Here is a 71927-nt window from a genome sequence, read left to right as displayed (position 1 = left end):
GTAAATATAACTTTTATTTAAAATAAAGGAAGAAAGGCTGGGGATTTAGCTCAGTGGTTCCAGTGCCTGCCTCGCAAGCACAAGGTCCTGAGTTCAATCCCTGGTACCAAAAAACAAATTTAAAAAAATAAAATAAAATAAAGGAAGAGAAAGGAAAAGGTAGAGAGAAGAGCACAAGAGGCAAGAAAAGTAAAGGTACGTTCCTCATGTAGGATGGGTGACTGCAAAAGCAGGAAGACACCAGAACAGTACGATTACAGTGGAGGTGAAGTCAATAGCTTCTTTTACAGTACTCGCTCAGATTCAGTCTGTCTGATAGTTGCTCTGCTAATGCATCCTGGCCATGACTGACATGTCACATCCTCCATTCAGGTCACATCCTCCATTCAGCCTCCATTCTGGTTCAGGTTACATCTTGCTTTTAGCCTCTGTTCCAGCTCTGTAATTTGACAGATTACATTCCTATTTTCTAGCCAGCCTGCCATGTCCTAATCTCCTGCCTCACAGACACTATCCCTACCTTCAGGACTTGTAGTTTGTAGTTACTGTGTTAGAAATAACCAAAAATAAAATTCTTTTTGAATGCAAACATCAGAAGAATCTTTCTTGTCCTCTTCCTCCTTATCAACAGCATCATCATAGTGATTCCTTATTGAGCCTTCAATATATGCCAGGAGCTGCACTAGGCCTCATTTATCTCTCCAATTCATTGGGGTAAACATGATACCCATTGGGATAAACAAGTATGATTAAAGAAACTGCAGCTCACAGAGCCTAAATAGTGTTCATGCCTCCTGGCTTATAAGTAGCAGAGCCAGCATTTAAATCCAGGACTGATTCTAAAGCCTCATATTTTACTAACAGTATCCCCTAAGGATTTTGAGGCCATTTTAAAAAAGTGTCACCTGAGGATTTTTAAAGGGTCACTCTAAAATAATGGTGATAAAAAGCTTAAAGAATGACAAAATGTGCTCTGTGCTGTGTGTGTTATCTCTGCAGGGCACCTGCACAGACACTGTTCATATATGCTCTCTCTAAGCATCTCAGTCCCCTTCCTGAAGGTGAGTCTTGTGTATTACAGTTCTCTAGAGGAACAGAAACAGTAGAAAGTATATGTATGATTATGCAAGAGGATTTATTAGGCAGGCTTACAGGATCAGAGGTGGGAGAGCCCATAATGGCCATATGTGCTCTGGAGAGCTGTAGAATCCAGTAGCTGCTCAGCCCAAGGAAGTGGAAACCACAGAATGAGAGGTATCAAGGACACAGCACCAGTCCAAGGTTGAAGGTCTGGAAACTCACTGGAAAGCTGCCAGCAGAAGTCTCCTTTGGAAGGCTGAAGAAACTGGAGACCTGGATACTGATGTCCAGAGGATATGGCAGCAAAGGGTGCACCCACTTAGGAAGACAGCAGCTCTTCAAAGTGAGCATACATCTTCCTTCCTTCCCTTTGCACTCCAACACTTTTCCTTTGTATTCCAACCACTATTGGTTGGTGCCACCCATCACTAGGGTGGGTCTTCTCCCTCAGTTTGCTGGCCTATGCATCAATCATCCAGAGTCATGCCCAGAACTGTGCTTTACTAAGCTGCTACGCACTTCTTAATCCATTCAAGATGACATACCATGATAACAGTCACATATAATGTTAGACTTATTTTGCATTAGAGAATTGAGGCTCAGAGATAAAGTAACTTTCCCAAGATCCATATACAATAGGTGCAGTATTCAAGCTTGGTTCTGCTTGACTCTAAAACCCATATTTTGATAACATCGCCCAGAGCATTCTTAGGGGAAATGGTTACATTGACTTATGAACATAATTTGTTCTCAAAGTCTGGTTGTAACTCAAGTTGATTATAAGTCGAGACTATTTTTCACTTAAGAAATAGTGGAAATACCCATAATCTGCTCCAAACCTCCCAATGCACCCCTTAACTAACCTTTTCATAATAAGGTTTGTATAAAGTGCATAATTTACCAGAAACACCAATACTTTTTCTAGTGTACTCACCAAAAAGTTCTAAAATGTGACTAGTTTATCAGAAATAATAATTTCATACTGTACTCACCATTCAAGTTCACGTCTCTGGCTTGCAGGAAGGGAGGATGAAGTGGAAGGTGGCTATTGTTTGGAAGAGTCCCTTTCCATCATGACTTCAGAATCCAGCTCTCTGGTATCCTTTCTCTCCTTGGGAGAGTCTGGGATCTACTAGGACATGCTTCTGGCTCACTGGGTCTCAACATTTTCAGAACTAGGTCAGCGGGGGCCGGCGCCCGGCGGCCACGTGGTGGTGCTGCCGCTGCCCACGGCCCGCCGGCCCAGCCCGGGAGCCACGGCGCCCACTGACCCCGCGGCGAGAGGAGGAGGAGGAGAAGGAGGAGGGACGAGGCGCAGGAAGCGGAGCAGGAAGCGAGCCCGGCGGCCGCGGTTTCCCAGGAAGCGGCAGGCGGGGTGGCGCGGCCGGCAGGGCTGGGGAGCAGCCACCTCGATGGGGTGTTGAAGAGTCTCCTAGGACTTTGGAAGGTTGAATGGACTAAACATGAAGAGTCTGAAAGCAGAGTTCAGGAAGAGTGATACCAATGAGTGGAACAAGAATGATGACCGCCTGCTGCAGGCCTTGGAGAATGGCGATGTGGAAAAGGTGGCCTCGCTGCTGGGCAAGAAGGGGGCCAGCGCCACCAAGCAGGACACCGAGGGCAAGACCGCTTTTCATCTTGCTGCTGCGAAAGGACATGTGGAATGTCTCCGGGTCGTGTTTACACATGGTGTGGATGTGACTGTCCAAGACACTACTGGACACAGTGCTTTACACCTTGCTGCCAAAAACGGCCATCATGAGTGCATCTGGAAGCTCCTTCAGTCTAAATGCCCAGCTGAAGGTATTGACAGCTCTGGGAAAACAGCTTTACATTATGCAGTGGCGCGGGGCTGCCTTCAAGCTGTGCAGGTCCTCTATGAGCACAAGAGCCCTGTAAACATCAAGGATTTGGATGGGAATATACCACTGCTTCTTGCAGCACAAAATGGCCATACTGAAGTCTGTTGCTTTCTCCTGGATCATGGAGCAGATGTCAATTCCAGGGACAAAAATGGAAGAACAGCTCTTATGCTGGCTTGTGAGATTGGCAACTCGAACATTGTGGAAGCCTTAATTAAAAAGGGTGCAGACATAAACCTTGTAGATTCTCTTGGACACAATGCCTTACATTATTCCAAACTCTCAGAAAATGCAGGAATTCAAAGCCTTCTATTATCAAAAATCTCTCAGGATGCTGATTTAAAGACCCCAACAAAACCAAAGCAGCATGAACAAGTCTCTAAAATAAGCTCAGAAAGAAGTGGAACTCCAAAAAGACGCAAAGCTCCACCACCTCCTATGAATCCTACCCAGTTGAGTGATGTATCTTCCCCAAGATCAATAACTTCACCACCACTTTCGGGAAGGGAATCACTATTTTTTGCTGAACCATCCTTTAAGGCTGAGATTAGTTCCATACGAGAAAACAAAGACAGACTAAGTGACAGTACTATAGGTGGTGATAGTTTATTGGATGTAAGTTCTGAAGCTGATCAACAAGATCTTCTTGTCCTATTGCAAGCAAAAGTTGCTTCCCTTACCTTACACAGTCAGGAGTTACAAGATAAATTACAAGCCAAATCACCCAAGGACATGGAAGGAGATCTGAGCATTGGCTCTTTGCATTCTACTCAGTCTGATTTGGCCCCTTCCCTGGGCAAACCTAGTGATGCTGATCCCCCAGACTCCAAATCATCTCCATCTGGTGTGACACATTCTGCAGACAGCAATATCAGAATTCAGCAACTACAAGAGAGTTTGCAAGACTTGCAGAAGAGATTGGAGAGCTCTGAGACAGAGAGGAAACAGCTACAGACCGAGCTCCAAACCCGAAGGACAGAACTAGTATGCTTGAATAACACAGACATTTCAGAGAATGGCTCTCACCTCAGTCAGAAACTTAAAGAAACTCAGAGCAAGTATGAGGAGGCCATGAAAGAAGTCCTCAGTGTGCAGAAGCAGATGAAACTGGGTCTCCTGTCACATGAGAGTGTGAATAGCTATTCATGTCTCCATGACTTGAGGGTCACTGATGAGAAAATAGATGTGCTAAAGCGAGATCTGCAGAATGCATTAGAAGAAAGTGAAAGAAATAAAGAGAAAGTGAGAGAGTTAGAGGAAAAACTTGTGGAGAGAAAGGTGCAGTGATTAAGCCACCTGTGGAAGAGTATGAGGAAATGAAAAGTTCATATTGCTCTGTTATTGAGAATATGAATAAGGAGAAAGTGTTTTTGTTTGAGAAATACCAAGAGGCCCTAGAAGAAATAATGAAACTGAAAGATACACTAAAAATTCAGATGACACAAGAAGCTAGTGATGAAGCTGGAGACATGAAAGAGGCCATGAACAGGATGATAGATGAACTTAATAAACAGGTAAGTGAGTTGTTGCAGCTGTACAAAGAAGCCCAGGCTGAGCTGGAGGATTATAGGAAGAGGAAGTCTTTAGAGGATGTAACAGCTGAATATATTCACAAAGCAGAACATGAGAAACTGATGCAAGTGTCAAACGTATCCAGGGCTAAAGCAGAAGAGGCACTGTCTGAAATGAAGTGTTAGTATTTAAAAGTGTTAAATGAGTTGACCCAGCTCAAACAACTGGTAGATACACAGAAAGAGAACTTTGTGCCCATCACAGAACATTTGCAAGTGATAACTACCCTTCGGACAACTGGGAAAGAGATGGAAGAAACAATAGGCAGGCTTAAAGAGCACCTTGCAAGCAAGGAAGTGGAAGTGGCAAAGCTGGAGAAGCAACTTCTAGAGGAGAAAGCTGCTATGACCGATGCAATGGTGCCCAGGTCTTCCTACGAAAAGCTCCAGTCATCCCTAGAGAGTGAGGTGAGTGTGCTAACGTTGAATCTGAAGGAGTCGGTAAAAGAGAAAGAGAAAGTCCATTCAGAGGTTTCCCAGGTTCGGAGTGAAGTCTCACAGGTGAAAAGGGTAAAGGAAAACATTCAGACTCTCTTGAAATCCAAAGAGGAAGAAGTAAATGAACTTCTGCAAAAATTCCGGCAAGCTCAGGAAGAAATTGCAGAAATGAAAAGATATTCTGAGAGCTCTTCAAAACTGGAGGAAGATAAAGATAAAAAGATAAATGAGTTGTCACAGGAAGTCGTGAAATTGAAGGAGGCCTGAACAGCCTCTCACAGCTCTCCTACTCAACAGGCTCATCCAAAAGACAGAATCAGCAACTGGAAGTGCTGCAGCAGCAGGTCGAACAGCTACAGAATCAGCTGGCTGAATGCAAGAAACATCACCAGGAAGTCCTATCAGTTTACAGAATGCATCTTCTGTATGCTGTGCAGGGCCAGATGGATGAAGATGTCCAGAAAGTACTGAAACAAATCCTGACCATGTGTAAAAACCAGTCCCAGAAGAAGTAAAGTGGATTCCTTGGCAAGACGCTGCCCCTTATTGTCCATCTTTGTGTTAGATCTGGAGTTGGTGGTGACCACTGCCATTGTTCTCATTTGTGGTATGCAATGTGACCACCATAGCTTCTTTCCTTTCCAGAGTTTCTGGGGATTAGTCCCAGGACAAGGCTGTCCTCCACAGAACTGGCTAGACTTCAGACCAGCAGAGGTGACAGTCCCAGTCATCCTTTCACATTCCACAGTTGGGATTAGGCACACCTAGAGGTCTGATCCTGGTGTTGGCAGCTGGCCATCCTGCTTGGTACCTGAATAGCTGTTGGCTTTATCACTACCAAGTGATCTGCAGAGGCCTATATGCAGTGAATGCTGCTTCAGTTCTGCCCTTCACCTGTGCCATTCAGCATAGGAGAGCTTTTTATTGCCTTTGGCTTCAAATCCCAAAACATGATTTAATTTCTAACCAAATTAGTAAGGCACTAGTTGTGAAGTGCATGCTTAAGACCCTTTATCACAGCAGCCTGTTGTAAAGTTAAAAGCGCTAATTCATAGTTTCTCCCCAGCTGCCTTATGTAACTCATCACCCTGCTTATCAAACTGTTTGATGAGCACTATTAACTAAAATATGAAGTTTTAAAAGTAAATCATTAACATATTACAAATTTTCTATACAAACTTGGCTCCTGCTACTGTCCATGAAGCTCAGGAAATCCAAATATTTGTGTTTCAACAAGGGACAGTAAACTGTATGTTTACAGCCAAAAGAAATGCCTCATAATTTTTAACCTCGATTTTTTAAAAGTGTTTTTTCTCTATAATATTTTTATTGGCTCTCAAAGACATTTTCATATTTAAACCCTAAATACGTGAAATTGCATTAGATTATATTAACAAAATATTTTTAGGTAACCATGCTTAAGACTTTAAAAATAGAACATTTTCCTCAAAGTTTTCAGCTATAGAAAAAGTAGTTATGTATTCAAATCTTAATATAAGCTGCCGCTTATATACCCTAGGACTTTCTGCCACAGTGCTCTCAGAACTGTAGTGCTTTTCTGAATATAGCAAATCCTCTTTTTACCCAGTGAATATTTTCAAATGTCCCCACTCAAAAAGTGGCCATACATCATCTCTGGAAGGATTGCTAATAGTAATCAGTTTTTTTAAACTTTGAAACTAAAAATCGTGATATGGTAAAATAGTGCATAGCAAAAGTCTTGGGGGAAATATCCCTGTTCCCTTTATTTTCAGTTTAAAAATGTTTCTAACTTGCTTGCAGCTTCTCTTATGGTATTGATCTTGAGGGAGAGAAACAATATAATTTTAATATGAAGTTAAATGTAGAGGCCTACTCTGACAGGGACCACATATCACAAGGGATCCCTGGGCTCGGAGGGTACTTGGCTGAACTGAATGATAAATTAATCTGCATTGGATGAGGACCAATGACAGCAAAACAAAAATGGCTTTAAAGCTTGATGTTGTTTCTTTTCTTAAGTTAATTATAGCTAAGCAATTTCAAAGATGCTCCAAAGAAATGTGAAAGGACTTTTTGTCACAGCACTTAAAAAAATTCAGAACAACCATCCACATGCCCCCACACAGAATGCTGCAGAGTATAAAACTTGAGACATTTTGTAGGATGCCTGACAAAGTGTAGCCTTTTATCTTGTTTCAGGATGCATATTTATTACAAGTACTCTAGTTAAATATTGAAAAGGTATATGCTGTAGTTTAGCATTTTGTCTTTGTAATTTACAGAAATTATTACAGAAAATAAATGTTTCATTTTGCAAAAAAAATAAAACAAAACATTTTCAGAACTAAAATCTGGTCTAAGGTTGTCTGTTTCTGTCTTTTCTTTAACACTGTTCTGTAGCGTGACTTGACATTGTCCCTAAGCAAGTGAATGCAATGATTGGCTTTTTCTCTGTCTGGATGGGTCTTCTCTACAAATGTTTGTAGCTCTGTCCATTTTTTCAGGGTTTCCTTTATTTCAGAAGAACTTTGCTGCACTGATTGTTGATACTCCCCCTCCTCTTCAGAAAGCTCCTCAGCTGCCATTCAGCCAGAAGTTACTGAAGTTCCTCTTCAGACAGTTCCTCTGAGTGTTGCTCCACCAGTCCTCAGCATCACCACTGTCTACTTGCAAGCCTATGGACTCTGCTATAGTGACAATGTCATCAACCACAGGGTCAATTGAAAGCTCAGACTCCTCTACACAGCTTTCAGAGTCTCTCTCATATAATTTTAGGCCATACTTTCTTCCAGTCTGATCTCAGTGTCCTTAGAGAGACATTGGCCCAGGATTTCTCAATTAACCCCACACAGGAAAGACTGGAATTTGGGCTGTAACTGAAGAGTTTGGTCATAAGTTAAAATTAAAATTCTGGGGCTGGGAATTTAGCTCAGTGATTCTGCCACCTGCCTCACAAGCTCAAGGTCCCAAGTTTTATCCCCGGTGCAAAAAAAAAATTAAAACTCTGGTCATAACCCAAGTTGTTCATATTTGAAGCTGGTTAATACTCAGGGGTCCACTGTATTTGCAAAAGGTATGCACATTACATGTTCCAAAAAGGAGACCCAGAGTTAGCTGAAGGATACAGACTGCTGCTTATGTTTTACCATAACAATGCCCCCACCCCGGCCCCTGAACTCATGGGATATGACTTTTCTCCTGTTTTAACAATATCCTTGGGCCACTGATGTAGCTCATTGGCACTGCACCTGCCTGGCAAGTCCAGGTCCTGAGTTCAATTTTCAGTACTAAAAAAATTACCCTTTGTTTTTCCTTTTTGCTCACTGGGAAGATGGTATGTATGTGTTTAAGGGATGGAGCAATGAAAGGAAAAAGCCTGCCTAGAGCTGAAGGGATGGTAAAGAACTCAGGAAACCCATGTGGTCTGAAGGCCTTGGGTTCTGGCCTCCTGCAACCGCCCTGTATCTACTCATAGCAGCTCAGGTTTGGATGGGTAAGGAGTAGGGTGAGTCATCCACAAGGAGAAGAGCCTCTGTCTAAGTTTACTTAACCTTGTACAGAGTCCTGCCTCTCACAGCTTTTCCTGGAATGTTGCTGGGTTTTAGATTCTAATTCAGTTCCAGAAATTTGGGACAGCATGGAGATTAGAAGAAATCCTGTAGTAAGAACAAGCTCATTTATTAAGCACCTATTAATGACCAGTGTGATGTTGAGTACTTTCTTTTATTGCATAGTGCTAGGGATTGTCATAAAGCTCAAGATTCACTGGGCCACCTTGGGAAACATGCCTGATGGCTGTGGACAAGGCTCACTGTATGAGGCCTGGGTTATAAATTCTGCCCCAGGCTGAAATTGAGGAAAAACTGTATCTTTCACTGAAAAGTCAGGGTAACGAAAACCTATCAATCAAAATGAAAACCGAAGTTCCCCAAAGTCTCTATACTCCCAGAGCTATGACTTTGGCCTCCAGGGATATATATGCCCCTGGAGTTATTTGAAAGATATTCTACCTGAGTATTAGGGACACAGCCTGTCAAGTGAGAGCACCTGGTTCATTCCCTTACATGTTGGGCAAATAGTTTAGCCATTCTATTCCTTACTTTTCTCAGCTATGAAGTTGAGATAACAGGATTTCTTTTGCAGTGCTTTATATGAGGCCAAAGAAGTACCTGGCATACTTAACAGTCAAAAAAGGTTAAATTAAATTGCCATTCATGTGGACACTGAAACATGGCATACTGTATTTCCCTGAAAATAAGACCAGGTCTTATATTAATTTTTGCTCCAAAATATGCAATAGGGCTTATTTTCAGGGGATGTCTTATTTTTTCATGTACAACAATCTACTTTTATTCATACATAATAATCTACTCTTATTCATATACAAAAATCTACATTTATTCAAATACAATCATGTCATCTTCTTTTGGAACACTGTCATAATTCAATACATCCATTGTGTGCTGCAATGGATGTACTAAATGTGTCCATCTGGCTAACATTCTTAACTGGGGCTTGTTTTGGGGTTAAGGTTTATATTACGGGCATCCTGAAAAATCATGCTATGGCATATTTTCTACTTAGGTTTTATTTTGGGGGATATAAGGTAGGATTTGCTAAGCACCAGCATAATTATTAAAATACATGAAAATGTTTTATAGTAAAAATGAAAAATTATTTTTATCACACTCAGAATCAAAAGTGATCTGATATTTTGACAAATACATCATGAGGAATATGACATATAATGGGGAGAACTTAAAGAAGGGAACTAATATAGTCAAAATGACCCCACGTACAAAACTGTTATACAGATTTAACACAATCTCAATCAAAATACCAATAGTATTCCTCAGAAAGCTAGAGAAAGCAATCCTAAAATTCATATGGAACCAGAAAAGACCTAGAATAGCAAAAGTAATTCTTGGCAACAAGGGGAAGGCAGGGGGCATCACCATCTCTGACTTCAAGTTATACTATAAAGCTACAGTGATAGAGCATGGCATTGCCAAAAACAACAACAATAACAACAACAAAAAACCCACCTGAATGGTGGATCAATGTAGCAAGAATATAGGATGCAGAAAGAACTCCAGGCACAATCAGCTAACTTATATTTGAAAGAGGGGCCAACTACCTTCACTGGAGGAAAAATAGCCTGTTTAACAAACGGAGCTGGGAAAACTGGCTATCCACATGCTGAAGAATGAACCTGGCCCATGTCTCTCACTATGCACTAAACTAAGATCAAATTGGACCAAAGATCTAAAGATTAAAATAGAAACACATAGGTTTCCATGAATACATAGGTGTAGGCAAAGCCCTTCTGAACAGAACCCTGGTTGCACAAGAAATAATACCAAGATTTGACAAATTTTTGCCAATTATTCCTCCAATGAAGAAATAATAGCTTGAATATATATAAAAGTCAAAAAAGTTGGACCCCCAAATTTAAAGATCCATTAAAAAATGAAATGAATAGACACTTCTTCAAATACCAATGTCCAATAAATACATGAAAAAAATGTTCAACATCACTGGCCATTTAAAAAATGCAAATTAAAACAACACTGAGAGCCCATTGTACTTTAGAAAGAACAGCTATCATCAAGAAATCAGCCAATAAGAAATGCTGCAGAGGGTCAGGGATTTAGCTCTGTGGCACCTTGCCTGCCTGGCAAGCACAAAATCCTGAGTTTGATTCCTTGTACCGGAAAACAAAACAAAACAAAACAAGAAAGGCTGGACAGGATAGAGGGGGGGCTTCTTCATTGTTGGTGGGTGTGTCAACTAGTACATCCACTATTGAAATTGGTGTGGAGATCTTTCAAAAAACTAAAAATAGAAATTCCATTTCACCCAGATATTCCCCTTCTACATATCTTTCCAAGAGTTAAATATATCATACCACAGTGATGTATACATACCCCTGTTTATATGAGCATAATTCATAATATCTAAATTTTGGAGGCACCTTATGTGTCAACCAACAGAAGGATAAAGAAAATGTGGTATTTTCAGACAGTGAAGTGCTGCCCTGCCATAAACTTGAGTCATTTGTAGGAAAATGGATGCAACCTGAGACGATAATGTTAAGTTAAATAAAACAGACACATGAGCTTAAATATCACATGGTTTCGCTTATATGAGAAAGCCAAAATATGAATAAAGTGCAAAATAAAGACAGAAAGGAGAGAGAGAAAATGAGAGAGAAAGAGAGAACGGACGATATGTCTAGAAGTGCACTTCGATTTAGTATAATTGCCATACGTGTTTTATATGCTTTTTGGCCCGTTAGTTTTGGCTGTTAGTCGGCTGTATCAAAATTAACTTTATAAGGACTTTATAAGGAACGTGATGCTGGCAAAAAAAAAAAATCTTTTAAAGAAAGGGGGAAGAGGGCCGGGGATTTAGCTCAGTGGTTCTGCTGCCAGTCTTGCAAGCGCAAGGTCCCAAGTTTGATCCCCAGTACCAAAAAACAAAAAAAAAATACAAAGAAAGGGGGAAGACCCCCCCCCCGGCACGCCCTCCAGCCCCCAGCTTAGCCGTGTGGGCAGAGAGCTCCTGGGCTGACTGAGCCCCGCTCAGTCTGGCTGATTATGCCCACATGCAACCAGGAGACTGTGAGGACCCCCCAGGCATGCCCACCAGCCACCAGCTTAGCCCCCCCTGGGCAGAGTGGTCCCAAAACTAATTAAGAGAGACAAAGATGCTCACTACATCCTTGTGAAGGGAACAGTCCAAGCAGAAGAGATGACAATCATAAATATATATGCACCAAATACAAATGCCCCCAACTATACAAAACAAATATTGATGGACATGAAAAATCAAATAAGCATTAATACAATGTAGTGGGGGACCTCAGTACCCCACTATCACAAATAGACAGATCATCTAGACAAAAAATTAACAATGAAATTCCAGAACTGAACCAAGCTTTTGAACAAATGGACTTAATAAATGTCTACAGAGTGTTCCACCCCACAAAATCAGAATATACAATCTTTTAGGCTGCACACGGGTCATTCCCCAAAATAGACTACATGCTAGCTCATAGAACATGTTTAAGAAAATGCAAAGGAATTGAAGTTATTCCCTATATATTATCAGACCACAGTGCAATAAAATTGGAGGTCAGTAACATAAGAAACCACAAAACTCCCACAAACACATGGAAATTAAAGAACACCCTCCTGAACAACCAATGGGTCACAGAGGAAATTAAAGAAGAAATTAGACAGTTTCTACAAGTACATGATAATACCAGTACAACAAACAGGAATCTATTGGACACAATGAAAGCAGTTCAATGCTGGAAATTCATAGCAGTGAATGCCCATATTAGGAAAAGAGAGAAAACCCAAATAAATAACCTAATGCAGAACCTCAAGCTCCTAGAAAAAGAAGAGCATAACAAACCCAAACCTTGTACAAGAGAGGAAATTATAAATATCAGAGCAGAAATCAATGCAATGGAGACTATGAAGGATACAAAAAAATCAATGAATCAAAGAGTTGGTTTTTCAAAAGAATAAATAAAATCGATAAACCTTTAGCCAACCTTATCAAAGAAAGGAAAGAAAAGGCTCAAATCCATGCAATTAAGAATGAAAAAGATGAAGTCACAACAGACCCAGCAGAAATCCAGAGGAACATCAATACCTACTTTGAGAACCTGTACTCTAATAAAATGGAAAACACAGAAGAAATGGACAGATTCCTAGATACATACGAATTGCCCAAGTTAAATGAAGAAGATATAGAAATTCTAAGCACCACAATTACAATGAGTGAAATTGAAAATGTAATAAAATATTTACCAACAAAGAAAAGCTGAGGTCCTAATGGCCTCACTGCTGAATTCTACAAGACATTTAAAGAAGAACTATCACTATTACACTTTAAACTAATCAAGGAAATTGAAAGGGAAGCAAGACTTCCAAATTCATTCCTGGAAGCAAGTATTACTTTGATTCCAAAATCAGGGAAAGATCCAACCCAAAAAGAGAATGACAGGCCAATCTGCCTAATGAACATAGATGTAAAAATGTTCAACAAGATACTGGCAAACAGAATACAGAGGGTCATCAAGAAGATCATACACCCTGACCAAGTCTGATTTATCCCAGGGATGCAAGGATGGTTCAACATCCATAAATCAATAAATGTAATACACTATATTAACAGAGTCAAGGACAAAAGCCACATGATCATCTCAAAGGATGCAGAAAAAGCATTTGACAAAATCCAACACCCGTTCATGATAAAAACCCTACAGAAAATTGGAATAGAAGGTCTTTATCTCAACCTGATTAAGGCTATCTATGAAAAACCAACAGCCAACATCATACTAAATGGTCACAAACTGAAAACTTTCACACTAAAATCAGGAACAAGACAAGGATGCCCACTATCACCACTCTTGCTCAATATTGTTCTGGAAACATTAGCCACAGCAATTAGACAAGAGAAAGAAATAAAAGGAATAAAGATAGGAAAGGAAGAGGTTAAACTGTCATTATTTGCTGACGATATGATACTTTACATTGAAGACCCAAAAAACTCTGCCAGAAGACTTCTAGACTTAATTGACAGATTCAGTAGAGTAGCTGGATACAAGGTCAACATTCAAAAATGAATAGCCTTCTTACACACAAATAACAGACTCACTGAGAGAGAAATTAGGGAAACAATTCCTTTTACAATAGCATCCAAAAAAATGAAATATCTAGGAATCAATCTAATGAAGGAAGTAAAAGACCTCTACATTGAAAACTACAGCAATCTGAAAAAAGAGATTGAAGAAGATTAAGAAAATGGAAAGACATCCCTTGTTCCTGAGTAGGAAGAACCAATATAGTGAAAGTGGCCATACTTCCAAAAGTGCTATATAGATTTAATGCAATCCCAATTGAAATCCCAACAGTATATTTCACAGAACTAGAGAAAACAATCCAAAATTTCATTTGGAACCAGAAGAGACCTAGAATACCAAAACCAATTCTAGGCAACAAAGAAAAGGTAGAGGGTATCACAATCCCCAACTTGAAACTATACTACAAAGCCACTGTGATAAAAAAAAAAAAAAAAAAAAAACAGCGTAGTACAGAGAAAGAAACAGACCCGAAGATCAGTGGAATAGATTAGAAGTTGCAGAAACAACTCCAGAAATACTCACCTTATCTTCGACAAAGAAACCAACTACTTTCACTAGAGGAATGATAGCCTCTTTAATAAATGGTGCAGGAGTAACTGGATTTCAACCTGCCAAAGATTAAAACTAGACCCATACCTTTCACCACACACTAAACTAAAATTGGAGTGGATCATAGATCTAAATATTAAAACAGAAACACTAAACTTGCTGGAAGATAAGTTAGGTAGAACTCTTGCAGACACTGACATAGGAAAAGACTTTATGAACAAAACCTCAGTAGCATGGGAACTTGCACAAAGATTCAACAACTGGGATCTCATCTTATTACAAAGCTTCTGCACTGCAAGGGAAACCACCAACAGAGCTAAGAGACAACCTATGATGTGGGAAAATATTTTTAGCAGCTGTACCTCAGACAAAGGACTACTATCTAGAATATATAAAGAACTTTAAAAAATCAGACCCCCCCCCAAATTCAAAGACCCAATTCAAAAATGGGCATCTGAAATGAGCAGACATTTCTCAGACAAAGAAGTAAAAGCAGCAAATAAATATATGAAAAAATGTTCAACATCACTGGTAATTCAAGAAATGCATATGAAAACAACACTGAAATTCCACCTCACCCCACAAAGAATGGCTGCTATCAAGAAATCAACCAATAACAAATGCTGGTGGGGCTGTGGGAAGAAAGGAACCCTTCTCCATTGTTGGTAGGAGTACAGACTGCTGCAACCACTGTGGAAATCAGTATGGAGATACCTCAAAGAACTAGGGCTAGACGTCCCATTTGAGTCAGCTATTCCCCTGCTGGGGATCTTCCCCAAAGAATTAAAAGAATCATACCATAGTGATATACGTGCACCCATGTTTATAGCGGCACAGTTCGTAAGAGCTAAAGCTTGGAAACAGCCCAAGTGCCCATCTACTGGAAACTGGATAAAGAAGATGTGGAGTTTTTTATAAATGGAGTACTACTCAGCCATAAAGAATGTGAAACTAGAGACATTTATAGCTAAATGGATGCATGTTGAAGCCATACTCTTAAGTGAAATAAATAGGACACACATGTGTAAATACTAAATAGTTTCTCTGGTGTGAGAAACTGAAAATGTAAATAAGGGTTAAAATGATTGAAATGAATAATTGATAATTTGAAATAGGAAGAAAAGGTCCAAAGTGGCAGGGGAAGTAGGAGGGGAAGGGGAAAGGGAAGAAGGGAAATGAAAAATTATGAGAAAAGGAGAAAATGGAAAGAAAGTGTTTGTAAATAGGGAAGGGTGGACAGGTAATGGGGAAAAAATAAGAACCAAGATACATCATGTACAGGTACAAGCACCCAATGATAAATGTAAACCTATTCTATGCCTAAAATGTACCAATAAAAGAATTTAAGCAAAAAAAAAAAGAAAACTACTCCTATCCAAATTTATCATTATTGATAGTTTTTATTTGGATCATGGTTTGGTTATGAGCATCTTAGAAAAGATTTAAAAATAAAATGGATAGATATATTGATATACATATAACTGTGTGAATATATGTGTGTGTATGCATAAAATAGATACCTGTGTGTATAATTTAAATTCAAGTTTGTAAATGTGTCCTCGGGGTCGCTACTAATTTTCTTGTTCTGGGATCCGTGCTCTTTGACTACCTCTTTTTCTTCATCATTAAGAAGGGGTTTTTAGCTCTAGCCAGTGATCCACCTTGTAATTCCAGCACCCTGGGAGGCTGAGTTCAAGCCCAGGCTGGGCTTTTAACGACTAAATGAGACCCTGGATCAAAATTTTAAAAGGACTGGGCGTGTTGCTCAGTGCAGTGGTCCTGGGTTCAATCCCCAGTAACCACCTCACCCCACCTCACAAACAAGTGATCCTTATTTTCGGGGACATGACACATGCTTGTGATTATTTCCATTTCCAGTACAAACATGTGGTGCCTTTGACTTGGTCTTAGGTGTTATTCTGAATGGGCTAATTAGAATACTGCCTAAGTTTTGGAATATAGATCACAAAGCTAGTATAAAACTATATGAGACTATGAACACACATTTGCTACTTACTGTTTAGAGTACTCTTGATGCAACAGAGCATGCTCACAAGTGACTGCATCACACAGGTGGTCCTCTTGAGCTCTCAGGCCCTGCCATTGTATTCTCAGTACAGAAACATACATGCCACCTGAAACTAGTCAGCTGTCGCTCTCTGGCTTTGAACCTCAGACATCAGCCTTGTATGTAGCTATGTCAAATTCTCTTTCATATACATACATGTCTAAACCCCATGTGTGTATATGATACCTACATTCTTGTTTAATTGCACAGGCTGTGGTCAGTTCACATCTGCTTAACTTTTCAGCCATCACCTGTCTGTGTTTCTTTTACATGAGTAAGCTGCTATGTAAATATTCTGCATATGCTATGCTTCTGTCCTCTTCATTCCATGTTAATATAATATACCAGATCCTCTTTTCTAACTTACACTAGATGTTCTTCTTAGAAGGAAAGATATCTTGGACATGGGTTAGCCTTACATTTATTGACTGACAAAGTGACTGTCTGAAAAAATTCCTTTACAGGTACTAAGATTATATTCTGCAGTGAACACTACAGAGAGAGATACATTATTTGTTTCATAATACTGACTTGGCTTGGTACATAACCTCCCCTCACTTCATCTAATCTATATTATGTGTTCGTATTTCATGTATAGGTATATGTCTTGTGTAAATATGTTAGCCATAATCTGATTTCTAATGTAGGTACATAGAGTAAGTTAAAATTATGCTTAATTTATTTTATTAGTAGATTAATTTGGGGAAATGTATGCCCTATATCATGTGGCAACTATTTTCCTTAATGCTATTAGAGATCTTAACAATAAAGATTACAGTGGTCACCTTCTTATGAGTTCTTTTCTTTCCTTTTTTATTTTCAGTGCTTAGGAAGGAACCCAGGTCCCCATCATGCTAGACAAATGCTCTGCCACTGAGCTACACTTCCCCAGAGTTGTTTTTTAATAGGTCAGTGTTTCACTAATTTTTCTTTACATGCCAGAATACAATATCACAGCAGAATAAAAGACAATGAAACATAATTTTAAAAGCTGTGGAGTTGGGCTTTTTATTCTCTCTCTTCTTCCCCTGTCCCCCAAAGGGAATAAACCAGATATTTTTTATCTTTGAAGTATTTTTTTAATAAGTGGAAGCACTCTGTGTGATTTTTCTCAGCAGTTAAGAACTATTTGGAGTTACGTGAGAACATTGTGGCACGTAGTTTTTATGGGTGTTAGGGAACTGATAGCACTGTACCTTTCATTATAGGAGAAAGAAGATCCCCTAGAGTTCTCTGCCAGTAAAGACTCCAAAGAATTACCTCATCATGGCCCACAGTGGTGGGGCTACGGGGCCAGGGTAAAGATTGGCAGGAGTTGAATGATGAGTCCAGTTTACACCCAGGTTCTCAGTGATTGAGAATGTGAAGGATGAAATGAACTTTTTCTTTATGGCTAATTAATTTTACAACTCTTTCTTCAACGGTGTACTTTTGTTCCTTGAAATGTTAATTAAATATGAACGTATAATGCTTCTTATTTGTTACTGAAATTAATAGCACTTATGGAAATAATAAAACACTGCAATAATCCTACTTTAAGTATTACATTTATCTGCCTAAATATAAAATAATTTGAAACTATTTCATTTAGCTAAGATGTAACTATTTCATTTGGCAAAAAACAGGAGAAGAATTTGTATTCCACTATCTAGATAAAACCATCGTTAATATTTTGGTATAGGTCCGTATGTAATTGTTTTAATTTTATACTACATATAGCCTAAGATCTTTCCCCCCAAAATATGTATAGAAGATATATTTAAGGACAACTGATTTAAAAAGTACTGTATAACTATGATGAAGCTTCTGTCTTCTTTTAGTTTTAAAGTTTGCCATATATTATATATTCACATATAGCATTTATTTATATTATATATATCTTAAATTTAGAGAAAAAGTTAGTGAAGAACTTCATTTAACATTAGAATTCTATCCTACATATGGGAAAAGATCATAATAAAGCTTAGTATATGTCTTAGTTTCTTTTCTCATCACTGAGACACAATATCTGATACCCACAGTTAAAAGAGGAAAGGTTTGTTTCAGCTCACAGTTTATAGAGGTTTCAGTCCATAGTCAGCTCCAAGGCAAGGTTGCAATGGCAGAGGGGCATCACAGAGGAGAAACAGTCCATAGTACGGCAGGCAGAAAGCAGCAAAGCAGGAAAGCAGAAGCCACCCTTTCCCTTTTATGCCATCCAGGCTAGAAGCCTTTTGGGTGGTGCCACCACACCCAGCATGGACCTTTCCATTATCCACACCCAGAACTATGACAAATCAATTAGTGGACTAATCCAGTGCCACCAACCCTTAATCGCAGTATCACATTCCCTAGATCCAGCCACTTCTGAAAAACACTACCTATGAGTGCATGAGGGTTTGGGGGGACAGCTAGACACAAGCCGTAACACTATATTTATACTGTTGTGTTTTTCTCAAAGTTCAGGCAAAAATTTAAGACAGGGGAAGTGAATAAATGTCAAAATAAAGGAAGTAAAACTACATACCCAAGCTAAAGAAAACATGCACGTAAGTGATAACATTCCTTTTCCCTTTCCCTTGTATATCAAGAGCCTTTATCTCCAGGAGTTTTTAGTGCGTTCATTGGGCACAGTGCCAGATTTCTTTACCTTTCCTTATGCTTTGTCTTATTTCCACCCTGGAAAAAAAGTAACAACTTGACAGAAATAAAGAGTGAAAGCATGTCCCTGTTGAACAACAAACTTCACAAAAATTGACAGTAATGATACTAAAGGAAAACTTCATTTTGCTTTAGGAAAAGAAATACCAGTAACTTTAAATGTTCTTTAGTCTCTTCTCAAGAAAAGGCTAGGTAAATGCTTTGTTTTGATAGAAGAGAACATAGATTAGATTATAGTTCTCACTAAATACAAGTTTCTTCCTGGCTAGCTGAAGACGATTTCAAAAATTAACCTTTTGCAGTACTTACTAAATGTTGCCCTCATCAGAAAAGAAAGAAATCTATCTTGATAGTTAACACACATAGCTTAAGGACACGTTTTTAGCTTGGTATGGTGGCACATGCCTGTAATCACAACATACAGGGAGGTTACCTTGTCACCATTTCAGGCTGGGGCTGTTCACTTGAGATTCAGGCAGCCCAAAGAAGGAATGCAGAGCTGTGGGCACTGTTAAACATCTTTTATTCTCAGCTACCACCAGCCACTGCCCAGTTGCCCACTTGCCCTATCTGTCCAGCCGCTCTGCCCCTGTACACACACAACAGTTCTTCACCCCTAGCCAGCCCGTTCTTGCTGCAGTCCACAGCTACTTAGTCTCCTGCCAGCCCTCATGGCAGTCTAGATTTATACCAAAATATACAGTACTGGCTATGTGCCAGTAACAACCTTGTAAGTTACTTACAGTGAGACGGACAAGGTGTGCCTGTGCCGAAATCTTGCTGACTTGGACTTAATGGCTACTGGAAATCACCCCCTCCACGCACATACAGCGTGAACCAACGTGTAGCCATCTTAGACTTCATTTTTCCCTACACTGAGGAAGGAGGCTCATGAGTTTGAGTACCCCCAAGGGCAATTTTGGGAGACCTTGTCTCAAAATAAGAAAAGGGCTAAGAGTCCAGCAGTGGTGGTGCATACCTGTAATCCCAGCACTCAGGAGGCTGAGGCAGGAATATTGCTTCAAGTGCAAGGCCAGCCTGGGCTACATAGCAAGACCCTGTCTCAAAAAAAAGAAAGAAAGAAAGAAAGAAAGAAGAAAGAAAAGGGCTAGTAGTGTAACTCAGAGGTAGTTATCCCTGGATTTGATGCCAGGTACTGCTGAGAGAGAGAGAGAAAATGAATGAATAAGAATGATGCTTTTACGAAAGAACACTCTTTTGACTATGGAACAGTGGTTTGAAATCATTGTAAAAAATGAATTATATATAAAGATGAAACAGTACAAAACATTATATTACTATTCTTTTAACAGAGGAAGTTTCTTTTTGTTATTTTGAAATTATACGTCCTACTTAAATGCTCTGTGAGAAGGCAGTAATGAAACAACACGTTTTGTTGAATATTGAACATTTTCTTAAGAGCTCTACAAAAGAAGGAAATATGGTTTGAAAATTTTGCATGTGGTAAGAGTAGCTGGGGCTGGGGATTTAGCTCAGTGGTTTCGCCGCCTGCTGCGCAAGTGCAAGGACCCAAGTTCAATCCCCGGTACCAAAAAAAAAAAAAAAAAAAAAAAATGAGTAGTACATATTTAAGTGTTGGGTGAGAGAGGTAGGGACAAAAAATGCATAGCAATCTACTGCAGGAATATCACATGCAGTTTGAGAAGTACACAAAGAAGGGAATCAGTCTTGAGGTGTACCACAAATAAGGGCAGGATACGAGCACGATGTGAAGAAAATAAAAGAAATGGGGGTATTTCTGCAACTCCAAAGGGGCAAACTAACGCACTGAATGGGATGGGTCCTTGTGTGCTTGACGAGGGCATGCAGGTCAGAGTGGCTTGTCAGGAGCAATGCTACATAATTTTAGGGTAAAATCGTTTGGTTAGCCTAGTTCTCCTGCCTACAGCCCAGCTATGGAATTCTGAGACATAACTCCATTTTGGCCTCTGCTCACAACTGAGACCTCAACGATCCAGTGATGTTGTGACTCTCCAGGACAAGAAACATCCTGGGAGCTGAAAACATCCTGCGAAGAACAAACATCTACTCAGTTCCTCCTTGTTCTTGGATTGTTACATCTTATTTACACAGGCTGTACTGAACTCTCTGCAAGTCATTTGTTACATTTGTTTCTCCCAATGTACTGAATAAAAGGTGTGGTAAGCTGGGGTCTTTCGTTTTTGCTGCCCAGAGCAGCAGTGATCAGACCCAAAGCTCAGCCTCTCAGTCTCATTTTTCTACATTTCCTGTAATTTGCCGTGTGCTGCCGTGGCTCACAGGAGACTAGGACTTACTGCAGAGGTTCTAGTAACGTCCCCTTTCCCTGTTCCCTACAGTAGCTGAAAAGGAGTGGGCTCCAGGAAGGTTTACAAGAGGGCTTAGTTTGCAGAGTCCTTTGAGTGTCCATCAAGGAGTATTGGGGGGGGTCACCCTGTGGCATATGTGTGATCACTAGACCATTGACAGTCACATGTAGTGCAATAAATTGCATGGTGTGTCATCAAGGCACTGCTGTGATAGTATAGTATTCATGAGCACAGCTTTTTAGGGTGACCAGCAATAAAGTCAAACCATCTCTACTGATCAGGACATATTCATTAAGTAATTTCTCATTTTAAACCCTAAGTACTCACTTTTAACCCATTAGAAGAAAAATAAAAGCAATGAGGAAAGTTTCAGAATGCTAAAAAGAAGATGGAAAAGGTAGAAAAGTGAAAAAAATATAAACAAAACAAAATGTAAGGGAAAGCAATGTTCAACAAAATACATACACATTCAGATTAGACTCAAATTCAGCCATAGTACTTTTTGTTTCTATCTAGCAGAAAACAAATACTTTATTTTTTTGCTTTCATTTTATAACCCTTAAAGTTCCTTAATTCAACTAGGGCACACATACACAAAGCCACCAGAACAAGGATCACTTAAAGAGCTGGATGTAGAAAATACTATTGCAGTATGCTACAAATATGGAACCCTGTTATATGAGCTACAAAAAGCAGCATTTGCCTTTATAGAGTTGAGTGCAATTTGTACATTAAAAAATTCTATAAATGAAGGGAACACCAACACAACAGAAGATATGCCCATCACAGGCACCCGCCCTGGGAAGCGCGGGCAGTGGTCACCGACCGGGCAGGAGGACTGTTTCCCGGGGCCACGCGGAGGCCTCTTCTGGGCGAGGGACTGAGTCCCACCTGGTTCCAGGTCAGATTTCCTTCCCACCTCACCTGGGCAACGTGTCACTGAGGACAGGGAAGACACTGCCCACAGGCTGCGGAGTGGGAGCAGCAGGGCATCGGGAATGCAGGAGTGCATGGCGTGGGACCTTTCGGGGCCCAGAGACAAGGAGAGTGTCTTGAGGCCGGAAGAGGAGAGGAGCGCAGGATAGAAAATAGAGGCAAGAGGGGCCCATGTGGAGGTGACGACCTGGAGGTGCGGGCAGCACTGACAGGAGCTCCCTAGCCCAGGGACACAGGAGAGGAGGACAGCAGAAGGAGGAAGGGATCCCCGATAGTAAACCCAAAGCCAGCCTCACTCCCAGCCCATCCCTGCGAGCCAAAGCTCGACTCTTTGGCTCCCAGACAGTGGACCCTGCACGCCCAGTGTGCGCGGGCTGGCACTCTTGGCTGCACACCCCGAGGGAGGAACCGCGGGGCGCCTGCCCTAGCCGGGGAGACTCCCACGCCCTGACTTCTGTGGCTTGGCGGGGGGGGGGGGGGCGGTGCTGCAGGTGCTGCGGGTGGAGGTGCAGGGCAGTGGTAGCTGCCGCTGCAGGCCCAGGAGCGAGCAGGGTCGGGTAGAGGGCAGCGTGCAGGACAGCATGGAAGGTGAAGGGCCTGGGGTGGATGGCAGAGGCGGGGATGATGTGGATGGGGTGACTGGCGAGGAAGGTGGCCGGGTGGCCGGGGATGATGGAGTGAGGTGCGACAGGGAGATGGGCGTCAGGTGGGGCTGGGGGATGTGGTGCACGTGGGCCGGGGGCTGTGGGTGGGCGTGGGGGTGGATGCCAATGGTGGCAGTGGCGGCCAGGTGGTGCTGCAGGATGGCGTGCTGCACCCAGGTAATGCAGGTGGCCGAAGTCGCGGCGAGATGGCGCAGGTGGATGGGCTGCAGGGCAGAGGTGGCGGGGGGCAAGGGCAGCCGAGGCAGAGAAGGCCTTCACTTGCTTGGCCAGCAGCTGTTGTTGGATGTGCTGCGTTGCGGCCTGCTGGAGCTTGCTGGACTTCTTCATCTCCTCGAGCTTGAAGGTGATGGGCTGGCAATCCAGGGGAGCCAGCAAGGCGTCCTCTGCCCGCTTGGGGACTCCATGCGGGGCTTGGACAATCTCCCAGGGGGAGGGCCGAGGCTCGAGGCCTGAGGCCCGCAGGCTCCCTTACCCGTGCAGCTGGAACACTGGACTGTATGCTTTCCTCCTGGTCAGCTCTGTGAGTAGTGTGAGGCCCTTGACTGCACAGGCACCTGCCCCAGAAAGTGGGTGTCGCCATTGGCTGAGAGGGCGGGGCCTGCAGGCAGTGGGCCTGTCAGTTGGAGTCCGGCCTTGATCAGCGCAAGGTCCAGTTACCAGAACTGGATGGGGAGGGTTAGTCACTGTGGAGGACTACAGGGCTGAGGCCCTGGGACCGAGGGGAACTGAACTGAACCGGGTTTTAGGAGTGGAAGGGCTGCATCTGCAGAGGGGCCCTGGGCCGGGGGTGTGGCCAAGTTACACCCAACCCGGCTAGGCCCCGCCCCTTCCTCCAAATTGCCCACCCCCCACGTTTCCGTGCTCAGGCGCAAGCCTTCAAATGTTTTGCAGGTCCCACCCCATGCGTCACTCCATGTTCCATCTGTGAAGGTAAGGCGCAGTCTACAGGCTCAGGCCCTGAGAGATGGTTCTCCAGTGGCTGGGGCCGGAGGCCTGGCCATTTTCACCCTCCTCTCTGCCCCAAGGACCGTGCCGCTGCTCCACTGTCCAACTCCCTTGGTCCGGTGGGGCCTTCCCCTCCCCCCCCCCAGTGCCCCCCCATCCCCCCCCCTTCTACCAGTCTTCTCCTGGGTCTCTTCTCTCCTACCCCTCCCTTTGTCTCTTCCTGTTCCCTCTTCGCCCCCCTCTCCCTGTCCTTATATCCCCACCCTGCCCGCTGCCTCTCCATCTAAGATCTGTTCTGCCTGCACAACCTTCTTTCCCTTGGGACCGGTGTTGGGTGGAGGCTGTGTGTGTTTCTGTAGTGTGCAAACCATAATGAAGTGTAATCTTTTCCTCCTGCTAAACCTCCGGAGCATCAGGTTGAAGCCTTGCCTTTGTCCTCAGAGCCAGTCCCTCGGTGGTTTGGGGCCCGAGGACTCACGCACTGCCTTCACCACTGCATACCACCACCTTCCGGGACGCCAGACACCTAGCTCTGGAGGCCCCTACCTGGGACATCTGGTGCCACACTCCAGGATTCGAGGCTGCTGCCTAGCACTCCGCACGTCCACCCAGGATGCCCAGCTGACCATGCCCCTCAAGGCCTTCCTGCAACTTGACCGGCAAAACTAACGGGGCCCAGCAGGTAAGGAGGGTAAGAATGTCATGCTTGGAGTTACAGTCTTTGTTTTTCTTAATCACATGTATTTAAATTTTTCTGTCTTTTCATAACTTGGTTTCTGTTTGGTTTGGTTTTGTTTTTTTGGTACCGGGGATCAAACTCGGGTCCTTGCGCTTGTGCAGCAGGTGGCAAAACCACTGAGCTAAATCCCCGGCCCTCTTTTCATAATTTGATAGCTCGTTTGATTTGTTGCTGTGCTGTCGAAATTGACTTGCTAGTATTTTGTTGGAGAATTTTGCATCTGTTCCTCAGAAATACTTGCGTGTACATTTATTTTGTAATGAACTTGTCTGGCTTTGATATCAGGGTAAGACTGACCTCTAAAACCAGTTTGGGCATATTGTGACCTCTTCAGTATTTTGGAAGAGCTGGAGAAAGACTGTATTTGTTTTTTTAAATATTGGGTGGAACTAGACTAAAAAGGCATCAAGTCCCAGATTTTCTTTGATTAGAGATTTTATTATTGATTCAATCTCCTTGGTTACTGGTCCTTTCAGATATCCTGTTTCTACATGTCTGAGCCTTGATAGATTGTATATGTTCAGGAATTATTCAATCTCTCTCTCTCTCTCTCTCCCCCTCTCTCCCCCTCTCTTCCTCTCTTCCTCTCTTCCTCTCCTCCTCTCCTCCTCTCCTCCTCTCCTCCTCTCCTCCTCTCTTTTTCTTTCTGAAGCAGGCTCTCACTGTGCAGTTCAGGCAGTTTTCCTGCACCATTTATTAAAGAGGTTATCATTCTTCTAGTGAAAGTGTATGACTCCTTTGTCAAAGATAGGGTGGCTGAGTGTGTTTGGAGTTGTTTGTGGATCGTCTAATCTGTTCCATTGATCCTTTGGTCTGCTTTTTTGGCCAGTACCATGCTGTTTTTAATCACAGTAGCTTTGTAGTATAATTTCAAGTCAGGGATTGTGGTGCCCCTGCCTTGCCTTAATTGCCCAGAAATGCTTTTGCTACTCTAGGTATCTTCCGGTTCCAAGCAAATTTTAGGATTGTTCCTCTAATTCTTTGAAATGTTCTATTGGTATTTTATTTTACTTTTGGTACTGGGGATCGAACGCAGGACCTTGTGCTTGCAAGACAGGTGCTGTGCCACTGAGCTAAATCCCTGGCCAGCTATTGGTATTTTGATTGGGATTGCATTATATCTGTATAACAATTGTGGAAGTATGGCTATTTTCACTGTATTGGTTCTTCCTACCCAAGAACAAGGGATATGTTTCCATTTTCTGTTATCGTCTTTGATCTCCTTTTTCAGAGTACTGTAGTTTTCAATATAAAGGTCTTTCACTTCCTTTGTTAGATTGATTCTTACGTATTTCACTTTTTTGAATATATTGTGAAAGGTGTGATTTCCACAATTTCTCTCTCAGTGAGTTTGTTATTTGTGTAAGGAATGGTATTGATTTTTAAGTGTTGATCTTCTATCCAGCTATGTTACTGTATTTGGTTATTAAATCTAGAAGTCTTTTGGTGGCGTTTTTGGGGTCTTCTATGTAGAGTATCATGTCATCTGCAAACAATGACAGTTTAAGTTCTTCCTTTTCTTTCTTTATTCTTTTTATTTCTCTTGTCTAATTGCTCTGGCTAATGTTTCCAGAAGTATATTGAATAAGAGTGGTGACATGCTGGGGATTTAGCTCAGTGGTTCTGCTGCCTGCCTTGCAGGCACAAGGACCCGAGTTTGATCCCCGGTACCACAAAAAAAGAAAAGAAAAGAAAAAAGAGTGGTGACAGTGGATAGCCTTCTCTTGTTCCTGATTTTAGAGTGAAAGTTTCCAGTTTTTGTCCATTTAGTATGATGTTGGCTGTTGGTTTGTCATAGATGGCTTTTATCAGATTGAGATAAAGACTATCTATTCCAATTTTCTGTAGGGTGTTGGACTTTGTCAAATGCTTTTTCTGCATCTATTGAGATGATCATATGGTGTTTCTTCTTGGCTGTGTTTTATATGGGCTATTACAGTTACCGATTTGTGCATGTTGAACCATCCCTGCATCTTTGGGATGAATCCTGCTTGGTCATGTTGTCTAATTTTCTTGATGATTTGGAGCATTCTGTTTGCCTGTATCTTATTAAGGATTTTTGTGCCTATGTTCATTAGGGAGATTGGCCGGTAGTTCTCTTTTTGTTGGTTGAATCCTTCTCTGGTTTTGGAATTAAGGTAATGCTTGCTTCCAGGAATGAATTGGAAGCATTGCTTCCTTCTCAATTTCACTGAAGAGTTTCAGAAGTAGCGGCATTAGGTCTTCTCTACATTTCTTGAAGAATTCAGCAGTGAATCTTTCAGGGCCTGGACTTTTCTTTGTGGGTAGATTTTAGTATATGTGCTGCCGAAGTGAGCACTGTTGGTAGATTTTAAATTATATCTTCAGCTTCATTTAAAATTTTTATATCATCTTGGCAATTCATACAAATCTAGGATTATGTCCATTTTTTCTGAATTTTCCATCTTATTAGAGTACAGGTTCTCGAAGTAGGTACTGATGATCCTCTGGATTTCTGTGGGATTTGTTGTGATTTCAGCCTTTTCATTTCTAGTTGCATGGATTTGAGTCTTTTTTCCTTTTCTTTTATAAGGTTGGCTAAGGGTTTGTGTATTTTGTTTTATCCTTCAAAGAACCAACTCTTTGATTCATGGATGCTTTGTATTTTTTTAGTCACAATTTCAGTAATTTCTGCTCTGATATTTATAATTTCCTACCTTTGGGTTTGGATTGCTTTTCTCGGACCTTGGGGAGCATCATTAGCTCATTTATTTGAGTTCACTCGGTTTTCCTGATGTGGCAATTCACCTCTATACACTTCCCTCTTCAGACTGCTTTCATTATGTTCCATAGGTTCCAATATGTCATACTATCATCATTGTTCGATTATAGTAACTACTTTCTTCATTAATTTCATCTGTGACCCTTTGAGCACTCAAGATCATTATTTAGTTTCCATATGTGTGCATAATTTCTGTTGTCTTTTGCCATTGCTTTCTAGTTTCATTATGATCTGCTAATATAGATGGGATAATTTTGATTCTTTTGCATTTATTTCTGCATGCTTTATGGGCTAGTATGTGGGCTGTTTTGGAGAAAGTCTCATGTGCTGCTGAGAAGAATGTGCATTTTGTTGGTTTTGGAAGGAATACCCTGTAGACATCTATTAAGTCTATTTGTTCGAAGGTTTGATTCAACTCTTTGACGTTTTTGTTGATTTTTTTTTTTGGTCTAGTTGATCTATCCATTCGGGACAGTGGGGTATTGAGGACCCCCATTACAACTACATTGGTGTTTATCTGACTTTTCTTGTCAATTAGTTTGTTTTATGAGGTTGGGTGTGTCAGTGTTTGGTATATATACTGTATGTTTATAATCATTATCTCTTCCTGTTGAATTGTTCCTTTAGCCAATATGTAGAGAAAGTGGATTTCAAACCAAAACTAACAGTAGAGGAGCATTTAGGTACAGAAACAGTCAAGAGTTTGGGTGCAGCTACGTCCTCTGAGAAAAGTGAGAGCTGGACCACTCAGAGAAGCTGAATTGCCTATGGAACCAGCTTCTTATTAACCGGGGCTTTCTATAAAGTCTGTTGACCCAGACCACCTGTAGAGTTAGAAGAGCCAGAGAAGCTCCAGGCAGCACCTGAAGAATGGAAACAGGCATCCTGACCCTATGTGTGAGGGAGATGACAGCCCCAGGTGGGCCAGGGTATTTTGAATCAAATGCCTGGGTGCCAGTTGGGCGGGCATGCGGACAGAACTCTGGTCGTGATTGGCTGCTGGTAACCAGGTGATGCAGGATGCATTCTAGTTGGCAAGTGCTGGCCTAGTCAGTTGGTCGGAGGTGGCCGAAGGAGAAAGAAGTCTGGCTTGATCTCTGGCAGTGGCTTTGGCTCTTAGCATTTGTGGGATCTCTGACCCCTTTAAATAAGCCAGATCACTGCCCCTCAGAAGACCAGTCAGCTTGGGGGGCTGGGGGGGGGGGTTGTGAGGGTAAGGCCAGCCTGCTGGCCAGAGGGCGGGTGGAAGAACCGCAGAAGAGTCTGCTCTGCATTGCTGAGCTGCTCAAGTGGGACTGAGCCAAGGTGCAGTGGTGCCCCATGGGGAACATTCTGACCTGTTGTGTGCGCTCCAGTGCCAGCCCCGAGCTGGGCCAGCGCACGGGGCCAGTGGAGCCAGACTGCGAGTCTGAGATTTCCGTGGGAACCAGGCATGGCCACCTCCCGTGCCACATCAGTGACCAGGAGAAGCCCCGAGGTAAGGAGGTGGTGGTGGGGACACTGTTTGGCTTAGGCGAAGCTCTCACTTTCCGAACCCTCAGGGCCCCGGGGGGCTTCTGGCTCCTCTGTTCCAGGAACTGGCTTTCTCAGGCCTGGTTTCGGGTGACTGTGCCTCGCTTTCCCACACTTACTCCTCCCTGTCTGTGAGGCCAGTGTCTTTCCCTGTCTACCCTAACATCCAGTTCGTGGCCCCTTTGGTTCCCAAATCCCATTCTGGACCCTTCATGTTAAGAGCTCTATTATACCTTGTCCTGTGGGACTTTATCAAGACTTGTTTGATATATTCATTCGCGCCCTTTCCTCAGAATTCCAATATGCCAGTATTGGAGCCTCCCTGTGTGTGTGTGTGTGTGTGTGTGTGTGTGTGTGTGTTTTAAGCTGGTTCCTCTTATGTTGATACTTAATTTTCCTGGACTTCATTGAAAATTTGTCATTATAAAGGTGCCGATAGCTAAATGGCCCTTGCTGTAAACAATTTTTAATCATTTAATTAATTTGAAATTCAAATGGTAATATATTGATGCTTTTGTAGGAAGTGGTCCCAAATCCCTTCAGAAACTTCAGTCAGCCATGAAAGTCTCTGTCACTTTGTCAACATAACTTTATTTTTCCACATAACTAAGATTTTCTCATCTTCTAATAGATATGCCAAAAACGTGAATTTTTGTTGGAGTCTTTTACATAAGAATAGTTTTAGTGAACCTGTGGAAGGAATACCATGAAGAGCAATGAGTAGGCCTCAGTCAGTTTCTAGTGACCTGCATTGAAGTACATTAAAGTGGGTGATTCAAGCTCAGGTTAAACCCAGAAGCCTCATATTATGCGTATGCAAGATTCTAAGCATATTACCGGGAGGGGACAAAAGAAGGACTCTTAGGCCGTGTATGAAACAGTGAGTTAGATGGTAGTCACTACTAGTCATTCTCTTTTAATGTGTTGGCATGCATTTTGATTTTGTCAGGGTGAGGGCTGTGTGATTTGAGCATTGAACTCCCTTTTTAAAAAGTAGAATAATTTTTAACATGTTTAGGTTAAGGAAATATTGCTTAACTGTTATTATATCTGAATCTTGGCACAGTTTGTCACAAGATTGGTTAAGTAGCATGAAGTCACTGAATAGGGTCATACCTGCCCGTGTGATGACTTTTATTACCTCAGGTAATAGCACGAAAGTTACAAAAGTTTCGTTTTCACTAAGTGAATGATTCTCCCAGCTTAGTTCCAAGAATCAAAAGTACATGGAAATGGAGAAAAAGTAAAAGAAAAAAAAATCAGTTTACATCCAGGAAGAGTTTGTAGATCAGGAGATTGCATCTCTAAGCAGTCTTAAGTCTGCCTTGCTGAACAGCCACCAAACAAAATAGCTAACAAAACGCGGTCTCTTATTGAGTGCAGCTAGGATTAACCATGCGATCGGTTGTCTGCAGAATGTTTGCTGTTTGAAAATACTCGTTTCACTGAACTGGTATCTGACAGTGTATCCATGATGCCAGGACAGCGCTTGCTCTCGACACTGATCCTGCAGTGTGGCAGTGTCAGCACAGAAGGGCGTGCTTGTATTTCTGTGGGGTGAGTAGGACAGGGGAGGAGGGCATATTCGATTCATCTAAAATGTGCTTTAGATCGTTCAGGTGTAAGTTTAGAAAAATAAACCTAGGACATAGCCTATTTCATTCCATAGGTGTAGAGAGATTCTACATTTGGACAGTTCCCCAGGAGAATTCTTACATGCTTGCCTGTGTTTCTTTCCTATTCATAACTAAAAACTTTCTCAACACTACTAAACGATTAAAGGTGTCGTGTAGCTACTTTGAAGGCCATCTACTTGCCTACTGAAGTAAATCAGCACATCCTTTTCTTTTCCTCTGTAGATGGAGCTCTGGAATCAAACCCTGCTGACCATCTAAGGGCAAGCACAATTTTCCTGAACAAATTTCATGCAAACGGTAAGACACTACTTCTCCCCATCAAGGATAGGACTGAAAACCATTGCTGTTTTTTGTGCTACGTTAGACAGTATTTAGAAGAACTCATACGTTGGCTTCCATTTCTCAGCTTTCCGTATATTCACTTTACTTTTACTATGTGATTATACATTTTCTTTTAAATGTCACTGATTGAGAGCATGTGGCTTTATGTTAACGCATTTTGGCACTTTATCAGTACAGTAGACCACATGATTAAGATGCAGTCATGGATTTGTACTTATTTTTTCACACTTTTTGAGCTTTTCTCTAACTCCACAGAGGAGATTTTAAAGAGAAATGATAGGACTTAGTTAAACTTAGATTAGCATATCAACAAATTAAAAAATCATGTGTTCTATGCATATATATGGGAGGGAAGAGAGGGAGAGATATTGAATCATCTCCTCAACCTCATTCCCCACAGTGCTCTTACCCAGTGAGCCTGCCTCACAGCACATTTATGATTTATGGTGTTCTCAGAATTTTCAGCTCTTCAAAACTTTTTCACCCTCATTTGAGAATTGGTGCAAACATGCTCCTCTGCTATTTCCTAGAAGGATAGCCGATGTGTGGAACGAGTGTAAATTTCTCGTGTCCTATTTGCTTTAGGAATCAGATGTATGAACTTGTCTGCACCTCGACTTCTTTATCTTTTTTTTTTTTTTTTTTGGTACCAGGGATTGAACTCAGATCCTTGTGCTTGCGCAGCAGGCGGCGAGACCACTGAGCTAAATCCCTGGCCCACGACTTCTTTTTCTTAATGTTTGGTCAGTTCTTTTTCTGTTAAAAAACATATGTGACCAAAATTTTAGTTGATTTCAATGGTAAGAATTTAAGGAAGGTAGGTTCGATACTGCTTGGAGAGATGCAGCACAATGAAAAATGTTTTTTACCTGCATTTGCGTTGGTGTGCAATTTTCCTTCCTGAGCAGGTCATTTCTGGTTAGCATTGCTGTGTTTCTCCATTTCTTCGAGGGCCTAGGGCCTCTCCGGGGGGAGCATAGGAAGCCCGAGGGGCTGCCCTGGGCTCCCCTCTTCAGGGGAAGGAACGTGCCTGCAGCGGTGTTCAGAGGTTAGAGGGGAACGCAGAGGGCACTGTGGCCCCTGTTGCTCTTGGAGCATTTATCCTGTTAGAGCAAAATGAATTTGTGTGTGTGCCATTGACACTCTGCTCAGCTAGATCAGCACACTCATTTCAAGTCCAGGATTTAAGGTGGATTACTTTACAGTTGTTTAAAGACCCACTCATTTTTTAGCAACATATTTTCAGTGCAGTATCCTTGTAGACTCCCAGTCGGTGTTTCAGGATACTTCGGGAATTGTAGTGCAGCGAGAGTTCAGTGCTTAGCCAGAAACTGGTTCTTAGAGCTGTCTGCTGTTAGATGCTTGTAATTAAGCTGTATGGTAATGTACAATTATAAAGTACTATTTATTTACTCAAGAAAGTCTGTACAGTGGTTGAGATTTGCAATAAGTTAACGTGTTTTTTTTTTTTAATTAGCTAAGTTTCTCATCTGGTCCAGCTTGTTTTATAGTTTTCTTTCATATAAGGAGAGTCTGTCATCTTTTAGGTTAAAAAAAAGGTATAACTAAGTTTTTGGTTTTTACTTTATGGAATTCATCTTGGCAGATGATTTATTTTTAAAAATAAAATAGATTTTTATTTCATTCTGTATGTTTGTAATCCATTGGATAATTAGTGGCCACTTCTATATACTTTCCTAAGACATTTGTATCAGAATGGATCAGTTTTTTTCTTTTTTTTTATTCTTAGCACGAGATCAGAGGAAAAGCAACTATATCAACCAAGTAAGTAAATAATTGGAAAGATAAGAAACTAAGAGTGAATCAAAATATTTCTGCCTTCATTTCTAAAAAATATAAAGAGGAGCCAGTCTGTTACCATGGACTTCTTTTTCTGCATTTTGTAAATCTCTTACATTTTCCTACAATGTTTTAAGTCTACTCAGGAAAGGCTTTGACTTAGTAATTTCCATTTTTGATGGGTTTTGATGTATAAGTTAATTACAGGAATGTGGATATAGAGTTAAAGATGCACTTGAAATATTTTGCCTTTATTTAGTCCCTTAAAAAAACAGTAGTAATCTATTTATTTTGGTACTGGGGATCAATCTGAGGACCTTGTGCTTGCCAGGCAGATGCGGCCCCACTGAGCTACATCCCTGGCATGAGTAAACTATTGAATACATCAGTTTTTAGCACTATTTATTATTTTTCTGTCATTAACAGTTGAATGTTTGGCTTCCTCTTTCCACCATGACCTTATTCTCCCCTCTTTCCTTGCAATGTACCAGATTGTATTAAATTAAATAACAAATTGGTATTTACATTGTGACTATTGTTCACTGCTGAGTTATGCAATAATAGTCCCACTGCGCTGCCTCTTTGTACACCTTTAATTCTTTCTCTTAAATATTTCTGAGGCCTGAGCAGTTCTGTACTTCTCCTGCATGATCCCCTTCCCCTAAGCAATGTTAGTTCACAAAGTCAAGTACAGTAAGAAACCCCAGCTGGTCTTTCTATTTTTTTTTTTAATTCTTTTATTGGTATACTTTAGGTATACAGTTCGTTTACATTTATCATTGGGCGTTTGTACCTGTACATGATATATCTTGGTTCTTATTTTTTTCCCATTACCTGTGGGCCCTTCACCTCCTCCACCCTTTCCCTATTTACATAGATTTCATTTCCTTTTTTTTTTTCTTTTCTCATAGTTTTTCCTTTCCCTCTTTTCCTTTCCCCTTCCCCTCTCTTCATTCGTTTGTCTTTGGACCTTTTTTCCTATTTCAAATTATCAATTATTCATTTTAATCATTTTAACCCTTGTTTACACTATCAGTTTCTCACACTAGAGAAACTATTCGGTATTTACACGTGTGTCCTATTTATTTCACTTAAGAGTATGGCCTGGATATGCATCCACTTAGCTATAAATGACTCTAGTTTTTCGTTCTTTGTGGCTGAATAGTACTCCATTTTATTTTAAAAAACCACATTTTTTAATCCAGTTTCCAGTTGATGGGCACTTGGGCTGCTTCCAAGCTTTAGCCATTACAAACTGTGCTGCTATGAATATGGGTGCACAGATATCACTGTGGTATGATTCTTTTAATTCTTTTGGGAAGATACCCAGCAGGGGAAGAGCTGGGTCAAATGGACCTCTAGTCCTAGTTCTCTGAGGTGTCTCCATACTGACTTCCCCAGTGGTTGCACCCGTCTGCACTCCCACCAACAATGAAGAAGGGTTCCTTTCTCCCCACAACTCCGCCAGCATTTGTTATTTGTTGATTTGATAGCCTCCATTCTTTCTAGGGTGAGGTGGAATCTCAGTGTTGTTTTCATCTGCATCTCTCGAATGGCGAGTGATGTTGAACATGTTTTCATGTATTTGTTTGCTGCTTTTACTTCCTTGTCTGAGAAATGTCTGTTCATTTCAGATGCCCATATTTGAATTGGGTCTTTGAATTGAGGGGGTTGTCTGTTAGCTCTGTTGGTGGTTTCTTTTACAGTGCAGAAGCTTTTTAATAAGATGAGATCCCAGTTGTTGATTCTTTCTGCTAGTTCCCATGCTGCTGAGGTTTTGTTCATGAAGTCTTTTCCTATGCCAGTGTCTTCAAAAGTTCCACCTAACTTTTATCTTCCAGCAAGTTTAGTGTTTCTGTCTTAATATTTAGATCTTTAATCCATTTTGATCTTAGTTTAGTGCATGGTGATAGGTATGGGTCTAGTTTTAATCTTTGGCAGGTTGAAGTCCAGTTTTTCCAACACCATTTATTAAATAGGCTATCTTTCCTCCGATGATGGTGGTTGGCTCCTTTGTCAAAGATGATGTGGCTGAGCATGTCTGGAGCTGTTTCTGCATCTTCTAATCTATTGCACTGATCCTCGGGTCTGTTCCTTTGTCAGTACCATGCTGATTTTATCACAGTAGCTTTGTAGTGTAGTTTCAAGTTGGCGATTGTGATACCCCCAGCCATGTCTCTGTTGCCTACAATTGCTTTAGCTATTCTAGGTCTCTTCTGGTTCTAAATGAATTTTTGGATTGTTTTCTCTAGTTCTATGAAGTATATTGTTGGAATTTCAATTGGCATTGCATTGACTCTATATAGCAGTTTTGGAAGTATGGCCATTTTCACTATATTGGTCCTTCCTACCCAGGAGCAAGGGATGTCTTTCCATTTTCTTGTATCCTCTTCGATCTCTTTTTTCAGAGTGCTGTAGTTTTCAGTGTAGAGGTCTTTTGCATCCTTTGTTAGATTGATTCCTAGATATTTCACTTTTTTGGATGCTATTGTAAAAGGAATTGGTTCCCTAATTTGTGTCTCAGTGAGTCTGTTATTTGTGTACAAGAAGGCTATTGTTTTTTGAGGGTTGACCTTGTATCCACCTACTCTACTGAATCTGTCAATTAAGTCTAGAAGTCTTCTGGTGGAGTTTTTTGGATCTTCTATGTAGAGTATCATGTTGTCAGCAAATAATGACAGTTTTAACTTCTTCCTTTCCTATCTTTATTCTTTTTCTTTCTTTCTCTTGTCTAATTGCGGTGGCTAATGTTTCCAGAACTATATTGAACAGGAGTGGTGATAGTGGGCATCCTTATCTTGTTCCTGATTTTAGCATGAAAGTTTTCAGTTTTTGACCATTTAGTAGGATGTTGGCTCTTGGTTTTTCATAGATAGCCTTAATCAGGTTAAGATAAATACCTTGTATTCCAGTTTACTGTAGGGTGTTTATCATGAATGGGTGCTGGATTTTGTCGAATGCTTTCTCTGCATCTATTGAGAAAATCATATGGTTTATGTCTTTGAGTCTGTTAATATAGTGTATTTCATTTATTGATTTACGTATGTTGAAGCGGACCTGCATCCCTGGCATAAATCCAACTTGGCCAGGGTGTGTATGATCTTCTTGATGCCCCTCTGTATTCTGTTTGCCAGTATCTTGTTGAGGATTTTCGCATCTGTGTTCATTAGGGAGATTGGCCTGTAGTTCTCTTTTTGGGTTGGGTCTTTCCCTGTTTTTGGAATCAAAGTAACACTTGTTTCCAGGAATGAATTTGGAAGTATTGCTTGCCTTTCAATTTCCTTGATGAATTTAAAGAGTAATGGCATTAATTCTTCTTTAAATGTCTTGTAAAATTCAGCAGTGAAGCCATCCGGACCTAGGCTTTTCGTTATTGGTAAATATTTTATTACATTTTCAATTTCCCTCATTGTAATTGGAGTGTTTAGAATTTCTTTATCTTCTTCATTTAACTTTGGCAGTTCGTATGTATCTAGGAATCTGCCCATTTCTTCTGTGTTTTCCATTTTATTGGAGTAGAGGTTCTTGAAGTAGGTGTTGATGATCCTGTGAATTCCTGTTGGATCTGCTGTGACTTCAGCTTTTTCATCCTTAATTGCATATATTTGTGCCTTTTCTTTTCTTTTTTGATAAGGTTGCCTAAAGGTTTATCAGTTTTATTTATTCTTTCAAAAAACCAACTCTTTGATTCATTGATTTTTTTTTGTATTGTTCTCTTAGTCTCCATTGCGTTGATGATTTCTGCCCTGATCTTTATAATTTCCTCTCTTGTATGAGCTTTGGATTCATTGTGCTCTTCTTTTTCTAGGAGCTTGAGGTTCTGCATTAGGTTATTTATCTGAGTTTTCTCTGTTTTCCTAATGTGGCCATTCACCGCTATGAATTTCCCACGTAGAACTGCTTTCATTGTGTCCCATAGATTCCTGTATGTTGTACTGGCATTTTCATTTACTTGTAGAAACTGTTTGATTTCTTCTTTACTTCTGTGACCCATTGGTTGTTCAAGAGGGTGTTATTCAGTTACCATGTGTGTGTTGGGGTTTTGCGGTTTCTTATGTTATTGATCTTCAATTTTTTGGCACTGTGGTCTGATAATATACAGGGGGTAACTTCAATTCTTTTACATTTACTTAGACATGTCCTATGAGCTAGCATGTGGTCTATTCTGGAGAATGACCCGTGTGCAGCTGAAAAGAATGTGTATTCCGATTTTATGGGGTGGAACACTGTAAACCTCTATTAAGTCCATTTGTTCAATAGCTTGGTCCAGTTCTCGAATTTCCTTGTTAACTTTTTGTCTAGACGATCTGTCTATTTGTGATAGTGGGGTATTGAGGGCCCCCACTACAATTGTGTTAGTGCTTATTGGGTTTTTCATGTCTATTAACATTTGTTTTGTATAGTTGGTGGCATTCGTATTTGGTGCATATATATTTAGGATTGTCATCTCTTCCTCTCGGATTGTTCCCTTCACAAGGATGTAGTGACCATCTTTGTCTCTCTTAATTAGTTTTGGTTTGAAATCTAGTTTGTCTGCAAATAAGATTGCTACCCCTGCTTTCTTCTGGGTTCCGGTGGCATGGAGAACTGTTTTCCATCCTTTTACTTTCAGTCTATGAGTTTCTTTTTTGAGTTAGGTATGTTTCTTGTATACAGCATATTGCTGCATTTTCCTTTTTAATCCATTCTGCCAGTCTATTTCTTTTGATTGGTGAATTGAGGCCATCAACATTGAGGTTTATAAGGGATAGATTTTTTTTTTTTTTTTGGTACTGGGAATCGAACTCGGGTCCTTGCGCTTGCACAGCAGGCGGCGAAACCACTGAGCTAAATCCCCGGCCCAATAATTGATAGATATTGATTTATCCTTGTCATGATGTTTTACTTTTGTTGACTCTTTTATTTCTTATTTTTCCCCTTTTCGCTTTAGTTTCTTACCTTGCCTGTTGGCTTCCCTCTGTTGGGCCTCATGGAGTTGTGGCCTTCATTGCTTTTTTTCTAGGATATTGTTTAGACTTGCTTGTAGTGCTGGTTTGGTGGTCATGAAATTTCTCAGGTGTTCTTTGTCGTTTGAGAATCTAACTTCCCCGTCAATTTTGAAAGATAATTTTGCAGGATACAACAGTCTAGGTTGGAAGTTACTTTCTTTTAGGGTTTGAAATACTCCACTCCAGGCTCTCCTTGATTTGAGGGTTTGTGTCGAAAAGTCTGCTGTGATTCTGATGGGCTTTCCTCTGTAGGTGACTTGTTTCTTTTCTCTTAACTGCTTGTAGGAGTTTGTTTTTCTGTTGGGTTTCTGGGATCTTGACTATTATATGTCTAGATGTAGATTTTTTTTGATCATGGCTAGTTGTAGTTCTATATGCCTCACTTATCTATATGTCCAACTCTTTACCTCTGTCTGGGAAGTTTCCCACTATTACTTCTGTGAAGTTTTTTTATGTCAATTGTGCTTTCTCCTGTTTTTTGATGGACTCCTATCAGTCTTATGTTATTCTTCTTTGCATCATCTAGCAGTTGTTGGATTGATTTCTCATGGTCCCTTACTATTTTTTAAAAAATCTCTATTTTCATGGTCTCTAATCATGATCTTCTCTTCTATATCTGATATTCTATCTTCAGATTCCCTTAATCTGCTGTGGGTACTTTCAGTAGAGTTTTTGATCTCCTGAATATATGATTGAATCTGTTTCATGGATTGCAGCTCTTTCTTCTGTTGGGCGACCATGGTTTCCATTTCTCTCTTATGCTGGGTATTCATGGCTTCCAGCATGTTTCTGAGCTCATCTATTTTTTGTTATCTGTTTCTGTTCTAGATCCTCTAATCATGTCTTTCACTCTGCCCACCATCTCTGTAGATATCTGGGAGATTATTTCCGCTTTGAAGTTTTCCTAGAGCCTCATTCATCTGTTTTGTTACTTCCTGTGCTATCAGTTCAGGGTATCCAGGTGGTTGGTTATGGGACTTTTCCATCTCATTTCCCCCAGGATTTACCCTTGGTGGGGTGGAAGTCTGAGTTTGTGTCTTGCTTAAATGTCTTCTCATTTTTGTTTTTGGTACTGTCCTTGGTTTAACTCCTGGGTTGATAGTTTGAAGTTGCTTATTGTAGGTATCTTTGTTGCCTGTAATCAGAACCCTTATGGAATGATTGCTTCTCAGAGGTGTCTTCCAGATACAGCTGGTCTTTTAAGTTTTGAGTCTCTAATGACTGTAAGGCTATCTCATTTTCCTTGTATTAGGAAGGTTCATTGACTAGATCAGTCACAACACGTTAGCCCAAGTGATGCAGTCAGCAACACCATTGCATCAAGTACATCTTCAAAAATGACATTTTGTTGTAGTTATTAATCTATCACCTTTAGCTGTGAGAATTAAATCAAGATCGAGGACCAACCCAGCATATAGTGAATAAACTCTTCAATATAACAACTTTACCCTTTGTGATGGGGAGTTCGAAGGGGTTTGAGAGGGAGGGACAGATGGGAAGAAGGATAGGGGAAGGTTAGCAGTGTGGCCAGAGGACACAGGTGAGAAGGAAAAAGAGAATACTAGGAAAATAAAGAAGAACTCCGAATGAGGACCAAAACAGGGACAAAAAGGGAAGATGAACAATGTGGGAGAGCACGAGAGTGAGTGGAAGACAGAAAGGAAAGAGAAAACAAGAAGAAAATAAAAGAAAAAAAAGGAGAGAAAAACAAATATTTGCAAAGAGTAGGAAAAAAATTAAAGATAAGAGGAGCAAAAAAAAGAGAGAAAAAAATAAACTAATAATACTAATTTTGGGAATAAAAAAATAAAATGAATATGAAGGGCCTCTTTCAGGGTATGTCTCTGCCGTCACAATAGACAGTGTGGGTAGCAGTATGCAGATAGAAGTCAATGAGTCTCAGCGAGCTAGTCGCAGACCCGTGAGATTCAGGCAGATTTCTGGCTGCAAGTCCCAAGTTGAGCTCCCTGTCCTCCTGCAGGGTTGAACTCTGCAGAGTTGTATTGCAGGTTCCAGCTGCCCTTCCCCTGAAGATAGTCCCTGTCCTGATGGGAGGTGAAGATGACTCCAACTTACCCAGTTCAGTGGTCTGGTGGTCCAGTGTCCTCTGCGTCTTTGTAGTGTGGAACCAGTTGACGGTGCATGGAAGAGGCCGGGCACGGGGGCGGCGGGGGGGGATCCAGTGGATTGCTGACTTGCTATGGCGTCCTGGTCTTTCTGTTTTCAGTCTTCCTTTTTTTGTGGCGAGGGAGGAATTAATTTCCTATTTTCAATTGGGCAGTGTTCTTAGCAGCCACCCCCATGTTAGAACATTTCTCGCATGCTTATCAAGATATTTTCCATGTCTTAAAACACAGCTGTTTCATTTTCTCCCTGAGGCTGCCCTCGTTAAGTCTTTCCTACCTTAGTAAGGCTGGCTTTCCCTTAGGCCTGCTGTCTCGATCTTTCTCTGGGATGTCTCCGTGAAGTCATCTGGTTCTTGTATAACTGCTGTCCTCACTGTCCTGGATTCTTTTGTTTCCTCTGTCTTGCTGCACTCCCCTGTGTTACTGGAACACATTTTGCTGGAGAAGGAGGCCATACCGATGTGGGGGTTTTTTTGGTACAGGGGATCGAACTCGGGACCTTGCACTTGCGAAGCAGGCGGCAGAACTACTGAGCTAAATCCTCGGCCATATCGATAATTTGAAAGATCTAACCAGGAAGGAAACCCCTCCTACTTAATGGAACATACACTTGTAGGTTGAAGCTAATTTTCACAATGGTCTTCTTATTCCTAGTGTTGGTCTTAACTCTGTTGCCATCCTGTTATACGCATGATAAATAACTAGTTCTAGCCAGCTCCCGGAAGCTTTTGGTATCTTCTCTATCTCTGGGATGCTGAAAGAACACAATAAGTTTTGTTACTGACTTTTCATCTTATTGGGATGGCCATTAAGGTCTGCACTCTGCCTCCTTCTCTTTTAATTCTTGGTATTTTCTCCAATTTTTTCTTATAGTTTGGTTATCCAGATAGTGTGCCTGTCAGACTAGTATTTCTTCGCTAATGTCAAATTTCCATCCCCTTTCCATTTTCTGGTGTTTCCTTTGGCACTGATTATGTACTAGAGACTCCTTGAGTTTGTGCTTTGATTGAACCTTGTATTGAAATGTTTTAAAGTTTTCATTTGCTGCTGAATTTTGAGAACTCCCACAAATTCCTTTGTCCCTGTTGCTCTTGCTGAAGGCTTCCCTGAAGTGTGTGGCTGTCCCGGCATTCTCTGGTTGGAAATACTCTATGTGCACAAGACTTTTTGTTAACTAATGGGCCTCACTGCAAGAATTTGGCAGCAAAGCTAGCTCTTCATTGTTGGACCCTAGTATATTATCTGGGACCGGGTCGCTGGGGCAGTCTGATTTCTTCAGAGAAGAAGCACCCGGCCTTCTACCTGGGGAGTACAGTCAAGGCAGCCTGGTTTCCAGAAATTGTTTGGTGTACAGTTTTCCCCTGTTATTTTCCAGTTTTAGTCTTGATACACTTGGCATCTGCAGGGCTGTCAGATTTAGTATCTCTAGAATATAACATCTGCATTCTGCAGTGATGGGAACAGGTTTGCATGTTTATTTCTTACGGTTCTTCTTGGCCTCTGTTTCGCATTTTACTCCAAGGTGCTGTGTGCTTCTGAGTTGGGAACCTGCTGTGGGTTCTGCCGGACAAACTGGCTGGCTGTTTCTGACCCAATCACTTTCCATAGGCACCAGAATTGTGCCCCAACTGAATGAAGGTAGATGGGGTCAAATGTGCAGGACATGGAGGAAGAAAACGGCAGTGTAGGCAGGAGCAGGATGGATGAGACCGGAATGTGTCCTGATGTGTATCACATGGCTTAGAGCATAAAATTAATAAAACCTTGAGTGGCTGAGGCTTTCCATGGGAGTAATGTAATGGGAGTAATGTCTACCTAAAAATGAACTGAATGTTCAAGTCCCAAGGTTGTTTCTGTCATCTGTGTTAGATGTGAGGGAATCTTAAAGATTCTGCACTCTTGGTAAGGGGACAGGCGCAGAGACCCCCATGGCCCTGGCGTGTTCGTAACTGAGCAGCCCTGGCACAGAGTCCTTTGACTCTGACACATTTGTTTCATCACACTAACACACTCATGTAAGTTAACTAATCAATCAAGTACTAGGCTTTTGTTTGCTGATATTGTGCCAGTATTAATTTAAGGCATTGCATTTTCTTCTGGTTACTGAATAGTAGAAAGAGAAAATCTCTAAAATCTTACTTTACACTTGTTATAATATTTATAAAGGGATTCACACTAAATGCTTGTCAGGTTTGATGATAGGTACCATACCAAGGGCAGCACTGTATAACCCATTCCTCGAGCATCCCTGGAAGTCAAGGGCCTCTGCAGAGCCATACGCATGATACTACTCTCAAACAGTTTGTACAGTGTAAGAAACATCTTAGTGGTTTGTCATTTGACATTTTAAGCAAGGGAAAACTCCCACCTTTTATGGTTTTAACTTACTGTGACATTCTCTTCTACTTTCCTTTCCCTTCAGGAATCTCCAGGGCAGCTTATTGGGATGTATAGCTCCTGCTCAAGGATATTTCTAGATGACAGCACACTCAGCCTGCCTAGTTGTATAAACATGGTGGAGTGGTGAGTACAGGAGGTTGCAGAGGCCCAAGTGATGGACTCCCACTGATAAATCATCCCAGCAGTGCTGGGTAATTTCAGCCATGTGATTATCCTCCTCTATGCTCAGTTTAAGACACTGGGGGCAACTATATATATATATATATATATATATATATATATATATATATATATATATTGATTTGAAGAGGCTAAATGTGAATTTTCAGTTTTTGTTTTAGTCTCAGACTGCATGGTAGAAGGGAACACCAGTTAGCAAATAAAGAATCCTGGGAAAAATGTACTTCTTTATTTCATGCATTTATGTTAAACTTAAAGAGAAGAGGTGCTTTCTATTGGATGTTTCTAGAAGAAACAATTAGTTCTGTGTGAGTTACAGGCCTAAAACAGTGTCTAATACTTTAGAAATGAGTCTCGGAAGAAGGGACAGCCTTTCTTCTGTCGGTGCCGCAGTATATCAGCATTTGAACGCTCTCCATCGTATGTGAGCAGCTCACCAGTATCATAAACTCAGCACCATAACAAATGAAAGATACAAAATTTAGAAAGCAGGATGCTTCATTGGAAAGGGAGAAAAAGGAGAAGATAGATAGCTGCCCTGACAAGAATCAGGGCAGGGGGCTCCGGAAAGATGGAGGACCTGTGGCCTTTGTTCTTGGCTGTTTTTATTGGGTGCCAAGGACTCTTTGCCTACCTGGAACTTGCCATAACCCAACTGGTTCCCTGGGCGGTCTTGGCATTAGACTGAGCCCCCTTGCCTCCGTCATTGTCATTTCTTGCGGGGAGGGGTCCATGTAACTTCTGTCTATTTGTCCTTGAACAGTGTCTTATCTCCAGGGTGGCAGGTGACTGGCTGGGAGGTGCATATTCATGGTTAGTTTAGAGTTAGTAAGGGGAGGTGTGGGTCTCTGTTGTAGTAGTTATATAGTGGCCCTAGAGTGGATACGAGTGTGTGTGTGTGTGTGTGTGTGTTAGTTCACCCCTGTATACACTGAATAGAGCTTTCCCCAGAGTTAGCCAGCCCCCCTCCACCTTCTGCTTCCCCTGCATTCTATTGGAAGCAGAGAGGGACGGCTGGCCTTGGCTTTGTGCACTTGGCTTTCTCTGTCCTCTGCTTGTCAGCTCTTCTCTGGTTTTGGGTGCAAGTTCCAAGGCCATTTGGTGCCTTTCTTTTGAAGTGTTTTTTCTTTTCTCTACCCTTGAGCTTGAGACTGTTCTCAGGGGAATTTTCCCAGTAAAGTTTTAACTCCTTCTAGTTAGGATTAGCCAGAAAACCTAATGAGCCCCCTATTTTATTCTTTCCCTGCCTACAGACCCCTTCCCCTACACTGATGGGTCACAATCAGAGATATGCAATGAGAAGACCCTGACAGGAATCTTTCAACCTTATTAAAAGCCAGGTGCAGAACTTCCCCACCGAGTTGGGGTTCTCCAGGGAACATTATCCATGTCCCTTGGGGTTATGAGTTTTGGTTTTCAGAATGTAGCTTATATTTCTTTAGAATGTTAATGCCCTTATCCTTCATTTCACTTTTTCAGTCAAAAAATGTAAATAACATAAGAATTTAATTTTGTTTCTCATGTGTCAGCTTTTCTTTTTAGCTGATCATCAGCACAGTGGTGCCTTGGTTCACAAACTTAATTCTTTGCACAGTTCTGGTCAAAAACCGAATTGGATGAAAGCTAATCAAATTCTTTTTTCTTTTTTTTTTTTGGCACGGGGGATCGAACTCGGGACCTCGTGCTTACAAGGCAGGCGCCGGAACCACTGAGCTAAATTCCCAGCCCCAGCTAATCAAATTCAATGGTTAGGTCTAATGTTGACCTGACCTTATGGGGAAATTTGATTCAGTTCTCATTCAATTTACTTTACACCAGAATTGTAGAAAGAATTAAGTCTGTGTACTGAGGTACCACTGTAATTTCTACTTGTATTAAAAACTACAAGTTCACATACCTGGTGTATTTTTCTCTCACATTTACAATAGTAATTGAGATCAAATTGTGTTTCAGCAAAACCTCAGCACTATGCCTAAGTTTTGAAATTTGGCATCTATCAAGTAATTACTGAATGTTTATATTCAGCCAGCACCCCAAATTCATGACTGAAAAGCTGCTCTGCTTTGATAGGGTTGCCAGTTTCTTTTGCATTAAAACCCTTGTAAAGGTTCAATGTATAATTCAGCCTAGAGTTTTAAAGAGCAACGTTCCTCAATTCACACTTGTTTTTCTCCCCATCTTAGTCTAATGTTTAGAATTTTGCTTTGAAGTACAGTAAGTTTTAGTTGGCTTTCATTGTGTTTTGTTAAATCATTGTGTGCACTACTTTTCAAATAAATATTTAATAATAGGACAAGTAGGCATTTAGGAAAATTTTAAAAAATGTTTATCATGGGGTAATAGTTCCTTGTTCTCATGAATACACTTGTTTTTTTTGGTACCGAGGATCAAGCTTGGGACCTTGCGTATTTAAAGAAGGTGGAGGAACTACTGAGCTAAATCCCCAACCCAATAGCTCATTGTTCTCAATAAAATGGGTAAACCTTATTAGAATCAGTTACACAACTATTTCAAAATACGTGTCTGCAAACACATGCATTTTCCCCACCTGCACCTTCCCATCGATCTATGGGCACTTGGAAGCTCTAGGAAATCAGGGATGAAGGCAAGGTGTAATAATACACACAAAAGCATTCCCGGTGATTCTGACCCAAACTCTTAAGTCATTGGCAAACTTCATTGCATGTTGGAATCACCCAGGGTAACATTAAAGTACTCTTTGGTCCAAATTGTACCCTGTGGCACTTAATCAGAGTGTCTTGAAGTAAAATTCAGGACAGCTTTTTTCTTTGCTTGTGCAGCAGGCAGAGAAACCACTGAGCTAAATCTCTGGCCCTATTGGTACATTTTAAATATACAATACATTTACATTTATCATTGGATGCTTGTACCTGTACACGCTGTATCGTGATTCTTATTTTTTCCCCATTCCCCTGCCCTCCCTTGACCCCCTCCACCCTTCCCTATTTACAAAGACTTTGTTTCTACTTCTTCCTTTTCTCCTAATTTTTCCTTTCCCTTCTTTCCTTTCCCCTTCCCCTCCCACTTCCTCTACTCCTTTGTACCTTTTCTTCCTATTTCAAATAATCAGTTATTCATGTCAAGCATTTTAATCCTTATTTACACTTTCAGTTTCTCACACTAGAGAAACTATTTTGTTTTTTGGGTACTGGGCCTCGAACTTGGGTCCTTGTGCTTGTGAGGTAGGTGATGAAACCACTGACCTAAATCCCCGGCCCGAAACTATTTGGTATTTACACGTGTGTCCTATTTATTTCACTTAAGAGTATGTCCTCAATATGCATCCATTTAGCTAAAAATGTCTCTAGTTTCTCATTCTTTATGACTGAGTAGTACTCCATTTTAAAACCACACTGTCTTTATCCAGTTTCCAGTTAATGGGCACTTGGGCTGTTTCCAACCTTGCACTATTACAAACTGTGCTGCTGTAAACATGGGTGCACATATATCGCTGTGGTATGATTCTTTTAATTCTTTGGGGAAGATACCCAGCACCCAGCAGGGGAATAGCTGGGTCAAATGGGACCTCTAGTCCTAGTTCTTTGAGGTATCGCCATACTGATTTCCACAGTGGTTGCACCAGTCTGCACTCCCACCAACAATGGAGAAGAGTTCCTTTCTCCCCACACCCCTGCCACATTTATTATTGGTTGATTTCTTGATAGCAGCCATTCTTTCTGGGGTGAGGTGGAATCTCAGCATTGTTTTCATCTCCATCTCTCAAATGACCAGCGATGTTGATTATTTTTTCATATGTTTATTTGCTGCTTTTACTTCTTTGTCTGAGAAATGTCTGTTCATTTCAGATGCCCATTTTTGAATTGGATCTTTGAATTTGAGGGGGTCTTATTTTTTTCAATTCTTTATGTATTCTAGATGGTAGTCTTTTGTCTGAGGTACTGCTGCTAAAACATTTTCCCACATTGTAGGTTGTCTGTTAGCTCTGTTGGTGGTTTCTCTTGCAGTGCAGAAACTTTTAATAAGATGAGATCCCAGTTATTGATTCTTTGTGCTAGGTCCCATGCTGCTGAGGTTTTGTTCATAAAGTCTTTTCCTATGCCAATGTCCAGAGTTGTATCTCATTTATCTTCCAGCAAGTTTAGTGTTTCTATTTTAATATTTAGATCTTTCATCCACTTCGATCCTAGTTTAGTGCATGGTGATAGATACGGATCTAGTTTTAATCTTTGGCAGGTTGAACTCCAGTTTTTCCAACACCATTTATTAAAGAGGCTATCTTTCCTCCAATGAGGGTGTTTGGCTCCTTTGTCAAAGATGAGATGGCTGAGTGTGTCTGGAGCTGTTTCTGCATCTTCTAATCTGTTGCATTGATCCTTGGGTCTGTTTCTTTGCCAGTACCATGCTGTTTTTATCACAGTAGCTTTGCAGTGTAGTTTCAAGTTGGGGATTGTGATAACCCCTGCCATGTCTCTGTTGCCCAGAATTGCTTTTGCTTTTCTAGGTCTCTTCTGGTTCTAAATGAATTTTTGGATTGTTTTCTCTAGTTCTGTGAAATACATTGTTGGACTTTCAATCAGCATTCCATTAAATCTATATAGCAGTTTTGGAAGTATGGCCATTTTCACTATATTGGTTCTTCCTACCCAGGAGCAAGGAATGTCTTTCCATTTTCTTGTATCCTCTTTGATCTTGTTTTTCAGAGTGTTGTAGTTTTCAGTGTAGAGCTCTTTTGCATCCTTTGTTAGATTGATTCCTAGATATTTCATTTTTTTGGATGCTATTATAAAAGGAATTGGTTCCGTAATTTTTCTCTCAGTGAGTCTGTTATTCGTGTATAAGAAGGCCATTGATTTTTGACTGTTGACCTTGTATCCAGCTACTCTACTGAGTCTGGCAATTAAGTCCAGAAGTCTTTTGGCAGAGGTTTTTGAGTCTTCTATGTAGAGTATCATGTTGTCAGCAAATAATGACAGTTTTAACTTCTTCCTTTCCTATCTTTATTCCTTTTCTTTCTTTCTCTTGTCTAATTGCTGTGGCTAATGTTTCCAGAACTATATTGAACAGGAGTGGTGATAGTGGACATCCTTGTCTTGTTCCTGATTTTAGTGTGAAAGTTTTCAGCTTTTGACCATTTAGTATGATGTTGGCTGTTGGTTTTTCACAGATAGCCTTAATCAGGTTGAGATAAATACCTTGTATTCCAGTTTTCTGTAGGGTGTTTATCATGAATGGGTGTTGGATTTTGACGATTGCCTTTTCTACATCTATTGAGATGATCATATGTTTTTTGTCTTTGATTCTGTTAATACAGTGTATTACATTTATTGATTTATGTATATTGAAGCATCCCTGCATCCCTGGGATAAATCCAACCTGGCCAGGGTGTGTATGATCTTCTTGATGCCCCTCTGTATTCTGTTTGCCAGTATCTTGTTGAGGATTTTTGCATTTGTGTTCATTAGGGAGATTGGCCTGTAGTTCTCTTCTTGGGTTGGGTCTTTCCCTGTTTTTGGAATCAAAGTAACACTTGCTTCCAGGAATGAATTTGGAAGCCTTGCTTGCCTTTCAATTTCCTTGATGAGCCTTAAAGAGTAATGGTGATAGTTCTTCTTTAAATGTCTTGTAGAATTCAGCAGTGAATCCATCAGGACCTGGGCTTTTCTTTGTTGGTAAAATTTTTATTACATTTTCAGTTTCACTCATTGTAATTGGGATGTTAGATTTCTATGTTGTCTTCATTTAACTTTGGCAATTCGTATGTATCTAGGGATCTGTCCATTTCTTCTGTGTTTTCCATTTTATTGGAGTAGAGGTTCTCGAAGTAGGTATTGATGATCCTCTGGCTTTCTGCTGGATCTGTTGTGAGTTCACCTTTTTCATTCTTTTTTTTACTGGGAAAAATTGTATTTTGGAAGAACTCACTACATAAAGTGGCAGAATTCCAAAATCAAATTACATGAAAATATACATCACAATTTCTTTGTACAATAGGTGAGGAAAAATCTGCAGTGTAGAAGAATAGAGACAAAGAAATATGAAGGACTAAGAAGGGTATGAGGGCAAATAGCATTTTTAATAGCAAACCCAGAAGTACAAAGCCAGTAGCTATGCATGCTTTATTTATCCAGCCTTAATATCGGGCAATTGTGGGCAAAAATAAAACTAAACAAGAATTTGGTACTGTTTGGGGCAAATTTCAATAAGCTGAATTAAAAGCCAACAGTTTTCTTTTTTCAGTTCTTGGGGTTAATGACTGGGATCAAGAGCACTCAATGGCCAGAAAATGTTATTGCTACATCCAATCCAAGGGCGCAACTAGAATACCAAAAGGACAAAAGCACCTAGTGATGACCACTCCTCTGGCGTCATCATTAAAAATCAAGTAACTGCTTATTAACTGTTTCAGTATTTGAACTAAATGACTTAACTTTCTGGCAGGCAGAAGAGACAAAAGCAAAAGGGAGTGTGTCAAAACAAAGAAGATAGAAAAGTTTAGTAAGTGAAAGGAGTTTCATGAAGCCTTAATGGTTCAAAGGAAATTTAAATGGAAACTTTCAATCCTAATTGCTTTTCATCTCACATGCTTTAAGGAGTCTTTTAAAACTGATAAACAATGAATAGGGAAAGAGAACCTGCCAAAATCTTTTAGAATTTACCCGATTCTTATTCTACTACAAGAAAGCATTATTTGGTATAAGGTATGTATGTGGCTGTACATGAACAGTACATATATTATCCGGATCATGTTGTGCTATGTACAGTTCTTTCTGAAGTTTAAAACAGTCCATTAGAGGGGCCGGGGATTTAGCTCAATGGTTCTGGTGCCTGCCTCACAAGCACAAGGTCCCGAGTTCGAGCCCTGGTACCAAGAAAAAAAACCCCAAAAAACAGTTCACTAGAATTCAAAATGCATAATCATCTGAAAGTTGGCACTTGTTAGGCTCTTGTCAGCATTGATGACTGGCATGTTTTATTGCAGCCCAGTTCCAGCCAGTGTTTGCCAACTTGTTACAACAGAAGTCCAGCAATAGGTGGGTAGAGTGCAGGAAAACAGTGCCATGTTTCTCAGTTGGAGACCCTGAAACAAGTGACATTTCTAGCTGCTGAATAAATGTCACTCCAAAGCAGTTTCTTGGCTTTTTCTTACACAGCAGGCAACTTTCCCTTTAAATTCTCCATTTCTGTCTTCCCTCCATTCCTTCATAGCATCCACATTAGCAGGTGAGTTGCCATTAGGGTCCACCAGCGTGGAAATGACACTAATCATGATGGTTTTCACAGTGTGGGTAGGGAGCCAGCGTTCCTCTGGTTTTTCATAACCATATTTATCCTCACCAGGTTCATGAAGAATAGAAATGCAAACATCCCCATTTTTATCAACATTGGGGTGCCAGATTTCTGTAATGAATTTCATTTTAGGAGGCTGGAGGGGATAGGGGATAATCTTTTGGGAAAGTGAGATGAGCCTTAAAAACACCACCTTCATAAAGTGTATCAGGAGGACCAATAATAAGGACTTCCCACCTGTAGAGATATTGTCATCTATTAAACCTGCTGAAAAGCCTTCCACTGGATTTTTGTTGAGTTCTGTGATCCCAGTACTTGAGAGCCTGAGGCAGGAGGATCCCTGCAATTTCAAGGCCAGCCTGAACAGCAGAGAGAGAAGAGAGGGAAGAGAGAGAGGGAGGGAGGGAGGGAGAGGGAGGGGGAGGGAGAGAGGAAGAGAGAAGGAGGGAGGACCTTTTTCATTCTTAATTGCATGGATTTGAGCCTTTTCTTTCCTTTTTCTGATAAGGTTGGTTAAAGGTTTATCGATTTTATTTCTTCTTTCTTAAAAACCAGCTCTGATTCATTGAGTTTTTTGTATCATTCTCTTAGTCTCCATTGCATTGATTTCTGCTCTGATCTTTATAATTTCCTGTCTTGTAAGAGCTTCAGGTTTGTTATGCTCTTCTTTTTATAGGAGCTTGAGGTTCTGCATTAGGTTCTTAATTGGAGTTCTCTCTTGTTTTCCTGATATGGCCATTGACTGTTACGAATTTCCTGCACAGAACTGCTTTCATTGTGTCCCATAGATTCCTTTATGTTGCATTGGCATTATCACTTATTTGTAGAAACTGTCTAATTTCTTCTTGTATTTCCTCTGTGACCCATTGGTTTTTTAGGAGGGTGTTATTCAATTTCCATGTGTTTGTGGGGGTTTTGCAGTTTCTTATGTTATTGATCTTCAATTTTATTGCACTCTGGTCTGATAATATACAGGGAGTAACTTCAATTCTTTTACATTTACTTAGACATGTCCTGTGAGGTAGCATGTGGTCTATTTTGAAGAATGACCCGTGTGCAGCTGAAAAGAATGTGTATTCTGATTTTGAGGGGTGGAACACTCTGTATACATCTATTAAGTCCATTTGTTCAGTAGATTGGTTCAGTTCTAGAATTTCGTTGTTCATTTTTTGTCTAGATGATCTGTCTATTTGTGATGGTGGAGTATTGAGGTCCCCCACTACAATTGTATTAGTGCTTATGTGGTCTTTCCTGTCCATTAATATTTGTTTTGCATAGTTGGGGGCATTCGTATTTGGTGCACATATATTTAGGATTGTCATCTCTTCCTCTTGGATTGTTCCCTTCACAAAGATGTCGTGACCATCTTTGTCTCTCTTAATTAGCTTTGGTTTGAAATCTGCTGTGTCCCTAAATGAAGATTGCTACCCCTGTTTTTTTTCAGGTTCCCGTTGCATGGGGAACTGTTTTCCATCCTTTTGCTTTCAGTCTATGAATTTCTTTTTGAGTTAGGTATGTTTCTTGTATACAGCATATTGTTGGATTTTACTTCTTAATCCATTCTGCCAGTCTATTTCTTTTGATTGGTTAATTGAAGCCATTAACATTGATGGTTATAATTGATAGATATTGAGTCATCCATATCATGATGTTTTACTGTTGTTGGCTCTTTTATTTTTTATTTTTCCCCCTTTCACTTTAGTTTCTTGCCTTGCCTGGTGGCTTCCCTCTGTTGGGTCTCATGGAGTTGTGATCTTCATTGTCTTTTTCTAGGATATTGTTTAGAATTGTTTGGAGTGCTGGTTTGGTGTTCATGAAATTTCTCAGATGTTCTTTGTCGTTTAAGTATCTTAATTTCCCTGTCAATTTTGAAAGATAATTTTGCAGGATACAACAGTCTAGGTTGGAAGTTATTTCCTTTTAGGGCTTGAAATACTTCACTCCAGGCTCTCCTTGACTTGAGGGTTTGTGTTGAGAAATCTGCTGTGATTCTGAATGGCTTTCCTTTGTAGGTGATTTGTTTCTTTTCTCTAACTGCTGGTAGGATTTTGTTCTTCTGTTGGGTTTCTGGGATCTTGACTATTATATGTCTAGGTGCAGATTTTTTTTGATCATGGCTAGTTGGCGTTCTATATGCCTCACTTATCTGTATGTGCAATTATCTACCTCTGTCTGGGAAGTTTCCTACTGTTACTTCTGTGAACAGATTTTTCTGTCAGTTGTACTTTCTCCTGTTTTTCCGTGGACTCCCATCAGCCTTATGTTATTCTTCTTTGCATCATCTAGCAGCTGTTGGATTGATTTCTCGTGGTCCCTTACTATTTGGAAGAAATCTCGATTTTCATGTTCATTAACCTCAATCCTGTCTTCTATATCTGATATTCTGTCTTCACATTCCCTTAACTGCTGGGTGGACTTTCAATTGAGTTTTTGATCTCCTGGATATCTGTTTGAATCTGCTTCATGGATTCCATTTCTTTTATGCTGGGCGATCATGGTTCCGTTTCTTTCTTATGCTGGGCATTCATGGCTTCCAGCATGTTTCTGAGCTCATCTATTTTTTTTATCTGTTTCTGTTCTAGAGGCTCTAATCATGTCTTTCACTGGGCTCACCATCTCTGTAGTTATCTGGGAAATTATTTCTGTTCTGAATTTTTCTAAAGCCTCATTCATCTGTTTTGTTACTTCTGTGCTGTCAGTTCAGGGTGTCCAGGTGGTTGATTATCAGACTTTTCCACCTCGTTTCCCCCAGAATTTATCCTTGGTGGGGTGGAAGCCTGAGTTTGTGCCTTAGCTTAAATGTCTTCTCATTTTTGTTTTTGGTATTGTCCTGGGTTTAATTTCTGGGCTGATACTTCGAAATTGCTTATTGTAAGTATCTTTGTTGCTTGTAATTAGAACCCTTATGACATGATTGGTTCTCAGAGGTGTCTTCCAGATGTAGGTGGTCTTTAGATTTTGAGTCTCTAATGACTCTGAGGCTGTCTCATTTTCATTATAGTAGAAAGGACAACTGCTTAGATCAATCACAACGCCTTAGCCCAAGTGATACAATCAGCAATACCATAGCATCAAGTACAACTTAGAAAATGACAATTTGTGGCAGTTATTAATCTATCACCTTTAACTGTGTGAATTAAATCAAAATTGAGGACCAATCCAACATATGTTTTTAGTGAATAAATTCTTCAATATAGCAATTTTACCTTTCAGGAAGGGGACTTAGAAGTAGTTGAGGAGGGAGGGAGGGATAGGTAGAAGGATAGGGGAAGGTTAGCAGTGAGCCCAGAGGACACAGGCGAGAGAAGAAAAGAAAAATAAAGAAGAAATCTGAATTAGGGCCAGAACAGGAACAAAAAGGGAGTTGAAGAACAATGTGGGACAGCAAGAAAGTCAGTGTGAGAGAGAGAGAAGGGAAAGAGAAAAGAGAAAATAAGAGAAAAATAAAAATTTGAAAAGAGTACGAAAAAAGTTAAAAATAAGAGCAAAAAAATAATTTTGAAAGTAATGATAAACATGAAAATGAAGGGCCTCCTTGAGGGTATGTCTCTGCTGTCACAATCGACCACATGGGCAGCAGTGTGCAGATAGAAGTCAATGAGTCTGAGCAAGCCAGTCGCAGGCCTGTGGGATTCAGGGAGATTTCTGGCTGCAAGTCCCAAGTTGAGCTCCCTGTCCTCCTACAGGGTTGAACTCTGTAAGGTTCTACTGCAGGTTCCAGCTGCCCTTCCCCTGAAGATAGTCCAGGTCCCGATGGGAGGTGATGATCCCGTCAACTTAGCAGTATGGTGGTCTGGTGTCCCCTGTGGCTTTGTGGTGTGGCACAGCCAGGAGGCCAGAGGCTCCCGAGGCACTGAGTGGGTTGCCGCTGTGGGCGTGGCAAGTGTCGAGGGGTCCTCACCTTCTGGCTGGTCACAGGTGGGCATGGTGCGGGTTGGATGGCGCAGGGCTCCTGGCTGCCAGGTCCCTCTCTCTCCGGAAGGCTCCCGGGTGGTTTTAATGATTCCAGTGTGCAGGGAAGTTCAGGAACCACAGCTTAACAGAGTCTCATACAGGAGAACTGCTGCTGACCCCTCGCCGGCTGTAACAGGCTTATGGATGAAACTTCAAAGTTAGGTTCAGTGTGATGTCAGTCCGTGATTAAACTCGATTTGGAGATAAAACTGAAACACTACAGAAATGTTCGTCCTTGATGCATATAATGTGAGACTGTTTAAATTTTAAAACACTGTCCGGACTTCTTTTAAAATTCACGTTTGCCTCCCCTTGATGATGTTAAGCTTCATTTTAGATGGTGAGGGCAAGTGGAAGCATGTAACACACCTCACAGGACCCCTGTGTTCCCTAATATACCATATCTGTGTGTAACTTAGAAATACAGCAATGTGTTATCTGAAGAGTTGTGTCTGTTTGTTAATATTTCACTTAAAACTAATTTGGAAATACTTGCCATGAATATTATACTATATAGACATATGCTGCATTATTATCACTGATTATTTCGGGATGGCCAAAGGTGTCATCAGTTTGGTGGGCACTAACATTTACTAGGAAGTTTTCTTGTCTTGGAGAAGTGATTGTTTTTAATTTGGTATACAGCACTTTATTATTTACTTTTAGAGAAATAATGAAAAAATGATGGGCAGGTAAACAATGAAGTAAGTTAACTGAAACAAATGCATGGCCTTCCCACTTAAAAAACAAAAAAGAAAACTATTGTGGGCTGGGGATTCGGCTCAGTGATTCTGCCGCCTGCCTTGCAAGCGCAAGGTCCTGAGTTCAATCCCCGGTACCAAAACAAAACAAAACTATTGTGTGGTTTAAGTTTAAGCATGTGGGCGGATATGTAGCCCTTTCCCAGGGGTGAGGTTTTAGGGTTAGAAACCCAAATGACAGGGAAATATGCAATAATGTATAAACAAGAGAAAGGTGTTTCGACAGCACATGTTTCCTTAAAGCCAAAACATTAAAACGGGAAAGTGCCCATATGGTACTGTGCTGAAACTGGAGAACTTGAAGGCGGTGCCAGGTCTCCTCTCGAAAATTTGTCTTCAGTGTCAACAAATGATAAACTCAATCATTAACAATTTTTTTTCCTTCCACAGTGTGACCTTAGCAGTATATTATCACATAAAGAACAGGTGAGCTCTTAAAAATCTGTCTTACTATGCCAGTTAATTTGCACTATGCCAAGTGTAGTATTAGGTCACGACTGCAGGCATCATAAGCTGTAGTGTGTTTTTCGTAACATATGGAAGCAAATCATTTTAGGTTTTTTGTTGCTGGGATTAGAACTGTTGAAAAAAAAGATCCCAGAGAATATTTAGTTCTGTGGATTTTATTGATATTTACTCTTTTAAAAATTAAAATTGAGAGTTAAAAGTGTATATGTTTGTGTGTGCATACGTGTGGGGGGGAGGCGGTGTTAACACAGGGCTTCTTGGTCTTGGACCTGTAGATATTTTGAGCTAGGTGATCCTTTGTTGTGGGGGACTGTCCTACACAGGGCAGGGTGCTTAGCCAGGGTAACTGCCCTCTGCCTGGTGGATGCCAGGAACTTTCTGGTAAACAAAAATGTCTACTGTTGGGCAAGATTCCTGCTGAATATGAACCACTTTGTTAACATAAATACCAAAAAACCTGTCCTCTGTAACTCTTAACATTTTTTGTTCCTTTTTTCATTGGTTGAAAGATACATCTCTCTTTACCCTTAAGTGTAAATCTTCATTTGACTGAGTAGAACACAATTAGGTTCTCATACTTCATGGTTCATTTGCAGTTACTTTTGAAGAAACAATAAGAAGACAACTTAATATCATGGAGATACACAGTTGGACATACATGTGTTTTTTCAAACTTTCAGATAATTGTGAATAGTCTTTTACTTTCCATTAAACACCGTAACCATTAGTTTCTTGAATTAGGTTCAGCGAGATTTTACATGGTGTCTGTGAAATTGTTACATTAATACTCACGGCTGCATCTTGCACAAAGAATAGTTGTTTTACCAGTACATGATTTATACATTGGTCAGCTTGGAAAATATCGGTTCAGATTTCTTTATAACATCCAAAACACTTTTATATCATCACCAGTCTTAGCATAGTTTCACTTCAAAACGGTGTTCTATGATAAGCAGCCTGTTCAGTTCACAGCTAAATCACAAGTGCTTTTCCTGAACACAGATATACTTCAGTATGCAGAAATACTTTATGTGAACTTTTCACGTATTCATAGTATTAAAAAGAAGGGCCAAGCTTTATTAACATTAGTCTTCTCTGCTTCACCAAGGACCTTAAGAGAAGCAGGCTTTTAAACAAAACTCTGAGTGATAATGATAAGCAGAATGACTGCTGATGCAGCTTGGTGCCGCAGTCTTAAAGCATGCTGAGAAATCAGAAGTTTTACTTCCTTTTGCTTTTATACAAGTGTTCCAGGTGTCCAACGGTGAAAAAGCAAGTAATGTCTTCCTGCATTTGTAAGGACAGTTTGATCTCCAAGCCTCCTGAAACAGAGCCTGGGGAATCTGCAGAGGTCACAGACCACAGCAAACCACTGGTTCATGGGAGTGTATTAGTTGAATGAAAACACTGGTCTCTTATAAAAAGACAGCTACATTTTTAAACTCACCTAACAGAGACAAGAAATATAGTGAAAACATAGAGCCCTGAAGGAGGAAAAGCCTGGGAAGTCTGAATCTCATTCACATTTGTTACATTTCTAGACTTGAGTCCCTACCACTGCTGGTTTACTAGCATTGCCCATTGGGGAGAGTCATTACTTACAGGCACCTTTAGCTGGTCATCTTAGAAAAGTCTTCACAGTCCTTGATGCCCTGAATACAAAGAAGTCTAAAGGGCAAAATCCAGGAGAAGAATTTGTAAAACTAGGGTGTTGAAGGTTAGGGCTCTTTCTCCATCCTCCTCTACTCCTAGCAAGGATTTGACTAAGATATAAATGAATGCACTTAGATGTACTTTCTTCTTTTATAGAGATGCAAATAGATCCCTGGATATTTTGGATGAGAGAAGGCATCCATTCACAGTAAGTGTCACCTTTTTTTAAACTATAATTTTTGACTTCATGGAGTTGTGTTTCTTTCATGCTATTTTCCTTTGACATGAATTGCCAGAAGTCAGTCACACTCTTCTATTTGAATTTAAATCACATCCTATTCCACCTCATGTTGTATTGCATCTTTCTCAGAAAGGAGGGTTTTTCAGGGCTGTGATAGAGTGAGAAGTGACTTGCAGCTCTGTTATCGATCTAAGGTAAAAATGTACTACCCGAATAACAGAAAATGTAGCTTTTCAAAAAATAATGTTTAGTAGCATCCAACAAATACAAACATTAGTTAATAAATCTCATAACATGTGAAATCTCTAAGGAGAGAATTAGGTTAAAAATGACATAAAAATGTTAAAAGTCACTTCCTCAGGCATATTAGTCACATGACTGCTGACTGTTCTATGTGACTGCATCCCTAGAGGCTGTGGTTGCAGGACACTAATTACATCATTTTAGACTTTATTAAGAAAGAATACAGCATATAATCAAAAAGACTTTCAGGCTAAAGATGAATTTGTGGAGGCAAAAGTAGCAAGGGGTATTGATTTTCTGAGCCTGTGGCCTTGTGTGTGGCTCACCAGTGCAGCACGTCCCGAGAGATGGGTTGACAGCGACTCCACCTTGTGCAGCCCTCACGGAGAGTGAAGTGGTGGTGGCACACAAGGTGGTCACTCATGGGGCCACTGTGGTCTTCACTCAGCACAGTGTCATTATGCATAGTAAAAGGTTCCAGTGTTTCTAGTTGAAGGTGAAAAGACATACAACGCAACTGAAATTACTTACGGAACACAGGGGCGAGAGGTGAAGACTGCTGTCTTAAGAGTACTTAAAAGCTTTCTTCAGGGGATTCTCACATTGCGTCATTTCTCCTTTCAGAGAGAGGAGCGTCCAGAGGAATACTTTGAGCATGATCCTGAACCCAGCTGTATTTACAACTTTCTTACCTTTATTTTTTATTGTGGATCATTACCAACTGAATGCACAATAATAAGTCTGGTAAGATGTTACTTATTTATCAAGGATGCCTAGAAACTGGTCTTGTACACAGAGCAAGGTCTTTTTTTTCAAATTAAACTCCTGAAATTATCATGAGAACTTTATTAAGAGAAGCCTATCAGAGGAAAGCAAATAAGCATACTTGGGTCCCACAATCATTATCATTTAAAATGATGTCTTCACTTTTCTTACCACAAATCAGTTAAAGGCAGTTGGAGAGTTTTGCCCCATACCTCAGTGCACATGGTCACTTAACACCGTGAGCCCTTACACGTGCTGTGGGGTGGGAAGGAGAGCAGGAACAGGGCCCCGTGAGCCACAGAGACTGGTTCTGTGCGGGTCAAGCCAGGTCCCAGGCTGTGTCCCCAGACACTTCACTGCCTTCAGCTCTCTGTTCCCTGGTTATGGGCGTCAGTCCATCCCTGCTGAGTGCTGCTGTCTTCTCGCGATGCTGCCCAGGATGGCAGTCCAGCAGTTCTTAGAAAAGCTTTGTTAGCCTGAGGAGCTGAGGAGCTTTGTGTTACCCATACAGAATTCTGAAGGTGAGATTTTATCATTTATAATAAATAATTTATAAGATTTATAAAGCCTTTCCTTTTTGTTTTGATACAAAGAGTTCAAATAGCATATCCAGTCTGCCCTGTCATGTCTGTGAGCTCTACATCTACAGTTTCTACCATTTAGGGAAAATTTATGGGTTTTTTTGTCCTTTTGTGCACGACAGTATAGTATAACTTCCTTTACCTGCCATTTACATTGAAGTTTGTGTTGTACGTAGCCTAGAAATGCTTTACAGTCTGGGAGGGGGTGCATAGATTATGTGTAAATCGTAAGCCATTTTATGTGAGGGACTTGAGCATCTGCAGACTTTTCTATCGCTCAGATTGAAGTAACAGCAAATCACAGCTCCCTCTACAGTCTTTACTCAGCGGGTAGCTCACCCATTTCTTTGTGGAATAGATGTTTGATGTACGTAAAGAGTATGTGAGGTTGTCTCACCAACTGCGTGGAAGTTTAGGAGTCCCAGGGATAGACTGGCAGCTCTGTTCTTCCTGTCATGAAGCCAGCAGGATGGACTGAGGTTCTGACTATGTAGGAGGGAGAATGGGTTTTCATGAGGAGTGGGGATGGGAAAACAGAGGCAGCAAGAAGGACTGTCCTGTTTACACATGGGTTCTTTAGAAAGGCCCTGAGTTTGAGGAAACTACAGCTTGAAGTCCTGCACCTGCCATGGTGCTCTGCTCAGCTGTCACTGGGAGGCGGTCCTGTCCACCAGATAGTGCCCCAAAAGGGTTCATACTGTGAAAGGAAGATAAAAATGTGCTCTCTCTGAGTCGGGCATTACATTTGACCATGACCTGTCTAAAACCATTCTGAAACTACCGGCTGGGAATGCTACAGTGCATGTTGGAGAAGCTCAGCATTTATTGAACAGCTTTACACCAGGCCTGTCTCTGTGGCCTCCATGAGTGTGATAACAGTGCCACGCTGCTGGACGACCTTGGCTGAGCTGTCCAGTCATCCTGTCACCAAAGTTAGACAGGAAATACATGAGCAGCAGAGGTGTCTGATTTCCATCTGTGAACAGAATCTCTATAGCACCCAGAAGTAGGAGGGACTTCCCCTCTGTTCAGACACAGAAGGAACCAGTCATTCACAGTGGTCTTTTTTATTTTTTTTGGTACCAGGGATTGAACTCGGAACTCTGTGCTTGCGAGGCAGGCGGCAGCACCACTGAGCTAAATCCCTGGCCACAGTAATCTGTCTTCGCACAGCACTTACACAGAGCTGAAATCGCAGAGCAGTGTTCTCCTCTTTGCAGGTCTACTTAGAAAGGCTTGTGTCATACGCTGAGATAGACGTCTGTCCTGCTAACTGGAGAAGGATCCTGCTGGGAGCCATTCTTCTTGCCGCCAAGGTTTGGCAGTGCAAGGTTGGGTGGAACATACACTTCTGCACGGTCCTCGGGGATATTTCGCTCAAGGACATGTGAGTGTATAAGGCTTCAGTGGGCTATCTAGCCATTTTCCAGTTTACTTGCTCCTATAAGGTTTGCAATTTAAGAAATATTTTTAAATATCACTCGATGCAGAAAATGGAAATAGGCACAAAATGATTACTTTCTGTCCAGCTACAGTATAAATATTCATATTTTCCATCATTAATTGCTAGGTTTTCGTAGAGTATTATTTAAATGATATGCTTGGTAAGTAGAAAGTTTTCTGGTGATTTTGCCAGACATCTTACAGGCTTACCCCCGGAATAGCATAGAACAGGGCATTCTTCATGGCTTTTTAAAAGTTGCTGGGCCCAGTCCCTTCTGTAAGGGCTGTTGTGCCTGGCTTTTGTTTGGCCTCTGTTAAGGTCGTAGGGCCAGTGAACTGTTGAGTACAGCTTCCGCCTGAGCCACACATTGTCAGGTTTTGATCTGAACACGTGTCCTTGGACTCACCGGGGCGTACACCAGGAAAGGTCCCAGATCGCCATGCTCCCCCTGGCTAGGAGAGGGGCTGCGTGTAGCAGTCGGTCTGATGGGCTCTCGCTTTCTGTGTATTGAGTGTGCGCAGGCAGCTGCATGGCCCCGCAGCAGAGGACTGCTCAGAGGTGAGACTGCGAGTCCAGTGCTCTGCCAGAGGTCCTGTGCCACAGTGGTTTTACTCCAGCCAGAACCGTTCTGTCTTCCCAAGTTTAGAATAAATTGTCACGGTCACAGTTTGTCACCTGAGTAATAAGAAGGTGCCCTTTGACAGGGCCTCATCTGCTGCCACAGGGAGGCGTTTGCCTTTCCCACACAGTTTGGCTTTTTCTTTCTTTCTGATGAGTGCTTGTCGCCTGAAGAGTTTTCCCTTCAGAGGGAGGAGTGGTGGTTCTTTGGTTGGTGCCTCACTACCTCTCTAAGTCCTTCCTCTCAGGAGCCCCTTGAAGATGCCTGCAAGTTCTTCAGAGCTACGAAACAGCACACGTCACTGCTTTTTTGCTCACTGTAGTGGGGCCTCGTGAGTACGTGTGGAGTGTGAGTCACACAGGTGCGTTGATGGACTCTGAAGAACAGGCCGAGAGCCCACAGCAGGCGGGCATGGGCAGGGCATAACCTTTCCCCTCCACCCAAACACAGAAGTGTTGGGGTCCAGAAGGCATCCAGATACAGAAAATAGCTGTGCCTTGTTGGAACATGAGTGTTTTCTTCCAGTTGGGTAGCCTTCCTAGGTCTCAAAACAGAATTTACAGCAGTCCTAGAAGCTCAAAATGACATTTTTTAACATGGCCCACTTGACTAAAATCGTCCTGTATTTGTTTTACTGTTTTTCCTCCCCAGAAATGAGTTGGAAAGGCATTACTTGCTCCTGCTCAAATATAATGTTAATGTGTCTGGCGGTGTGTATGCCAAATACTACTTTGATCTTCGCTCTTTAGCATTTGAAAGCAACATGGATTTGGGGGTTGAGCTTCTCACCAGAAAAAGAGCCCAGGAACTAGAGGTAAGGCTGTGCTTGGATTCAGTGGGGTGTCTGTGAGCACAAGGGCAACGTCTTGACTGTATCGTATTAAGCGGTGACTAGGGAAAGGGAAAGTGTTCCCATTAACACATCTAAGAGCTCACTAACCCTTCGTGTCCTATTTCTCACTTCTTTATGGTGCAGGTAGAGATTCACGTTACCCTTTTTTTTTTTTCACTAAATTCACCGGTACATTTTAGGAACACAACACCGTTACATTCATCATTGGGAACTTGTACCTGTACATGATGTATCTTGGTTCTTATTTTTTCTCCATTCCCCTGCCCTCCCTTCACCCCCTCCACCCTTCCCTATTTACAAAGACTTTGTTCCCATTTTTTCCTTTTCTCATATTTTTTTCCTTTCCCCTTCCCCTCCCACTTCCCCTACCCCTTTAGATCTTTTCTTCCTATTTCACATTATCAATTAAACATTTTGATTCTTAGTTACACTTTCAGTTTCTCACATCAGAGAAACTATTCAGTATTTACGTGTGTCCTATTTATTTCACTTAAGAGTATAGCCTCAGTGTGCACCCATTTAGGCATAAATGTCTCTAGTTTCTCATTCTTTATGGCTGAGTAGTACTCCATTTTATACAAAAACCACATCTTCTGCATCCAGTCTCTGGTTGATGGGCACTTGGACTGTTTCCAAGCTTTAGCTATTACTATGCCGCTATAAACATGGGTGCACATATATCACTGTGGTATGATTCTTTTAATTCTTTTGGGAAGATCCCTGGCAGGGGAAGAGCTGGGTCAAATGGGACCTCTAGTCCTAGTTCTTTGAGGTGTCTCCATACTGACTTCCACAGTGCTTGCACCAGTCTGCACTCCCACCAGCAATGGAGAAGGGTTCTTTTCTCCCCACAACCCTGGCAGCGTTTGTTATTGGTTGATTTCTTGATAGCAGCCATTCTTTCTGGGGTGAGGTGGAATCTCAGCATTGTTTTCATCTGCATCTCTCGAATGACCAGTGATGTTGATCATTTTTTCATGTGTTTATTTGCTATTTCTACTTCTTTGTCTGAGAAATGTCTGTTCATTTCAGATGCCCATTTTTGATTTGGGCCTTTGAATTTGGGGGCTCTGATTTTTTTAAGTTCTTTATTCTAGATAGTAGTCCTTTGTCTGAGGAACAGCTGATAAAAATTTTTTCCCACCTCTTAGCTCTGTTGGTGGTTTCTCTTGCAATGCAGAAGCTTTTTAAAAAGATGAGATCCCAGTTGTTGATTCTTTTTGCTAGTTCCCGTGCTACTGAGGTTTTGTTGATAAAGTCTTTTCCTATGCCAGTGTCTTCAAGAGTACCTAACTTGTCTTCTGGCAAGTTTAGTATTTCTTTCTTAATATTTAGATCTTTAATCCACTTGGATTTTAGTTCAGTGCATGGTGAAAGATAGGGATCTAGTTTTAATCTTTGGCAAGTTGAAATCCAGTTTTTCCAGCACCATTTATAAAAGAGGCTATCTTTCCTCCAGTGAGGATAATTGGGTCCTTTGTCAAAGATGAGGTGGCTGAGTGTGTCTGGCATTGTTTCTGCATCTTCTCATCTAATCCACTGATCCTTGGGTCTGTTTCTTTGCCAGTACCATGCTGTTTTTATCACTGGCTTTGTGTAGTACAGTTTCAAGTTGGGGATTGTGATACCTGCTGGCATGTCTCTCTATTGCCTAGTATTGCTTTTGCTATTCTAGGTTTCTTCTGGTTCTGAATGAATTTTTGGATCATTTTCTCTGGTTTGGTGAAATATAATGTTGGAATTTCAGTCAGGATTGCATTGAATCTGTATAGCAGCTTTGGAAGTATGGCCATTTTCACTATATTGGTTCTTCCTACCCAGAAGCAAGGGATGTCTTTCCATTTTCTTACATTCTCTTCCATCTCTTTTTTCAGAGTGCTGTAGTTCTCAACGTAGCGTGCTTTTGCATCCTTCATTAGACTTATTCCAAGATATTTCATTTTTTTGGATGCTATTGTAAAAGGAATTGTTCCCCTAATTTTTCTCTCAGTGAGTCTACTATTGGTGTATAAGAAGGCTATTGATTTTTGAGTGTTGACCTTGTATCCAGCTACTCTACTGAGTCTGGCAATTAAGTCTAGAAGTCTTTTGGCAGAGTTTTTTGGGTCTTCTATGTAGAGTATCATGTTGTCAGCAAATAACAACACTTTAACATCTTCCTTTCCTGTCTTTATTCCTTTTCTTTCTTTCTCTTGTCTAATTGCTGTGGCTAATGTTTCCAGAACTATATTGAACAGGAGTGGTGATAGTGGACATGCTTGTCTTGTTCCTGATTTTAGCATGAAGGTTTTCACTTTTTGACCATAGTATGATGTTAGCTGTTGGTTTTTCATAGATAGCCTTGATCAGATTGAGATAAAGAACATCTATTCCAATTTTCTGTAGGGTTTTTCTTTTAATCATGAATGGGTGTTGAATTTTGTCAAATGATCTTTTTCCGCATCTATTGAGATGATTATATGTTTTTTGTCCTTGGCTGTGTTAATAATACTGGATTACATTTATTTTTCCCCATTATGTTTATTGATACATTTTAGGTGTAAAATACAGTTTCATACACCACTGGGATCTTGTACTATGACGTGAATATCTTGGTTCTTATTTTTTTCCCTTCCCCTGCCCTCCCTTCATCCCCTCCAACCCTCCCTATTTGCAAAGACTTTGTTTCCATTTTGTTCCTTTTCTCATATTTTTTCTTTTCCCTTCTTTCCTTTCCCCTACCCCTCCCACTTCCCCTGCTCCTTTAGACCTTCACTTCCTATTACACAATATCAATTATATATTTTTAAAATTACAGTAACAAGATCTAGGAGACATTACCACAGATTTTACAGAATTTAAAAGGATATAGGAAGCATATTACAAAAATCTGTTCTGAAATAAATTTGACAACTTCTAAGAAGTACCTTGGAAGACATATTAATGAAACTAACTCTGGAGGAAATATAAAATTTGAATAGCACCTATTAAACAAAGTGTATTCCCGGCTGGAAAACCTACCTATATGACAACAACGGGCTCATATACATTTTAACTGATAAATTATATCAAACATTTAAAGCAGAAAAAAAAGGAACACTTCTCCCCTCATTTTAGGAAATCAACATTGTGCTAATCCTAAAACTGGATAAAGGTAATAGAAGAAAGAAGTATGAACATAGATAGAAATTTGTTTAACAAAACAAACTATTAGAAGCCAGATCTGGCAGTCTGTAGAAAGTGGTTTTAGTATAGGGATGGCAGTGTTGGTTTAGCATTGGAAGATCCACCCTCAAAAGTCATCATTTTAACAGAGGAAAGGAAAAAGCCATATGATCCTGTCACTAGTTGGTGAAAAAGAATTGGACTACATTCTAGAGCTGTTCATGGTAAAAGCTATCAGGAGACTAGAAGTAGAACAGAACCTTCTCAACAGATTAAAGACACATACTCCATACTTCCAGCAAAAACACCTTATATGAATGGAGAAGATACAATGCTTTCTCCTGAAGGTGGGGAACAAGGGCAGATGTGCCTACTCTTTATCTGGCCCTTAAACTTTGAAACATAGGCCTAAACCAAAATAGTCTGGCAATAAAATGACACAATTAGGGTAGGATTGGCAAGGTAGAAGCAAAATCTTTATATGTAGATGAAATGATCACCTACAGAGAAAATACTAAGAAATCTCTAGGAGCCCCTAAAACTTGTACTTGAATTTAGCAGGATTAGAAAACACAAGGTATACATAAAAATTCTGGCCTATGTATACTTGCTATAAATGAAGAATTGGATATTGAAATTTAAAAGTTCTGTAGGAGTACAAAGGACCTAGAAAAGTAAAAACAACAAAAACAGTGTTGGAAGACATTTGTTACCTGATTTTAAGACTTCCTCTAAAGCTACAGGAATCAAGGCAGTGTTGGTGTAAGGAATGACATATAGATCATTGGAATACAACAGACAATCTAGAAATAGAACAATGCATACGTGGTCCACTGAGTTTTGAAAGATTGTTTAACATTAACATTTTGCAGAATATAAACTCAATTCAAGAGCCGAGGAAAGACAGTGCTTTCAGCAAATGGCACTAGAACACCTGGTATCCGTATATAAAAAATTAACCTCAACCCTTTGTTTCCATACATAAAAACAACTTGAAAAAGGATCTGTGAACCTAAATATGAAATACTAAATGTATAAAACTTTAAGAAGAAAGTATAAGGGAAAATGTTTATGAATTTAGGGTAGGCAAGAACTTCCTAGGATACAGAAAACATGATGTATAAGAGAAAAAAATTAACAAATGAGATTCCATCCAAATTTAGAACTTAAAATGACATCGTTAAAATGAAAAGTAGTCCTTAAACAGACCATATTTACAATGCATATAACCTATGACCAGAATATATAAAGAACTCTTACAGCTCATTAATAGACAAGCCAATTAAAAAGTAGACACAAGAAGATGTTAAATAGCCAGTACAGCACAAGGAAAGATGTCCAATGCTAGAATCAGAAAAATACTAATCAGTAGAATAACAAGATTGAATTATACACTCATTAGGGAGATGAAGTTAAAAGTTTTAAAAGCCTTGTCATGACTTTTTCTTTTTGTTGGATTTTCCCCCTTTGCCTTTAATTTGTCACACCCAATGGATTCATTTTGCTGGGCCACCTGGGGTTGTGATCCTCATTGCCTTTTCCTAGGATATTGTCTAAAATTTTTTGGAGTGTTGGTTTGGTATTCATGAAGTTCCTGAGGCTCTCTTTATCATGAAAATATCTTATTTCTCCATCAGTTTTGAAAGATAGCTTTGCAGGGTACATCAATCTGGGTTGGAGGCTGTTTTCCTTTAGGGCTTGCAATACATCACTCCAAGCTCTTCTTGCCTTGAGGGTTTGCATGGAGAAGTCTGCTGTGATTCTGATGGGCTTTCCTTTGTATGTGATTTGTTTCTTTTCTCTCACTGCTTGTAGAAGTTTGTTCTTCTGTTGGGTTTCTGGAATCCGAACAATTATATGCCTATGTGTAGATTGTTTTGATCGAGGCTAGTTGGGAGTCCTATATGCCTCAATTATCTGTATGTCAAGTTCTTTTCCCCTTCTTGAGAAGTTTTCTGCCATCACTTCTGGGAACAGTTTTTTTTATGTCATCTGCACTCTCTCCTGTTTCTTCATTGACTCCAGTCAGTCTTATGTTATTCTTCTTTGCATCGTCTAGCAGCAGCTGCTGGGTTGCTTTCTCGTGGTCCCTTACAATTTTAAAGTGATTTTTCTTTTCCTGGTCACTAATTGCAATCTTATCTTCTATATCTGAAATTCTGTCCTCACATGGGCTCATTCTGCTGTGTAGACTTTCAATGGCGTTTTTAATTTCCTGGAAAACTGCATCTGTTTTATGGATTCCACTTGTTTCCTGTGTTGGGATTCCATCATGTTCCTCAGATCCTCTATTCATTTATCTGTGTCCTCTCTAGATTTATTAATCATGTGTTGCACTATGGGCACAGTCTTTGCTGTTAGGTGAGAAATTATTTCTGATTTCATTTTTTCAGGCCGTCTTCTGTTGCCAGTTCAGGGAATCCAGGTGCTTGAATATCAGATTGTTCCATCTCTTTTCTCTTTTGGGTTGCTGTAGGTGATCTGGAAGTCTGCTTTTGAGGCTTGTTTACATGTCTTCTCATTTCCACAGTGGGGGGTGGGGTGCTGCTAGCACCCGCACAGCTCACCCTCCTTTGCACTAGGATCGGTGGAATGACGGTGGGGGGAGTCTCTTCCTGGACGCTGGGATTGGCTCACCTCCTCTGCCCTAGGAGTGGTGGAATGGTGTTGGGCAACCTCCTCTTGGGCACTGGGATTGGCTCACCTCTTCTGCCACAGGAGCAGTGGAATGGCGGCAGGGCAGCCTCCTCCTGGGCACTGGGATTTGCTCACCTCCTCTGCCCTAGGAGCAGTGGAATACATTGACTCATCCTTGTCATCGTGTATTACATGTATTGATTTACATATGTTGAATCATCCTCGCCTCCCTGGGGTAAATCCATCTTGGTCATGGTGTATGGAGATCCATGTTACTCCCAAAAAGTAGATCTTACCTCCTTTCTGACCATAATTCAGAATATCTTAATCAGAATTAATCTGTTCATAATGGCTTTCCTTTTGAACCTCTACCTTTCTCCATAGCCATATATGATTAACTCCTTGTGGTTGTTTCCCTTATGTCTACAAATACAGCTCACTTAACTATTTGTGCCTGTCTTTTACTCAGTTTGCAGATTCATGTCAGAGTTTAGCTATCATAGTTCAAACCCATGAGTTCATTAGAGAGAGCCTTAGTGACTAATATGAGAATCCTGTCCTTAGGATGTGTGTGTGTGTGTGTGTGTGTGTGTGTGTGTGTGTTTCAAATACTGGAGGTTGGAAGTGCATAGGTTTTAAATGGAAGTGGTAGCTCCCATGGGGCAAAATAATAAACATGGCTTATGACTTTAGGTGAGCTTACGCCAAAATACTTCAGACCTGAAATGGATGCGTAGATTCACATCGCACTTTCTGTGTGCCTTGGTAGCACAGTAAGTCCCCAACTTACAAATGTTCACTTCACCAACTTTCACAGATATGACCAGATCTCGCATTTGGGTTTCTTTTTAATGCTTTACATTGTATATTTGTGTCAAAAGTGTGTAAGACTCACTTTGTCAGGCTTACGGATGAATCTGAGTTATGAATGTTCTTCTGGAACAGAACTGGTTTGTAACTTGGGACTTACTGCATTTTGGAACATGTTCATGTAAAGGAGCAGCTTTTGATGCTTCAGTCCTTAGGCCTGTCCTGCCCTACAGTAGAGTTGAGACTTCCATCTGTGGAAGTTGCTTAGAGTTAGTAATAACTAAGGAAGATCGGGTAGAGTTGGAGTAGCTGAGCCAGTGTTTACCGATTGTTTTGCACAGGTGTAGGTTTATCATTTTAACGAACACTTGCACAGGTAACATGTTGCTGTTAGGAGCCTAGCATATCACAAAACCTTTGATGTCTTTGGAAAGTCCATTGGTAAAGAGTGTAACTGAACAAACTTCCCCTTTCCTGGCAATGGAATCATCACCCTTAAGGATGTTAGTGAACTGGCAGGAAGTAGCATCCTCATGACCTGGTGTGCAGGCCTCAGACAGGCAAAGCAGCAGTGACCACGAAGTGGCTGAGGAGTCTGCAGCATGACTGAACATGAGTCATAGTACTTTTCTCTTGAAGGTTGCAGCCTTTTAACAAATCTTCCTGTGTTCTGTTTGATTGACTTTCCTAGGCCATATCAGGAATGGTTAAAGACAAAGACTTGCGCAGAGCTGCTATGAAAAGATTCCATTCCAGTGATGTCAGTTTCTTTGGCATCGGACTGTCTAATGCCGTCCTCTCTTAGAAGGGAGAAATGGGGGCTGTGACATCATGGACCCCTCATTTACAAAGCTGGAGAAGTACCATCCCTCTTGCAACAACAACAACAACAACAACAACAACAACAACAACAGCTAAGTTAGTATTTTCACCAAACGGAAAGGCCTTGAATTCCATCGAGAGCCTCCTGAGTGGTGTCAGCTGGACTGCATGGGAAGGAGAGAGGCCCTGTCAAAGCAGCAGTGCACTTCTGTCCTCACTTATGTGAGCAGTCACCCGTTCTGCAGAGCAGAAGTTCCTGGCTCACACTGGCTTTTGCTTACTCCACCGGCCAGTGCCTTTGAGCTCTGTGAGACTTTTGAATTGAGAGCTTAAATTGAAACTAAGTTAAAATTTTAATTATTTTTAAAAATTAGATTTAAAACACTACCCATATAATTGTATGTTTTTCTACTTGCCCTTCCCCGTGTTGCTGCATATGCCTTTAGGGTTGATGTAGTATTACTGTTGAAATGTGGGGATCTTTTTTATTGCACAGGGCTGGGAATAAAACCCAGGGTCTTAGCCACATCCTCTTAGCAGGGTCTCCCCCACCCAGCCCCAAACACGGGAGTGTTCACGCTCATGACACCACTTAGGAGTAGACTGTAGCATTGTCAGGTGTTGAAGGTTCTTCCTCCCATGATATCATGAGTTGCTAGTCATTATTATTTATCAGCTTGAACCAAAAAGCTGCTGGATGACACTTGCCACTCATGTTCTTTGCAAGCGCTGTTTGGTAGCACTGTGACATGTTTGTGGTCTTAAAGAGAAGGCATCAGTTGATGCTATTGACTGTCTATTTCCATGAAGTCCATGCTGCATCTTGTGAACTATTAATGGTGATTCTCATTTTCTGATGATTATCCTGCTGTTAAGTAAACATACTAGAAGATATTTTCATAATCCAAACCGACATAGAGGTCCAGTGATCGCCCGCCGATAGTGACGTGCAGGGCGTCCCAAAAGTTTCAGTGCAGTTTTAAGCTGTAGACTGCTATGCCTGTGCCTTCCAGCGACTGCAGCAGGTATGCAAGCCACAAACTTTTACCAGACAGCGTTTGACAGTTTCAGTTTTGCAAATTTGGAATATTAAGATTTTATTCTTAATTTTTTTTCTGGTCTCTCTTAAAGGGAATAGAAAGAGGAACTGGAACAAAAAAGCTTAATATTTTACCTTTACAAAATTAAAACTTTTAGATGATACTTTATAACATTGTAGATTCTGTACTTCTACTGGTATCAAAGCTTAAAATTACACTAAGATTTTTTGGGATACTTCCTATTGCCAAAGAATTTTCCTCACATTTTTAAATAGTTCTTTGAGAACTATGTGCTTTGGTCACCTAGATTTCTTTTTTCTAGATTTGGTGAAGGAAGATTTTTAGGAGCAGTGTTAATTCACATGTAATAAAAAGGAATTGGACCCCAGTAGCAGCAAATGATATAAAAGTTTCTTTTAAAGTTTAGCCTACATTTCAGGGTGCCCCATTTCAAGTCCTCCTATTTAAGAGAGTACTTACCTGAACCTTAGGAATGTTACTGAAGACTTTAAAGGGCAGAGATTTAGTAATTTGAGGAGACTTACAATGTCATCTAAATTTGAAATATTAAAAAAATCAGTGCTCTTTCCATATGAAATCTATGTCTCTTCCTTTTGAAATGTAATCCTAGGAATCTTGCCTGTAACAAAGCTCTTGTGGGCTAGGAATACTTTCTCCCAGTGTAGCAGTGTCTCACACAATGTTGTGTGCTGTAGTTCCCATCATTTTTACAAAGAGCCATAAGTGATACCCAGTGGCATAAGAAATAACCACAATCTACCACCTCTAAAGAAAATTACTTATGGACTTTCAAGCTTGAAGATTTGAGTATTAATTGCAATTTTATGTTGAAAACAATGCTACAACGTAAAGTGGTTTTTCATCCCCATGTTTATATTTTTAAAATAAACTTTTGATTAAAATACAGCTGGTGTGTTAACATGTTTCTTTTCACGTAACATGACATCACTCCAGAATTTAAATGTTTTGTGTCATTTTTAGTGGTTTTTAAGTATTCTCAAGCTGACTCCATTAAAGTTGACATAATCCAGGGCTTCTGGTTAGGTGTAGTAATTAATAATCAACATTTTTTGCTTAGCCTCTTTTTCCACCTGAACATATTGTAGATAGTGTGTCTAAAGGAGAAAGCGCATGAGAAGATAAACTCAGGTAACATATACCAAAGAGAAATCAGTGACCGGACTAGTATAGCATTAGAACATCAGGTGTTTGAAGTTTGTAGCAGTAATGGTAAAGAAATGAAGGTACTGGAACTGAAGTTGCTATACAGTGGTCACCTAAAAGAAGCCACACAATTTGACATTGACACACTAGTCTCAAGGATATATTTCATTAGCAGTAGATCAAATATCTGCCAGGTTTCTTTAATATGGAAGCCTAGGCACTCAGCTTCAGAAGTTCTTCATCTAGACAGCATTGATGTGTGTTCATTCACTTGTAATCTTTCAGTATCTACAGTTAAATCTAAATGACTGATCCCTTTGCTTTGGTTACACTGCTGGTTAATGTAAACAGCCTGATTTAATTTATAAAGAAAAACATGTAGAATGAGTATGATTTTCACCCTATGTCGTTTCTCAGAAAAGTTCATGAATAATCAAACCTTAATTTTAAAAAACTTGGCAGGGGTCCATTGGCCACAAATCTAACTTCAAGAACAAGTTGGAAGAATAAATAGAATCACTAAAAATTGCTCTTCCCTCTTGGTCTTGCCTCTAGAAGGTCATACAGTCCTTTTGGAGAACGGGGAGACTGGGCCACATTACCAGTTGTCTGGCATATTGTGAGGCCGGAAACCAAGCTGCCGGTAGGGCAGTTCATCTCAGGTTTCTACACATCGGAAAGGTACTACTGAGTCCCGACGGAACTGAGTCCTTCATCCCTGCTGCTGTACTGGGGATTGAACCCAGAGCCTTTGCTCTACATTTCCAGTCTTTTGTTTTGTTTCTTTCCTTTTGAGACAGGTTCTCACTAAGCTAAGTTGTTCATTGGGGGCTCCAAACTGATCCTCCTCCCTCATGAGTCCTGGTTTAAAACAGGTGAACTCTTGCTTAGTTTCCTACATCTTCTTTTTTGCTTACAAAAGAAGCAAAAGCCTGTTATTCAGACAGTTCAATGTTCATTCTGTGCTGAAGTAGGCAGTAGTTTTGGAAACTAGTTTGGCAGTGGCACGCAGCTTAGCTTAACTATCTTCCACCACCCAGCCCGCCTCTTTAGCCGTGTTGTAACTATGGCTGACTTCCCTCACCCAGAGGTGCCTTCTTGCATATGATACTACTTGCTAAGTCTGGATACTGGGCACAGAAATATCCCAGGTAAGTGCTAGTTGCTGTCCTGAATCTGTAGGTTGCATCCAGAATCTATTAACGTGTCAAGCATTAGATTAATGAAAGTCTTAACTGCAGGGCCTCGAAGGCCTGGAATTTTGTCA

At 40.8% G+C, this 71927-nt stretch overlaps 1 protein-coding gene, 1 long non-coding RNA gene and 2 pseudogenes across 2 annotated transcripts; 3 read left to right on the top strand and 1 right to left on the bottom strand.

Annotated features, from left to right (window-relative positions):
* The first annotated feature begins 2368 nt into the window (after positions 1 to 2368).
* LOC106007545 (ankycorbin pseudogene) lies at positions 2369 to 6039 on the top strand (annotated as a pseudogene).
* A 12583-nt stretch (positions 6040 to 18622) lies between these two features.
* Positions 18623 to 21017, top strand: LOC147823363 (uncharacterized). Its single transcript, XR_015443951.1, has 2 exons — positions 18623 to 18737; positions 20759 to 21017. It is a non-coding gene; the product is annotated as an uncharacterized LOC147823363 (long non-coding RNA).
* Positions 21018 to 28421: 7404 nt separating this feature from the next.
* Positions 28422 to 70402, top strand: LOC106010246 (cyclin-Y-like protein 1). The gene is made up of 10 exons (XM_087193325.1): positions 28422 to 28663; positions 30558 to 30632; positions 32428 to 32462; positions 42014 to 42114; positions 54546 to 54581; positions 56433 to 56484; positions 57385 to 57504; positions 59327 to 59493; positions 60821 to 60983; positions 68305 to 70402. Exons 1-10 carry the CDS (start codon positions 28507 to 28509, stop codon positions 68416 to 68418), a joined length of 1020 nt encoding a protein of 339 aa, XP_087049451.1. The 5' UTR covers positions 28422 to 28506; the 3' UTR covers positions 68419 to 70402.
* On the bottom strand, positions 49079 to 53366 carry LOC147823362 (ubiquitin-conjugating enzyme E2 G1 pseudogene; annotated as a pseudogene).
* Positions 70403 to 71927: the final 1525 nt, after the last annotated feature.

Source organism: Heterocephalus glaber, unplaced genomic scaffold, assembly GCF_053883595.1.
Source record: "Heterocephalus glaber isolate CG9 unplaced genomic scaffold, H.glaber_assembly_v1.0 deba00001587, whole genome shotgun sequence".
NCBI classification, from domain to species: Eukaryota; Metazoa; Chordata; class Mammalia; order Rodentia; family Bathyergidae; genus Heterocephalus; species Heterocephalus glaber.
The sequence above is the reverse complement of the archived record's forward strand: the minus strand, read 5'-3'. Positions and strand labels throughout refer to the sequence as shown.

Coding starts and splice junctions, on each gene's coding strand:
- LOC106010246 (XM_087193325.1), top strand. CDS start 28,507: ATGGGGAACATTCTGACCTGTTGTGTGCGCTCCAGTGCCAGCCCCGAG. Junction 28,664..30,557: donor TGACCAGGAGAAGCCCCGAG/GTAAGGAGGTGG, acceptor TTTCCTCTGTAG/ATGGAGCTCTGGAATCAAAC. Junction 32,463..42,013: donor AAAGCAACTATATCAACCAA/GTAAGTAAATAA, acceptor CTTTCCCTTCAG/GAATCTCCAGGGCAGCTTAT.